The 71,525-nt window shown below is 43.9% G+C and overlaps 1 protein-coding gene across 1 annotated transcript; it reads left to right on the top strand.

Annotated features, from left to right (window-relative positions):
- Positions 1-31,798: 31,798 nt before the first annotated feature.
- On the top strand, positions 31,799-66,236 carry PDGFRA (platelet derived growth factor receptor alpha). The gene is made up of 23 exons (XM_054632750.2): positions 31,799-32,051; positions 39,413-39,473; positions 40,740-41,054; positions 43,816-44,079; positions 44,746-44,876; positions 46,151-46,322; positions 46,425-46,614; positions 47,115-47,230; positions 47,705-47,831; positions 48,330-48,523; positions 48,984-49,078; positions 49,188-49,320; positions 53,372-53,476; positions 54,136-54,246; positions 54,989-55,142; positions 56,150-56,316; positions 57,464-57,579; positions 58,134-58,256; positions 58,839-58,950; positions 60,526-60,625; positions 60,747-60,852; positions 61,551-61,786; positions 62,860-66,236. Exons 2-23 carry the CDS (start codon positions 39,425-39,427, stop codon positions 63,005-63,007), a joined length of 3,264 nt encoding a protein of 1,087 aa, XP_054488725.2. The 5' UTR covers positions 31,799-32,051; positions 39,413-39,424; the 3' UTR covers positions 63,008-66,236.
- Positions 66,237-71,525: the final 5,289 nt, after the last annotated feature.

Here is a 71,525-nt window from a genome sequence, read left to right as displayed (position 1 = left end):
TCTACTCTCTTTGCGGAATTCACCGAGTTTTAGTAGATGACACTTCAGTTAAGCCGCTTTAGACAGAAATGAGAGCTCGTAACTGCGGGGCAAATCTTCTCTTCGGGAGGGTTTTACACAGAAGATTGCCGACCAGGTTCTTTTTTCTTCCCGTCCCCAAATTAAGGAAAAAAAACCGAGGTTTACAATTTACGCGGAACCGCTGTATGAAATAGGGAAAAACGCTCCGCCTCCGTGTGAATGTAAAGAAAGCGAAAGGGAGACCTCGACACGACGGTGACAAACGCTGCCTCCCGGCAGAGCCCAGCAATACGGGGGCGGTCTTTCCAAACCAGTTTCTACAGCCTCGGAGGAGGCACCGACAGAGCGTGTTGGAATAAAGTTGTGTGGGCTCCCCCAGCAGCCCACGCGTGTTCCCAAGCACGCCGGGGCACGGTCCCGCGTGTGCGCCCTCCCTCCGTGGCCGTGTCCCCTCAGGTCCCCGGCCCTTCCCGCCGTGTTCAGTGGGGCGATTCCTTCCCTCTGGCCGGGGGCAGCCGGTGCCGCAGCTCCGGACTGTGTGCGGTGGGAAGGGAGAGACGTCGCAGCCCTGCCGGGGAAGACTTTGCTGCCAAACTCGATAATTATTTTATATATATATAGATGGAAAATGTTTTTTAAGATGAGGACCCCCGACCGCTGCAGCCCCCCCAGACTTTGAAGGCACAGCGAAAGGGCTTCACTGTGGGTTTGAGAGAACCATTTAGTCACTGTTTCATTAGGCACTATTTGAACCTTGCAACATGTGGTAATTTCTGGGGCAAGCTGAAAAGGGGGGATTATGTAGGAGGGACACAAGGAAATTAGCTAACGGTTAATTTAACTCGTTTTCTGGTAGAATTTTCGATACATTCCTAATTGACTGAGGAGGCAGGTGAAGTCTTCAGTTCCAGGCAGACTCATTCACGGTGAGAATAAATGGCTCTTTTTCAACTCTCACTGCTCACAATATATCATCAGGGAAAAGACATGCAGTGAATATGTTGATTTAGGGGTTTTTTTTATCATTATTATTAATGGAATTACACCCTGCTACGCAGGTGTGAGGGTAAAACCTATACTGCGATGAAATCAGATTAACAATGAAATGAGAATTTTATTAGCTTTCTATGTCATATAGACCTGGATTTAAACTGTCAAAACAAGAAACAAGAGGGGGGAAAGATAAGTCTGAAGAAAACAATCCCAATCAGTGGGTAGAAGTAGTAGCTTGGATTCCAAATGGCAGTTAGCTGTAATTCACGGTGAATATTGACACTCCGTACTCTACACCATTTATATCAAATAGAGAATATATGATTAGCCCATAATGGCAAATCTCTTTTGAGTCCGGGGTTTGCCCATTGATCCTCACAGCACCAATTTGCTATGAAACCGGAACACTCGTTCGTAAGGTCCGAGTTTTAATAAAAGGTCGTGTCGGAAATAAACTCTGTCTAACATTCTTGCCGTGTTCGCCAAGGAAAAGGGATCCGGCGGGATCCGGCGCGTCCCGGAGGCGTTTGGGAGCAGCCCAGGGAGCAGCGGAAAAGCAGCTGTGATCCTGCACCGGGCAGCTTCGGACAGCGGTGGGCTGGGGGTGACCCTGTAGTGGGAGCGGTGGGTTGGAGGTGACCCTGTGCTGGGAGGGGAGGGCTGCAGGTGACCCTGCGCCGGGGGCGGTGGGTTCAGGGTGACCCTGTGCTGGAGGCGGTGGGCTGCAGGTGACCCCGTGCTGCAGGTGACCCGTGCTGGGGGCGATGGGCTGCAGGTGACCCGTGCTGCAGGTGGCCCCGGGGGCGGTGAGCTGCAGGTGACCCTGTGCTGGGGGCGGTGGGCTGCAGGTGGCCCCGGGGGCGGTGGGCTGCAGGTGACCCCGTGCTGCAGGTGACCCTGTGCTGGGGGCGGTGGGCTGCAGGTGACCCGTGCTGCAGGTGACCCGTGCTGCAGGTGACCCTGTGCTGGGGGCGGTGGGCTGCAGGTGACCCGTGCTGCAGGTGACCCTGTGCTGGGGGCGGTGGGCTGCAGGTGACCCGTGCTGCAGGTGACCCTGTGCTGGGATGGGTTGGCTGCAGGTGACCCTGTGCTGGTGGCGGTGGGCTGCAGGTGACCCGTGCTGCAGGTGACCTGTGCTGCAGGTGACCCTGTGCTGGGGGCGGTGGGCTGCAGGTGACCCGTGCTGCAGGTGGCCCCGCGCCGGGGGCGGTGGCGGAGGCGCTACCTGCGCGGTGTGCGGAGGTGTTGGGCGCAGCCAGGCAGGACCCGCCGTCGCCAGAGGAGCCCGCCACGTCTGCCAGGGGCCCCTTTGTAACCTGCTATAGAAAATGGAGGTATTCTGCATGACAAAGCCCAATTAAACTCGCTATTCAGGACTTCTGCAGCTGGTAGCCCATTGGGAGAGTGGGAGGAAACGCGAATATATTCATTATGCGAAGGGGCGGTGAAAAGTACCAACAACCGCGGGTCTGGGTTGGGTGTTGGGTATGTTTGTTTGGTGTTTTGTGTGTCGTTCCCGTTATCTATACATGTAATTTGGTGGCAGGGGTGGGAGGAGGAGGAGGGGCGGGGTGGGCGCTGCCCGGGGCTCACAAGTCCCGGCCCACGGAGCCCCCAGCGGGCCGGGTCTCGCTCACAGCGTCAGGAGCATCCTCCTGCAAAGAGGAGCAAGGAAAGCTGCCCGCCAGGCTGCAGGACAGCGCTGTGAAACTGGCGATTAGTACACTAGCAAAGCTGTCGGTTTTCTGTTAGAATTCTCTCTCTCTCTCTCTCTTAATTGTCACTCAACGGGGGTCAGCTGTGAGCTGCCAAGGGGCTTTCACAGACTGAGGGGCATGAAACCCCAGGGTGGACTGAAGGCCATCCAGACAAAATACTGTAGATCTAACACTAAGATTGACCCAGACAATTCATTTATTCTTTTGCTTTCCAGTTCTACCTTCCCGAGCCAACAGGACATAATATATGCATAGCTGTAGTTGGTATGTAAAACACAATTTCCCAAAGTGTCTGAGAAATAGCTTACATGTTGCAGTCATCCTACCCTAAAAAAAATCTGACTCCTATAATAGCAGAGGAATTTTAGCTCAGAACTATGAGCCTCTGCACACAGAACTGTGTTTGGGACCACAGAGTCTTCAGCCCTGACCACCAATGCATACATATGAGCACAGATCACTCCCTTTTCTTCTGTAGGAGTATAACATGACAGAGAAAATTCCATCTCTCTATGCTCCCAGTCTTCTTAAAATACCATGAAGCTTAAGCCAGAATGTGGTCAACAACGCATACAGAAGATGTAAATAGCATTAAGCCAAGGAGCATAAGACATGTAAAATGCATTTGAACAAAACTTGGTATTCCTTTTTTTTTCCCCAGTATAATAGATTTTAACTAACCTACCACCCTTATTGTATTCTTCTAGAACAGTTTTCAGAGTAGTCATGACCTCATATCCTCAGTGTTGCTACGGAAAAGCAAGTAGACATCTCCATTTCAGGTACTGTGAAGGCAATTTTATTTCCATTCCCTTGAAACACCAGTCCTGGCTTTTGATACATCTTCTGGAGTGGATAGACAGTGATTCTATGCTGACTTGGTTTGAACTAGTAATCATAAAGGCACCACAATGTGTCTTAGACATTTGTCACAATTAGACGTGATTGTCTGATTGTCTCCACCAAATACAGGAGAACAGTGTAGGTCAGTCAATCTTGCCTGTTTAAAATCTGCAATAACCCTGAGGGGAGCTGGAAGAGTAACAGAAAAAATCACTACTTGATGCCATTAAGATCAGTTTTAATTTTGCTGTCATTATTTTCACCCACTCCAATAGTTTTGTTTTGAAATTACATGTTTTTATAGTCAAATGAAAAGCCATAAGGAGGGGTTGTTTTCTGTTTGTTTGTGTTGTTAGCATGTTTGGCATGACCTGCCAGTTTCATATTATCAGTTTAAAATCATTATTGAAATGCTGCTGCCATTAAGAAAAGATCACAAGAGTTTTTGCGTGTTTTGATATTGTCTATTCTCTCTTGATAAAACATTTTTCAAGATCTGATTTGACTTTTGTAATTAATGCAGGACAGAGTGGATTTGGGCAATGTACAATTTAATAGATTGTGGCAGTTCAATGCACTGGATTTTTAGCAAAAGCTGTTGAATTGCAGTAAAGCTGTAACTTTTTTTTCTCTTTTCCAATTGCTATTAATTATGAATAAGTGCTTGCATGCACAGAAGGTATCTCAAGCTTTTTTATTTTTTCTTTCTTACACAAAGGTGAAGTGTACTGAGTTCCCAATGCATATTACTCCACACCAGTCTGCCTTAGCAATGGATTGCTTCTTGAGACAGTCTCCCAGTTTGTGATAAAATGAGCAGACCTTTTTATCTTCAGAACTAATTATCAGAATGAGTTTAAGCTAGAAATTTGATTAAGGGATGGAATTCAGATCTTGCAGGTGAGCTGCCATTATAAATGAGCTTGAGAAGAAAGAAACCCCCAGCTAAAGATCTTTTCCCAAACAGGCACTGAGTCATTCAAACACCTTGATTTGTGGAAATATTCAGGAACAAGACTGAGATCATCACCTTCATACTTGGAGGGTGTCTTTATTGTCTGTACTATCAGCACAGATAATAGGGCCAGCAGTTATTGGAGGTGTCTCCATAGGGTGGGAGGACATGTGTCCCCTGCCACAGAGCCGACCTGAGCCACTTGGTGCTGCTGAGATTGGAGCAGCAGTGCTGGAGCTCACCATCCTGAGGGTACAGGCATTGTGCCCATCAGGCAAGCAAAGGGGGTGGTGCTGCTTTTTGCATTGAGGAAAATCCTGTACAAGTGAATGAAAGTGAATGCTGAGAAGTGCAGGCTGCCAGAACGATGTGTGTCAGCCTTGTTTATGCTGGAATCTCATGACAGAGAACAGTGTTGTTGCCAAAAAAAATGGCCTTTGCCTCTGGTCATTCACAATTCTCTGGACTGTCCCATGTTTTGCTCTTTTTTCTTTTCTGTGGAAACTTCTGCCCTTGCCTTCATTCCATTTCTTGAGAAATATACAAAATCAGAGGACGTGATCAGGTCATCCTGTTCACAGCCCTGCACCTACATGGAAGGAGAGGGCATCAGTACATCTGTATGACTTCTACACTTTTCTAATTGACATTGGCTAATAGATCCCAAAATTACAGGGGGCTGAGTGGGTGAGATGAGCTTGAGAGACAGACAGATGAAGGTTCAGACAGATCACTGTTATAAATTTAGACTCTTTAGAATATGAGATTTACAGTGTCATCTGCTGCCAGAACCTGCTCCTGTAGCTGCTAGGTCAAAGTTGAGATGGTTTAAGTGAAACCTTCAGTGTAAATGCAGACTTTGAAAGAGTTTTTTCCAGAGGAAGACCTCTGCTGTGTTTGAGATACAGGAATATCAGCAGGAACCATGGTCTGCCTGAAGCCATAAAGATGACATACTTTGGTGGTCCTTTGCCTATAAGAACTAGGGGGGTTTGACTTAAAAAGAAAAGACTTGCATAAAATTACAGGAAGAGGAGAGAGTAAACATAGTGCATATTTAGAGCAAAGGACAGCACTGATCTGTTGTTGTTTTCATAACTGTTTTTTTCCTCTTGTTAGTCTTGTGTTTAATTCTTCCCATACTCTAAAGAGAAATGGAAGAGATTCACTAGTTTTCCCTTCACATTAGTGTTCTCTCCAATGTCCTTCCCACCAAGGCAAACCCTGGGGCATTTGAAGAAATTTGATATTTGAAATTAAAGACTATATTTTTTGTGTAAAAGGTAAACAGGAGATAGAGATGTTTGAAAACTATTTCTGTCTTACCCTAATTTAGAAGGGCCAGCTTCAACTTCCCCAGCCTCTGAAGCAAGCTGCAGTCTCCAGCCAGAATGTCTCTCCCTGTATCTTCACCTTGGTTTTCCCATTTGATCTTATTCAGGTTTCAACTTATCTTGAGGGAACATGTGAATCTTCTAGGTCGAATTTTGCAGTAATAATGTTTTAAAAATTTTCATAGGAGAGCAGGGTGTATTATACCCCAGCCTGTCTGGTATATAATGCTGTCTTTCACAGAATTAACAACACAGAAACAACTGGTTTTGCTGGATTTGTTTCTATTCCCTCTTTTTTTGAGGTTATTTAGAAATGAGATAAGGAAATGTTTCTCTTTCACCTTTTAAGATCTTTACTCTTTGGAAACCAGGGGAATAATGTTGGGCAATGGTTTATTGTTCTTTTGTTGGTTTTATACACGTATGTTCTATTACACATATGCATGCATAGTTCTTTCTACTTGCTGAAAAAAACTATAGAAACTAACAGGAAATTTTGTATTTGAAAATATTATTTATTAATCAAAATTATATACATTTGCAAAGACATTTTTTGGCAGGGGATGCCGGCAAACCTACAGAATTAACAGCTCTACGGATGGGCAACATCCAGCTCTGAAACGAGGAGTGAAAGAAGACATGGTCCAGCCAACTCGGAGAAAGTCTTTAATGGGAAACTGTCATGGGACCAATTTGCTCCAAGATAGAACTTGAACTAATGCCACCTAATGGAGAGTGGGAATCACTGCGGCAGAGGAAAAGTGGAAGTTTAGGGTCGGTTCAGGGGAGCTGGGTAGTTCCCCCCTGGGCTCTCTTTGGAAGGTATGGTGAAAGCAAAAGGTGAAAGTTGAAAAAAAAGTGGAGAACAAAAGTTTTCCCTAAGAAAAGGAGTATTTTGATTCATTGGTGATTTTACTGTTCAGGCTGCCAGACTGTATAAAAGAGGGAGCAGGAATGACCATCAAATCAAAGAGGGGATGGGGATTTGAAAACTTCATTGTTATTGTAGCTAGAAGAGAAAATGGCACAACATGAATCCATTCTAGGGGCAATGATTGTAAATGAGAAAGGGAATGGCACAAAGGTAACCCTTTCCAGTCCTAACAAGGTACACTTGTGTGGTCCTAACACCCTTTGGCTCCCTATTTTGTGCAATTCGCTGGTTTCTTTGCTGGAATGACTGCATGCTCGTAGCCCTGAGCAGTGAATTAGCAAATACATTTTCATCTTTGGAAAACAGGAGTTTCCATTGTAATTACATTAATGCTAATCAAGAAATATATTTTAACTGTTCTACAGCATCATGAAAGTGGTTACAGTGACTAAAGCAACACTTTTGGTATCAGCCTACTCCATCCACTTAGAGCACTTCAGAAATGGGATGTTTTTGCTAAGATGAATGTATTCTCAGCAAAAAAGGTCAAGGGACAAGCATTTCAAACCCTGAGCCTGGCTCAGATATGTGCAAACACAACAGGAGTTACAAACAAACCTTGAAGTGTCCATGCAAACATAAGTTTGCACAAGCAAAGCAGGATGTGCACGTGAATGGGAGTTTGCTCACATACACTAACTAGCTGGAGCAGAAAGCAGCAGGAAAGTTTTGCTTTCATCATTTTAGAAAGTGAAGCAGGATGGTGATATTTGCCTGGGCCACTTCATGCTGTTGGCCATTTCCCACCCTCTTGGGAAAGTGCTGAGAAGGCTTTGCTGGTTTGTAGGCACAGCTTGGTGGATTCTTATACAGCTAGAAGAAAAGTGGGGCAGGGATTCAGGAGTAAATTACAGTGAGGGTCAAACATATCCTTATGGAAAGTCTCCTGGGGACTGTTAGAGAGCTGTTGACTGTTAGAGAGGTGCTAAATCTTAAAGCCAGATTTGGAGCAGGACAGAGTTAAGTGTGGGCCAAGGTGAAAACCAAGTCTCTCCAGTTAGGTGGTTCTCTAAATTTCATGGTATATTTTTTGTGGACCATTTGAATTTGTTAACAGAATTTGTTAAAAACTGATTGAAAGATTTTGTGGCTACTACAGATATTTATGTATCTCTCTCTGTATCTCTCTATATACACTTTAGCATATTACCAGAACACTCAGAAATCTCAGCATTATACATCTTTTAGCAAATAAATGACAATTTTAAGGGCTACTTATGGGGGAAATATACCTGGGTTAAGTCTATAATGTAAATTCCTTTTTTAAAGAAAGATATGTACTACAGATAAGGAGATGGGATGGGTCATGACTTCACTTTTCGGCCTCAGGTCTTCCATCTAACACAGAAAGTATTTGTGTACTTCTGTTTTAATTATTCATGCCAGAGGAATTACTTATTTTTCCTAATTTGCATTTTCCAATACTTTGTGGTACTTAATAATCTAAAAATGCTCCTTTTTTAGGACCCTATTGCCCTTCTACTTTTGTGGAATTTGAAAGTTTCCCACCATGTGTATATAGCCACTGCTCTCATGTTAAATTTATTATCAGTATTCTGAGTCAAAGGAATAGGTTTTGAAGCACAAGAGAAGACTGGAAGTGGTATGCAACGAAATAAGTGCAAGTGTTTATTTGAATGGATCACAAAGCATTTGTGCATATCAGCAACATGAGGGCAAAATAATTTTCCAGATATTCAGGTTATGAAATAGCAGGAGTGGCCAATGTGTTGTCTAAGTTAAATGTATTCTCTCTGAAGGTTTATATTCAAATGCAAACCTGAAGAGACTTGTATTGATGCTTGTATTGCAGATATCCACAGGAAAAGGAGCTAATGCTTTGATGCAGCAGTGGCATTGTCAGCAGTGCTGTTGGCAGCCCAGAAATAACAGCAGTACAGGATCATTTCTATCAGCTTTCTTTTTCTATTCTTTTAAGGTTCCATTAGTCCAATATTAAGCCTCAAGGAACCAAACTACTTTGCTGCATTTGCTATGCAGAGCAAACTTTCCCTTGATTCAAAACAGTTCTCTGCTAAAATTGTATGGAAATCTGTCACTGCTTTTACACTGCTGTAGTTGATTTTATTTATTCATTTATTTAAGTTTCTCAGTTTCTTGCAGAAAGTATTGTTTGTTGAGTGTGCTTCCCCCACTCTGTGTCTTAGAGAACACTTGCTGACATTTCTTGTTCTTATGGTGAGTGAGGAGGATGAAAATAAAGCATCACCAAGTACAGATGATGAGAGACAAGACCAGAGACCAAGTTCTGCAAATGCTGTTGTCTGTGTTGTTCACTGCTCAAGATCAGCCCAGTATGAGGGAGTGCTGGTGGCTGCTGATGCATCTGTTTATACCCTTGAGCCACCTGCCCTTTTGCATTCAACAGATTGTCATTCCAGTATTCTATGTCTTCCTATAGGTTACCTTAAAGTTTTGGAATAAGGAAGTGTTTCACTTTGAGGAATGCCTGCTCCCTTAGAGCATGTTCCTCTGAAATCAGTGACAAAGTACTCTTTGATTTCATTGACTGCAGGGTCAGTTTCTAAGATAATACTGACTCTGTAAGAACTTTGAGAACTTTGAGCATAAAAACCCCAGATTGTAATGTCACACAGGAGCTGTTCCTATGATATTCTTCAATGCACTGCCATACACTACTCCTCCAACCCCTACATTTTCAAACAACAACAACAAAAAAGAATGTGCTTTACTAAATGCTCATGGAGAGAATTTTTACATCGAATTATTGTGCAGACTAGATTTTACTACCATTTTGTGGGCAACAGACTGTTGACTTTGAGATCCAGGTATTCTACTAAGCTTTAGTGCAAATTTTTGGAAGGTATCTGTATTTCTGGCATTCAGTGTGAAAACTTGCAGCCTTTGCTCTGAAGATGGTGAGGCACTATAACAAGTACCCATTCATCCAAAAAACCCCAGAAAATGCAAATACAAAATAATTTTACATACAGTAAGACACCTTTGGTGGAAATACAATTTTTTTTCGGGTTTTGTTTTTTTCTTTCAAGTGGAAATGTGTACACAGGTTATTTTCTGTTAATATTGAATGGTTACAATTTAAGCACACACCTGAAACCAATTTTCTCTTAAGCACAGCAACCCAAGAAAAAATAAAATAACATGTAAAAAGCATAGGTTTGGCCCATTTCAGCATGCTTATTTTCCTTCCTGGACTGTATTCAAGCCTGCTTGAATAAACTCTTAGACTGGATGCTTGAAGTGAGACAAAATGAACCCTCACTGGCAGGAAGAAAAAAACAAAATGCAAGAATTGGTGATTCTATATATTTTACAGGGTGTCAGAGCTGCCTGTTATTCCACATTTCCCCAGACTGCAAAAATGTGAGAACTGTCAAAACTAAGACAACCACCCACCCTCTGCTCTAAGTAATGATTATAAAATGTTGTAACTATGCCTCAGCATTTCCACACATCATTCTTTTTGTTGTTGTTGGTGGTGAAATAGAGTATACAACATTGTCAAGGGGAATATTTTTACTTTTAACATGCCTTAAATATTCAGCAGTGTATTCAAATTCTTTGGAAAACATTCCTTATACTGCATAGAGGATTTCAGCTTGAAATACTGAAAGAGTGTCAGAGAGAGACACACTTCACTGTAAGCAAACATTTCTGTCACTGTGAACACAAAAGCTGGCTTGTTAATAGTGTTTCAAGTGAACCATTTTAGAGATGCTGTAGTGGATTTACAAGATGAGTTGACAGTGCTATTGTTAATCCCACTCATCAGTGTAAGTGCACAGGGATTTCCCCTTGGGAGCCAAGTCCAGCAGGCCTTTGAATCAGAATACTTTCTCATTTGGTGATTTCTTTACTGACCTGGTCCTGGTTTAGCAGTAGGTCAGCTAAAGGCATGGGCTCTAAAGAGAAATCCTGAGAGCAGTTTCTAACTAGAGGGAGCAGGGGATTGATGCTCTTATCATTTAATGTCCTTTGCACTACTTATCACTATGGCTATACACTGGAAGCGTTCCCTTTTAATTAGAGAATTCAATATTGTGTGAGCACACTTCAGAGGTTAAGTATGTGATTAAGTGCTTTCCTGAATCACTCTCTGGAGACACCTCTCTCTTTCCATGAATGCAGAGACAACCAGCTCAGCTTGTGTACCTGCATATAGAAGGCCAGAGCTGGCTACTCTTAAGTTCCTTCTTGGTGGATATGACTGTCAAAGGAGGCTAGACCTCCTTTTCATTTCCAGATCACATATATCAAGTTCCATCAGGCAGTGTCTTCAGATCTATCTGGTGTCATAAAAACCTTATTCAAATTGGCTTTACCCTCCCTTGGGCAAATTCTGCTGCTCATTATGCAATAGCTCTGAAGGCTGCAGAAGTGGGTGTCTTCTGCTCACAAGCTTGTCTGACCCTCCCACTTGCTTTCTTACCACTAAATGTTAACCCTTAATATTTGGGAGAAAAGTAATTGTGGATGTATTCCTTGCCAGCTCAGAAATTATGATGAGATTTTCCTACATTTTTCCCATTTTTTGGGCACAGGGTAGTGATGTTGAAAGAGCTGGATTTTTCCAGTGTGGGGGGCTTTTATGTGAGTGGGAGGTCTATTTTCCAGTCTTGCCCTGTCTGCATTCCATATATTCATCTCTGTGAACTTTTAATGGATCTTCCTGGGGAAGGTTTAGAGTGAGTAGTAGCATCTCAAAGGGGTTTTGTTTTGATCAGGTGATCTAACAGTAGAAATCTGAAATTGACCTAGGAATAGCAGTTATAGGCAGATGCATAGTCAGTTAGGTGTACTGATTAGACATTAGTCATTTGGTAGGCAAGAAATTAAACCCACTGGCCAGAAAACATGGAATAAGTGAGGTCAAGCCCCTCACTCCTCCCAGTTCCTCCATCCCCATCCAACCTGTACCATGACTGTCAGGGTGTGGGGTGTGCTTCAGAGTGAGCTCATCAGAGCAGTTCACTCTGGTTGCTGTATGGCATGTATGTCAAAAAAGAACAGGGATTGGGATTTTCTGGTCTCACCATCATGAAGTTAAGAGCTCTTGAGCCAACACTGCTCATACAGACTTGGCAAAGAGGCAAAGACTGGGCAAAAGCCTGAGAAGCCTGATTGGTATCTATTGTGCTTTTTGACAACTTTATAAGAAAACAAAAAGAGAGGGTAGTACCATCTTTATCTAATACATTAACTTCTGTGAAGTTTTAGCTAGAAGCACCTTTGCACATGATATAGAGTATTTACAGATGGAAAAAGCACATACAGGATACAATATTACATTTGCTTTTATTAATGACATTACTTCTTCATTTTGATGTTGACCTCAGTTTCAGGTCATCTTTGTAAGTTTTTGTACTGGGGCCTAGATTTACACTGCATGTATATTGTCCAGACTGGGAGGATTTCTTGGTATTCTCTGCTTCCTTTTCTTAGACACTGCTAATTCATGAAGCACTTCTGCAGTACCACAAATCTGGGACACCCATGTTGTACACCAGTAATTGGACCTGGCATGTTGAAAGAAACTTTCTTGTGATGAGCAAGAAAGAATGACACCTTTTTAATGGAAAAAAAAATCTATATTTCAAAATACAGACAGTTGTGTATAAAGATTTCTTTTTCAACTACACTTAATACAAATAAATAGTAGTTTTAACAGGTGCTTAGTTTGGGAAGTCTCTCAGGTGATTTCCTGGAGTAGTTTATATAAAATGACAGGTAATGTACACCTGCTTTATTCTCTTACCTGATTCTCCTTTCATATATCAGCGGTGCAGCTGTGGTGTTATTTCAGTGGAATTCCTCCTGATTTGGACCACATAGGCAAGAGTGGGATCTTTTTATGCTGAGCTGATGAACATTTTTTTGAACTGCTCAGGAAAATATTTTGACTGATGAGAGAAAATGCCTGTAATACAGCACTCAATATGTTCAGTTGGTGTTGCTGTCGTTTAAAATAGTCAGCTGAACTTTGACAACATGAATGTTTGTTATCTTTTCCCAGGAAAGTAAAAATCTTTCTTCATTTCAGTGGTGCAAAAACTGGCCTGTCAAGAAAGTATTGTCATTTCCAGGAGACCATTTTCAGATTTATGGAGTTAACTCCCTTACAGTTTGATTTAAAATATGTTATAATGAACTGTGTGAAGGTTTCAAATGATGCATTAGAGCAATATTGCTTTTTGCAGTAAAATGACCAACTGTTATTTCCATTCCTCTAGAGTTCTTAAGAGTTATAGCATCTTCCTGGAATTTGGAAAACAGTGCTGATTCACTCCACTTTAAAAGCAACTTTAAAGCAAGGTGGGAAAAGGTTTCATACCACAACTCTGAGCAAAATTGCCACTGCTGCCTTTTTAATATTTAGAACGTGCAACACCAGTGAGAAACCTGCAATCATAGAAGGAAGGAATATGACTTGACAAAACCAAAGTTGGGGAAGAAATATATACCCTATAAATATATATACAATACAAATATATGCACCCTAACATATTGGTGTTGGTGTGTTTAAGATGGCAGGAATTTTTTCTGCTTAGAAACCCATAGCAGATGGAGCACTTTTACACTTGCCTTCTCTCCTGTAAGAACTGAAATGTGACAAAAGAAGTCAGTAAAGGACTTTTCCAAGTTTTATTTTTAATTGCTCTACTTGCATTTGATGCCTTTTTATCAGTACGAAGTTGAATCCCAAATTCCTAACCACAAGCTGAGCTACTGTTTCAGAACAAAGCAGTTATACCAGTGTAGAAGGCTGCAAATATTGCCTGGAATAAGATGTTTAGGACTTGCTGCACTGTTTTTAAGGGAGAAAGAGACACAGAGACTTTTAGATGACAGACCAAGGCAACATTTCTGGGGTAAACTCCTTGGCGGCAGCTGGGTGACAGGTGTTCTGACACAGCCATTTTACACTCCAAGCAGCTTCACCCCACTTGCATCTGCCCATGGAGCACCTCCCATAAAGCCATTCCTTTCTTTCATAGTCAACAGAGATGGACCAGGTAAACTTAATTTGCCTAACAAGGTGATTTTGGCTAACCTGAGCCATTTTAGGAGAAACCTATCAGGGAGCAATCCTCTGAGCAGCTGTGGATGGGACAGAGCCTGGTGGAGTTTCCCTGTGGGATGGGTACAAGGAGCAGAGGAGCTGGGAAGCTCCAAGGGCCAAGCTGCTGTGATGTTAACAAACAATGTCCCTCCCCAGGTTTCATTAGCCTGGGCATGGTGCCACGCAGCTGAGGGGACAATGTGCAGCCAGCAGTGGCTCTGGGGTCTCTGTAGAGTGCCCTGCTGTGTAGTGTAGACATCTACTTTGTGTTTTCTGCAGACCATTCATGCCACAGCTGTTTCTAAGAGGCTAAAAATGCCTCAGACTTGACAAGATGCATGGAGTCGAAGCCCAAAATGAGATTATTAGTTTGTCTGAAGTGGGCTCACGTATATCTCAGGTTATTAAATTTCACCTACTTTTTTTTGGAGTCTGGAACTGATCCAAAGCCTACTGCAGCCTCTGGAATTACTCCAGAAAGTTCAATGGGTTGTGATTCAGGCTTTGAGTCAAGCCTCAACTTTATACATTTTTAATTATTGAAAGGATTCTAATCCCCTTCTGCCTTCATGTGTGCTGATACAGAGACCTCATTTCCACTGGTTAATGCTGGAATTTGTCACTTTTTGTAGGAAACATGCAGCATTTTCATTCAATGCAATCAAACTGTGTATTTTTCTAATAGATTTTGTGGGTATGTTAATGGAGTTGTGGCACGGACTCAGGATGACTCAGGGGCTGACACAAATTATTCCTAAAACTCAATGAGTTGTGAGCATAGAAACAGAAGTATTGCCCTTCAGCTTCAAATTACAGATCTCTGCTCCCTGAGCTGCAGGTGATGTCCCCAGAGGAGAAGGGTGAGTCACACCCACAGAGGTGAATCAGCATCCCTGTTCAGCTAAGTATTCCCAAGGCTTTGAGAAAAGAAAAAAAATCTGGCTGGTTGCTAGAGTAATGAAAAGCAGGTATTTGCCTTACATCATTCACAAAAATAGCAAGTGGCATGCAGACAACTTATTTCAAGACAAACTATTTCTGCCTCTGGAAGCAGAAGAGAAGAAAGGGAGGTAGAGAAATGACAAAGAAACTCACAAAGTAAAGGTGGCATTTACCATGTGAACCTGAGCAAGCAGAACATGGGAAAATCTCAGTTTCTGTCTGTCAGCAGCAAAGAGGCAACAAGTGTAAGCAAATGAGAAGAGGTTGGCACAGCACCAGCCCATATATAAAATTATTTGAAGAAACTTAGATGGTGAGTGCTGAAAAGGAGAGAGAAATCCTTGAGACCACACTGATAGCACTGTCTTCAGAGTTACTTAAGAATACCCACAAACTTAATTCCCTTTATCGTTTCAAAAAGAAGATAGAATTGAGTGTTGAAAGAAGAGTGCAAGGGCTAATTGTTTTACAGATATAAATAACATGAGGTCCAGATCATTCTGCAAACACAGCTTCCAGTTTTGCCTGATTTAATAGCATTCCTTTACTCATGGTGGTGTAACAAGATGATTCAGCACATGGCTGAGGTATATTTAGTGAAATGCTGGCCCATCCACACCACTTTTGAAGGGCTGTGTGCTGAGAAGGAGCCTTCACAAGCTGATGCACTAACAATGTGCTGAGCTGCCCTCAGAGGAGAGTACCAGCTACCAGTGAAGTTGGCAGGTTGCAGCTTTTGTTCCATTCCTGGTCTTTTTCTTGCCTGCAGCCCCAGCAGTTTGATTCAATACTGAGGACTAATCCTACCTAGCAGCTAATTACTGCAAGCTTCAGAAAGGTGTAATCTTCCTGATGACCTGCCCAGTAATCTAGGAAATCATGAGCAAATAGTGAACTTCCAACAAGCCAGTCAATGAACCATCAGTGCAATTAATGGTTTCCTTTTATTTAGGACCTTTAAAAATCCTGATAAAGAGATATGTACCTCTTTGCATTGCAGGGGTTTGTGAAGTGTCATAATTCAGCACTAACTCTTAGCATGAGCAAATCTCTGCCTCTTCTTAAAGCTCTGGAAAATCAGACTGCAGCTACTGCAGCCACCAGCAAGGGATGAATTGGTGCATAAATAGCAGAGGGTATGGGTGAGGGAGATGCCTCCTCCTCATAAGAGAAGCCATTGCTTCATGGCTTGATTCTCCAAGCTGGGAATGGGATACAACAGTTTTGATGCTCACTTACCTTTGCTGTCCCTTCCTTCTGGCAAAACACTTGCTCATCAGGATTACATGGAGTCTGAGACTAGGGCCATGAGAGACCTCTCAGACTGCTGCAGTGCTCCTGGTGACCAGCTCACCATTTTAGAGGACAAAATGGAAGCACTTTATTTATCATCCTAAACATGTGCATCATCAATATTTACTTCATTACTGATGTTTTATTTACCAGTATATTTAAGCACACATTTCTTTCACCCTTTTTTTTTTGAAGAGTATTCTCCCTTCTGGTATTTACTCTGTTGTGATTTTCAAGACATTTATACTTCTTCATTTTTCAGTCTGACAGCCTGAGGTAGCCAAGCTCTCCAGGTGTCCTCCCACTTTCAAGGTAGCTCTTCTCCTGTACCTAGGATTTCCCTTTCATGGGTGTTCTTGAATAAAGCTGAACAAAGTCAACCCAGTGCCTTGTAGAATAGCATTTATTCTTCCATCTCTCTGATGATAATTTCTATCCTGATATGTCCTGTTATCTGTTTGTTTTTATTTATTTATTTATTTTGACCATTATGTCTGTAGGAGATCAAAATGACCCCATCAGTCTACAAGCCTTTCTTATATCCACAGCAAAAGCTGTTCATATCCCCTTGGTGGATGATCTTGCACTTCCTTATGCCAGATTTCAGCTTTCTTCTCTCACTTCAGTCCATCACTTCTTTTTTGCCCACTGTCCTGGTCTTTTTTGCCTACCAGTTATTCTTCCCAGCTTGATGCCAATAGACTATGCTGGCAGACTCTCCCTTGCTGTACTGCTCTAGAATGGTTTTTGAAGAGCAGCTGTGGCCTTTGCAGTCCTTGGCCTCCTGGAAGAGCCACTATGGATACAGTATGTTGTTACTGGCTGCTCACCAAATCCAGCCTTGAGCTTCATCACAACCTTTACATATATACAACATCTGGGACTGGAAACTTACTGCACTGTAAATTCTGTTTCTGACTTTTCCATCTACAGGATGGCCTAATGGTTCTTAAAGGAAGTGACGAACTTCAGTGCAGACACCTTTCCATATTTCTGATGATAAATATAAATGAAAGGAAATCACCTAGCTTCTTGACAATTGTGTCTATTTTAAGTTTTGCCTCTTATCCTTAGTGACCCAGAAAACCCCATGTTCTTTCTTCAAGATCTTCCTTCCAACACAGGTAAAGGATACCTTACTGTTTGTTTTAAACATTTTCATGCTTTTCTTTATGAAATTTATGATGAAACTTCCTATTAATTTTCTGCCTAATATTTGCTGGCTTTAATTTATGTTTTCTTTATTAGGCTCTCAAAAAACTGATTTCACATTTGGACTTTGAGTCTTTCCAACCTTGCCAATTTCTGTATTGTTGTGTGGTACTCACCCCTCCTGAGCCTCTAATGATGCTTCTTTCCAAGGAACCCCTTGATGCTGGATGTGCAGGGGCTAAGACTGTGGGTGGGTAAAAAGTGCAACTGAAAAAAATTGATGGGCATTGGGAATTATTAAACATAAAATATTAAATGCCTCCTTCTGCATTTGCCTCTATTTCTGTGTTACTATTGACCATGGGCCTGTGGTCTGGCTCAGTACAGCTGTTCTTGTGGACAGTCTTGTCCATAAATCCTGGACTTTTCCTTTTCTGATTTCCTTTAAACTTTACCAATGTGAGAAGCTTTGTGTTTAACTGAAATGTCCCCTGGTGAACCCCAGGGTGTCTGGAGGGTGCAGCACCAGCATCACCTCCTGCACAGAGCCCTGATGCCCGCAGTGCAGCAGCCCCACTGCTCCACAGCACCTCCCTCTCACCTGGGGCCAGGCCAGAGCAGCTGCAGTGCTGCATGGCTCCTCAGCTCTGCAGACTGCCACTGGCACAGCTGGGACACAGGAGCTCAGGGCTGTCACACTTGGCCTCTCAGCCATGGGACTGCAGACTCCGGGGCAGGCTCACCTATATTTACATGTATCCATTTATAGATATTCATGTGTATAAAAAGCATCTTTTATGGCAGGTTACTAATCTTGACTGATTACATTCTGCAAAAAAACTCCCAAACAAGCCACTGCTGGAAACAAACCCAGGTGTGAAGGGAAAATGTAGATAAATAGGAAAGTTGATGGATAAAAGTATGCTTGCATATATGAGCACATGGAAGGCTGCAATAATAAATTGCTCCTGTATACAGTTTATTCATATGGTTCCCTATGTTTTATTTTTTCAGTTCTTCCCTCTAGACAGTAGTTAAGCTGGTTTTGGCAGTTTCTGTGTTTGTTAGAATATCAAATAATAGATTTTTTCTAATCTTTCACTGGAAGAGATGACTTATGAAATTATCTACATAGATCCAGAAATGGTGCAATATCCTTTTCTTCTGAAACTTACATATCTGTGCTAAGAGATGAAAACACAGGAGAAGAATTGCACAACTTTGCTAGTTTATGGGAATATGTCAGGTCATGTAAATAAAACTGCATTCTTGAATTCAAAATATAAGGTAACACTACCAACTTGAAATTATGCCCATGTCTGCATATTAGGTAACTATCAAAGTGGCAAGTAATATACAATATACTTAGCAACCTTGGCATATCTTTTTCTTTTATGAGGGAGTGATTAATTATTTTTTTTTTAGATAAAAGGTTCCTTGTGAAAATATAAAACTCAAAGATTAGAAAAACAAACTAGTATGAGCAAATAACGTGACAAAAATATTTCAAAGGAATTTCAAAAGAGATGCTTGAGATAGCATTTCAAAACTGTGCTAGTGGGACTTGATTTTTTCAAAGGTTTCTCCAATAAGAATCATAACAACCCAATAGTGATCAAAGTTTGTAATGAAGAAAATGTAATGCCATGATATCACTTTTTGATCTGTCACCACGCCCTTCAGAAAAAATGAGTGACCTTTGCACCTCAAAATCCTTTTTATATGAGTATAGGAATTGAAAAATCTTTCTCAAATGCTATTTTCCCTTCAAAGTAGTTGTCAAATAAAGTAAATAATAGCCTAAATGTTATATGCAGTCATACTTCCTAATTTTTTCCTGTACTAATATTATCTGCGTTGCTGAAAGTGCTGCATATCTCATACCAAACACTTACCAGTATTTTCATAAAACTATGTATTTTTTCAACATTTCCTGTCTTTTTGTGTACCATAGGAGGATTTAGGATTGCAATCACCCTGCCTGTTCAAGCCATAGCGAACCACATCAACTCCAACCAGATAATACTGGAGGCAGAAGAAGCTGGAAAGGAAATGTGTGCATTTTTTTTTGATCTTGTTCCTGTTTTTCGCCACTCTCAGTTCTCAAAATTATTTAGAGAAGCCTTGCATCCCCAGGTAGAATCCCCTTCCCTCTCTGGTATCTCTCTGCTGCCTCAGTCCAGAACTGCAGCAATAATCTCCTCTGCCTGTGCCACAGGCACAGCTCAAAGCCTTGGCGCTGGCTTTGCCACAGGAGCAAGCACTGACCTGTCTTTCTCCTGACCCAGTTTTTCTCTGTCCCTGGTGCAATAAGTGGGAATGTGCTACAGTCTGAAGACAGACAGATGGAGGAAGAGTCTCAGGATGTGACTGTTGCAAGAGCTTGAAAGTGAGCCAGCAAAACTTCATCATTGCACAAAGGAGTAAACAAGCTCAACTGGAGTATGGAGCTGAGATAACCCCAATGTTCAGTGTCAGCTCTCAAGCTGGGGAGAGTCACCATGCCACAGGGATGTTTCCCATTCTTGTCTCTCTTTCTCTCTCTGTTTTTTTCTATATTCTTTGAGAGGGGAAAAAAAGGAAACTCAAAGAAATATGGAAGATGGGAACCTGGTGGTGTTTTAAATAGGTTTGGTTTTTTTCCCTAGGCTATGATTTGGATCTTTTTAATTTTGTCTAAAATGAAGAGATTTCTCAGAGAAAAAGAAAAAACTTCCACGAGAGTCTATTAAAAATTTCCAGCAAAAAGCAGTGATCTGTTTTGGCTTATTGAAGCTTTTTCATTTGTGTTAACAACTGCCAGAAGCCTATTTGGAGGAGTGATTTTGCACTGTTTGCCAGAGAGGGATTTGGGATGGAAGATATCCTACTTGATGGTAGAATATCTATCCTGTCCTGACAAGCTACATTCAACGTTCTGAGTTTCTGCCATACTGATACTGAAAAAGAGTCCCTGATATGAGGAGATGTACATATTGGTACAGCTTGTTGAGGTTTTTTAACCACCTTATAGTAAGTTTTAGGAACCCTGACCTTAACTCAGGCTTCATGTAGTATGGCCAAGCAGAAAGACTTTTTACATATGATATGCAGAGGTATGGGTTATTGAGTCCCTGATTGGTTCTTATGTAGTTATTATAACAATATATTTTTTATGTTAGGGAAAGAGCAATGCTTGCAAAAATAGTCTGTTGTATCTAATAAATTACATTTCAAGATGAAAAGCTACTATACTACCTCTGAGTAATGTTGTTCATTACTTAAATCCCTCAGCAACTTCAGAAAGTATTTAGTAAAATATTCAGTATGCTACAGCACGTTTTACCTTTTTTTAACCTACTTTATACCAGAGTGGGCACTACTTTGTGAGAGGAGAGGGAAGCAGGAAGGTGGTGGTTTACCTGTCTGTAGCAGGCATAGGCATCCCAACAAATGTAAGACTTTTATTGACTGTGTTGTCCTCAGGATCAGGACCTCTAAATTTTAATAGCTGTCTGGTGGCTACAGAAGCCTCTTTATCTGCATCCTTCCTCTACATGATAGCAGCAGATCCAGTGACTCCACCAGATGCAGTGCACAGCCTCTTTGAAGAGTGTCAGATGTTGCTAACACAGTGCACTTCAAACCCAGAGAGCACCAGCCCAGCTGATGTGCAGGGAGTGAAGGACTGGCTGGGAAATATCTGCCAGGTCAGAAGCCAGAGCCAGAGAATTTCTGCACATTTTTGGGAGTATGTGTGCAAAGCAAGTAGGATGTCTGCTGCCTGTGAACAGAAAGTAGAATAATGAAAGATGCTATGAAAAGGAGGGAAAGAAGCAAAATCTGAAAGCAGCCCTTACAGGGCTATGGAATGATTAAAAAAAACCAAAACACTCTGAATCTACTTTATGAAATCTACTCCCCTGCAGGGTCATGAGCTGTTGTGTTGGTCTGGCTGCAGATGGGAAAGGAGATCCTGATGAAAGCCCCATCACTCTGTGCACTGCCACCACAGGGCCTTGGGGCCCTTCTGTCCCACCAGCTCTGCACACACTGGAATCCTGCTGTGCTTCTTCCAGAGGCACCTCTAAATCCCCAGGGGCAGGAGTCAATGTTGGATGGCATGCAAGAGCGCCTGCAATGCCTGTGCAGAGCCTGCTCCTCTGCTGTGGGAGCCTGAGGAATCTAAGTGAACGGTCAGCTTATTGAGGTTTAGGAAACAGTCTGGTATTTAGGCTAGAGTAAAAACAAATGTTGCCTGCAAGAGCACATGAGGATGCTGTGTCTCACTTCCTGGAATTTAGGGCTGGCAAAGGCAGAATCCTTTTAATTCACATCATATCAAGGTCTTCTGCACATTCCTTCTGAATGGGAGATGCTGGAAGTGGAAAGTTGGCTCTGGTTTTTATTGTTTCCAAAACAAAGTCCTTTTGGTGATATTCCTGACAGAAACACTAAAAACTTTTCCTAGAACCCCACCACCAATATGCTGATTTTTCTGAGAGACATCTAACAGATCCCTGTAGGTACAGCCTGTTACATAAGATGTCCTTAGAGATTTTCTCATTTACCATTTCAGTTTTCTAAAAGTGAAAAACATCGTGGAGGATGAATTCAAAGAAAAAAGACATCCTCTTGGTCCCATTCTTTTCTCACTGTAACTTTGTGGATTTCAACCATTATCCCTCTTTTACATTAGTGAAGTTACTGTAATCAGTGTGAAGTGACTGGTTTTTCTCCCTGTACAACTAGCACTAACATGAGTTGATCCATTTCATTTACTTGGTTGAACCCAGTCTTCCAGACTATAACTCCAAAGGGTATTCCATGTGTTGGTACACATGGGCCCAAAGTTTTCTGAGCTAATATGAACAGAAATAGTGGGTGGTCTGAACTTTCACCTTTGTAGCCTTGTAGCAGCTTTAGTGAATGCTAAGTGGATAATTAACATAAATGCCAGCATTAGGGCACAGGCCTCTGCCTATGCTTTCTCCACAGGCTCAGCTGCTCTGTCTGCCCTGGATTTTCCCTGCTGGAGACATACTCGTGCCACTAATGTGGACCTAATCATCCAATCATCAGCAAAACCACTCTCCATCCGAATGGAGGGTTTGAGGAGTGGCACCAATGCATTTCAATATGCCTGGAGACCAGCAGCTTAAATACCAGCAGGTACCCTGCCTGTACCCTCTGCATGTGGCTGTACCCTCTTGCACTGTGGTCCTTGTTCTGATTCCAGGTCTCAGCATAACCCCTGACCTCAGGAGACCACAGACTGCATCCAGGTCTTTTCCAACAGAAAGCCTGCCCTCCAGTTTGTTACTCTCCTGTCCCTCTGGCCACATCTATGGGCTCAGATGTGGAGTTACTCATTACGTTGCCATACCAATGAGACACATCCAAACTGACATCAGGATGACATCCTCTTCCTCAGCACTGACTCCTTACCAAAACCACAGTGCTGCCATATTTTGGATTCATTACCTGCTCTCATAATGAAAGGGTTATTTTTTAATCCAAACAGGTTCAAAACCATCAACCCTGGCAATTTTTAACCTCTGTAGAGATCTGAAAGGTTTTCTCCCTGAAAGGACACCTCACCACAAGACTACTTTTGGGTTTGACTTTTGTGGTGTGTCCTTTCTGTTGTGGTTTCTGGAGATGCTGCAGGAGTTGCAGAGCTGGCGAAGCCATGGAGCTGGGTGGAGGGAGCCCATGGTGCCTGTGCTTACAGACTATGCTAATTTTATTTTTGCTTCTGGGTGGGAAGCCAGCAGTTGGTTTCTATCCCAATTTGAATGTGTCTTTCTCAGAGTCTGGCTCTCTTCTTGTGTAACACTGTGACGCTGAGATATTCTGGGACACTTTTACTAACCATGGCAGAGATGCATTCCTGGAGACTGGAGCGAGGGTGTTTTTCAGTGCAGGGCCACATGTTTGAGTGATTCCAGCTGGGAAACCCACTCTCTCTGGTGGTCTGATGGAGCAGAGGTTTACTGACCTTCATAAAATTGTGCCACCCACTGCAGCATGACTGCCTCCCCCCTGTCACACACATTCCCCTTCACGCTGCACACCCCTGTGACCTGGGGCTTCACCCTTGCTTCTCCTGGGGTTGGGCAGGCAGAGCAGTTTAGAAACAATGATGGCAGAGAGAAGGGAGGAAACAAAGCTACCCAAGAATGACAGCAGGTTTTACTCAGGCTCCAGTGGATGCTTTGAGGGATCCAACATGGTTTTTTGAAAGACGGTTTGTTACACCCTTAATTCCAAATAATCCTCACTGCTGAAATGGGAAGCAAACATCCTCCACTGTGATCCTGCTTCTCTCCTGCTCTTCAAAATAATTGAGGAGTGATACTTACACAAGGTGACTGCCTACCCTAGCTCCTCTTGTCCCTTTATCTTCATTCAGATGCTAATGATGGTTTAAACCAATGTTTGTGATTCGCAGGCCTAAAGCAAAGCAAGGTCTGTAGACAGTAGGGGAGCCAGCTATTTTAACTCTCCTCCTTCCCTAAGTCAATATTAGGATAAGCAGCAATGAAAAAGGCCAACACACGGAGAAAGAATTTGAAGCCAGGAGAGCTGCAGAAGCTGTCAGAACAAGCAGCCTCACAGGGCAAAGGGCAGCAGAGGGACACTGGCAGGTGCTAAGTGGGCTGGGGACCATTTGTCTCCCACAAATAAAGCACTAGACTGCTCAGATATTTACAATGGCTTCTGTCCACTCCAACTGTCTGACTACCTATATATTTTAACCTCCCCTAAACAGAGCTGCATGCCCCCAGCATCCCTGTTAATGCAGAGGCTATGGTTATACTTCTGAGTGCTGTTCTGATCAGCCCCCAGCTGTACAGCTGCCAATGTTTCTGGAGTAAAGCATTTCCTCAACCCTTCATCTTGTCAAGTTGACTAGATCCTACAGTGTTTTGGAAAGGGATAATCTGAACAGGCTTCATAGATTCTTTCAGCCTACCAGAGATTCTGCTTGAAGCTTGCTCAGCAAGAGATTCCCAACCAAGTTTCATGGAGGTGTGGACTTCAATAATACCTTTTTCCTACAGTAGTGTATAATGCATTGGGAGAAAAATAACTAAGAAAAGAAAAATATAAGTTTAGTGATGGAAATGATGGAAAGGAATAGCAAGAATTTATTTGGATTTATGTTGGCTTTACAAATGTTTTCTCCTATTGCAAAGAGAGGGAGAGAATATTCTGTGCTCTCTTGACAATAAGAGGAACATGCTTGTATTTCCTTTGACTATGAAATAAAAAACAGAGATGAAGTGACCTTTGCCTATTCCTTCTTCTTGGTGTCCATGACTGATGGACAAAGAGAACTGTTCTGAACCTGGCATTTCTTTGTATCCTTACTGCTATTCCTTCAGCACTTAGCCTGTTAACAAGGGACAAAGGAAGCAAAACATGGATGGGAATAGGAGCCAGGTTGGTGAGGGATTACCCCACACTTCCCTTTCTCTGAAGGAAATCTCAAATGTGTAATATCAGAATGGGCTCCATCTTCCTGGCTCTTTCAGTGCATGTTCTTTCAAAGCTGCAGTCTGGGTTCTCCTCCTGTGTTTGCTTCCTGCAGCCTCCCAAGGCACCCATGCAGGGCAGAGAAAGGATGGTGGATAAGCTCACTGCTACAGGAGGTTGTGAGATATGTTAGGGTGCTTTCTAATTCTACAAACCTGCTCAACAGGGAGATTAAAAGATTGCTCTGTGAAAGAGTCAGCTTCACCATGGTGTCTTTGTTCACTGATTCAGCAAGGAGTCAAAAAAGAAGGCTGGCAAAGCTTGACACTCATGTACTTATGAAATAACAAAATAGATTTGACTCCTCCTACATGCCAATCCCACTTAAAAAGAGCAAAATACATTTTCTAAATACATATTCTTCATACCCCACAAGAAGGAATCAAAGATAAATTACTCTTTCTCCTTCACCCCTTCTTTTCCTACATAGCCCAAAGAGAGATCTGATTAATCCATTATTAAAATCTGGGGCCAGTCAAGAGAATGACAAATATCCTTGTGATTTCATTGGGGCTGAAAGCCAGACCTAACAAAAATTGATCAGCACCTTCTCACCAATTGCAATCAAATTATGGTGACATATTTTCTATGATGGGCATGGACCTAACAAATACAGTGACAGTGAACATAGAAACTGTTAAATGTCATCTCATTTTCTTACAGAAAATTGTGTAGCAATTTATAGTATTTCAGCACTTCTCTAGGAACTCCTTGCAGAGGTAGCTTTCCAAGGATACTAAGGAACTAGACAATTGCTCCTTCTCAATGTGTTGAGTTTAGCAGTCAGGTAACAAGGTTTGCACCATAAAAAACCCATGTTGATATAAGTATAAATTCAGAGTTATTTCAGTGCTTGTGCTGTGGCTAGAGCAGTGAAATTCATTACTTCAACAGCAAGCAGAAGCTTGCAACTGCCACAGCAGCATTTGTATCCTTTTAATGGAATTTGTTTTTTGTTTGGACAATGTCCTGCAAAATTAAAAGTTTCTGTACATAACATTTTAAGCACAGTTGCTTGTCAAGGGTTAACTTGGTCAGTGGAACCTAAGTGAAAGTTTTAAAATACTGCTGTCATAGAGAACAAATGCCTTCAAAGTGTCTATAGCATATGTTATTTAAAAGAGCACTGAAATAAAGTCCTGGTTTTAATTATTTTTCTTTGCAGAACTTCTCTAACTTTATTGCCAAAGAAAAGACTTCCAGAGCCAATTTTTAATCTTAATTATACCAGATTCAATCTGGAATATTTCCCTTGAAGTTACAGTTACACCAGGTTTACACAAAGCAGAATCTGGCCCAGTTTCCACATTAGACTCTTTCTCAAAAGAGAATGTAGATTAAAAAGCAAAATATCTGACTAAAAAAAAAGCCAGCAGTCTAAGGATCATAATGTAACTAAAATACTGCTGTATCCTCTGTTCTTGAGCCACATCAGAGCTTTCCTGTCAAAGCCTGAACTGTAGCTTCACATGCATGGCTACAGGAACCTTTATCTGCACTTTCCTCTCATCTCACTCTCTCATTTCTCTCTCCACAACCACCTTGCTCAAGAGAAGTGCATATAACTGAGTTCTCTGAAGGATTGTCAACAACAAACAGGCAAGTGATCATGTAACTGAGGCAGAAAGTGCTCTCTGCAGAATTACATGAGGTACAGACTAAAACAAGGTGATCTCGGAGAAAAAGGCCAAATAGTCTTTTGGAGAAGTGAAAAAAGAGAGGAACTGTTTCCCTTGACATGTCAATGTTTCTGTCTCTCCTGTGCCTGAACTAAAAAAAGGAAAATGAGGACATGGGCATTGGCCACTTCTTGGAATGGCATGAGGTGTGATTGGTGCCTGCTTGATTTCTTCCATCACTGATTAGGGCCGTAGAACCTTGAGTACAGGAGGCATGCAGTGCTGCAAGGAGAATGAACAGGTGATTCGTGCCTCCTGCTGACATACCTCCAGCATAATCTTGGGAAATATGAGTAAAATGAGTGAACTAATTCAATGACTAAGAGGAATGGTTGCTTTCATTTCCAGGAACATTTTGCTGACTGTGACAACTCCTTGCAGCTCTTGCAACTCCTAGTGGTGGCTCCACACAAACTCCAATTCTGCAAGCTCTTAGGAAGCATTAATGCATTTCCATCTTCTCAATCCTTGGTGTGGGGCAGATCCAAGTTCAGAAACAGTCCATGCCACAGAAATAGAGGGACAATGGTTTGTTTGCAGGGGTATTTTGGAGCATGAAGGATTGGGTGAGGAGAGGGATCCTTTTAGAAACCTAATTATAATTAATAAACCTTGGCTGTTGCTCCAGTATTTCCACAGGAAATCACCCTAAAGGTGTGTGTTAATCACTAAGTGTCAGAAGAAAATCTGTTGTGGGATGAAGCAGAAAAATGTCATCCCTTGCCTGGAGCATGGGCAATTCTGGGTACTCGGTAAACAGATATGTTTCTCTCCCGAGTCTGACATTTTATGATGCTCAGCCTATCTTGGGTAGGAATGTATGGTGGACATGATCAGCCCAGGAGTACCTGGGGACCCACACTGATACAGATGCTGGCACATGCCCACCGTGTCACAGCGAGCACGGCCGCGACATCCAGGGTGGCCTCCACACCATCCAGCCCCCCGTGCAGAACTCAGGGCTGGGCTCCCAAGCACAGTAGCCCGAGGGGAGCAAAGCTGGTACTAATAGTGAATAGCTGCAGAACGAAAGCAGCTTGGTCTGGCTGTGGTTTTGTCCTGCTGTAATCCATTAATTGCTGCAGCTCCAAAGAACAAAGGCGGCGATAATGGTCTCGGGAGTTACGAACCGAAGTCAAACCTGGGCTGAATCAGCAGACGATCCTTTGATTTCAGAGGGAAAACTTATCATTTGTGGCACGGGAGGAATTTATCTCTCTGGTTTGCTCGCAACACGCCACATTCCCGGAGCTGCTGAGCCGGGCGCGGGCTGGACCTGCGGGGCAGGAGCCATTGGGTTCCCGGACGGCCCCTCTGGGCCATATTCTCCGGAGCCGGCCGGTCTCTGATGGAGCCCCGAGGCAGCCGCGGTGCCCCTGCCGGGCTCGGAGCCGCTCCCGCGGGCTCCGGTGCCCTCTAGTGTCGCGGGGGCGGTGGCACTGCCCGGCGCCCCCGGCCGGCGCCCCGGAGGTGCCCGCGGTGCGGCGGCGCTGCCCCCCGCCCGTCGGTGCCGCGGCGGGGCCGGGGCTCCCCGCCCGGGGCCCGGGTGCGGAGCGCGGAGCCGGGCGGCAGCGAGGGGCCAGGCGGGGAACAGCCCCTTTCCCCCTTGCTTTGCCTCGCCCCTAAATTTCCTTCAGCCTGCTTCTGGACCAGAGCGGGCTGTTTATTCTGTCGCAGTCAAAAAAGTCAGGGCGGGAGCAAAAGGAAAAACAAAGTCTGTTTTTTCAAAGAGTAAGGCTTCCACGGCTGTTTTGGCATCTTCTAATGTCGAGAGCCAAACGCAACAATGAAAGCAAAACAGCTCGACGTCGTGGCAGCAGCGGCCTCGGTGGGAAAACGACGGGCATGGGGAAGGAAAACGACGGGCGCGGGGAACTACCTCAAACAGCCATGTGGCGAATAAAAATAAAGGCTAGGGAGGGCAGGCTGGGCAAAGTTAATTTCTTTTGTCTGGCTGCATGTCCTCCCAGTGACACGGGATCCCTGCTATTCCGAGCCAAATTCTGTTGAACAAACAAAATGAGGGAATCTGTACTCGTGGAAAGATGGAAAGAAAGAAAAATCTAAAAATCTGGTAGGACTGTAAGTGTACACGAGACCCTCCCGCAGCCACAACGCTTTTCCCGGAGGGGCTCGGGCCCTTGGAGTTCCTGTGCTTAGCGCTCCTTCCAGGTGAGGCAGCCCTCACCGCTGGATTCCCTCCCTAGGCGATGGATGTGAGCGCAGATGTGAGGCCGCTGTGCTTTCTCCTTCTCTCGGGGGTTTGAGGGGTCTCTGCTCCGGGCTGTAGCTGCTCCTCACGCAGGGGTTCCTGCTCTAAAAGGTAAAAAGGGGTGACTACTGCTCCGTGCATCGCAGAACGTGGGTAACGATAATCAAAGCCAGACAAGCCTTCCCATCCAGTAAAAAGGCTGCGGCCCCTCAGCGGGGGCTCCCGCGGAGCCCGGGCCGGGGCACCCCCTCTCCCGAGCCTGCCCGGTCCCGCCGGTGGCCACACAAGCCACCTATTAGCTCCTTCAATAGGCTTATCCAGTTAAGCGCTCCCCGGCTCACCCTTGGGAGAGAGCCACAGGAAAGGATTTATTACTTGAAACAAATTGTGATTTCCCCAGGGAGGGGGATGCTGAGCGGGGCAGGGGGGTGAAGGGGCCTCGAAGGCTCCCAGCCCCCCTGGAAGCGTCTGAGAGCGGAGAGACCCGCCCCGCAATAACGCGAGCCGTCGGTGCTCCCGCTGCCCGCGCTCTGCCGGCGCCGCGGGCCCGGGCAGGGGGACACACACCCCATCCCCGCCCAGCCCGGGGGCAGGCTGGCAGCACAAACAGGCCAGAGCGGCTCTAGCCCGGGCGCCGCACTTTGTTTGAGACGCGCAGCTTGCATCTGTTACCACATAAACACAGCTAACGGGATGCTTTATGCTGCAGCCCTTCAGGGGAGGGGAAGGCGGGAGGACAGACGAGAGGTAAAAAAATCCCCCCACCCCCAGCCTGTCCTCTCGCTAACCCCACGTCCCCCTCGCCTCCCTGGACGGGACCCCCCTGCACCACACGGGGCGGGAGGCAGAGCTCAGCAGCCGGCCTGGAGGGTTTATTTTAACTACCACCTCCTCTGCGCGGGAGCAATCCATAGGCGCAGCGCAGAGGGATCGGCCCAGAGCGGGCAGACCCCAGCTCCCGCCGGCTCGGTGCTCGGGCCCTTAGTGTGGGCAAGGGAAAGCTACGTCGGGGAAAGCGTCACCGTTCCCACAAGGGTCCCTGAGCGACGGAACACCTCCGACCCTGTCTCCACAGAGCCGTCGGGCCCCCGCCAGACGGGCCAGACCGGCCTAGCAGGCAGCCTCACCAGTCGCCCAGTTCACAATTTTTATTTTTGGCTGGATCTTGTGAGATCCCAAGTGGAAGCCGTTAACGACCTCTCGATAATGATCGTGACAAAGGCATTATTCAAATGAGGCAGGTAATTGCAACCAGAAGGCACCTCCTCCCCTTTCCTTTTGCTCCTTTCTTTTCAAAAGAGTAATTCTCGCATTACATCCCATCCTGATGATATTTCGCCAGGAATCACCCCGCACGTCGAACCACACACGCTCACACCGGTACATCGCGGCCCGAGCCCTGCAGGATCGCCCCGGCCCTTGGGCAGCTGATGCTCATCTTCGAGGGGTTTAAATTTGCGAGAGCCCGCAGCTCTGATCCAAGTCATGATAAAGCATTTCCCTCCGCAGATTAAGGGATTCAGGATGCTGGGTGCGCTCGCCCTCTCAGATGGAGAGTTCCAGGGTGCGGTGTGGGGTTTTTTCTCCTGTGTTGTTGGTTTGGTTTAGCTTTTTTTCTTTTTTTTTTTTTCTTTCTGTTTTTTTGACTCGCTGGGAGCCTGTTGTTTATTCACAAGCATTACGGTATCCTGTTAGCATTCCGACCAGGGGCTGCTCATAGATCTGACTCCGATGATTTCCTGGAGGAACATGTGGAAGCAATAGCGGGGTTGTGCACTCACCCGAGCCGAGGACGCGCTAGGGGCGGGCGTGCAAAGGGCCGGGAGCGCCCTGAGAGCCCAGGCAGGGCTACCTCAGCCCTGAGCGCGCATCCTTGGGAGGTGGTTCTCCTTTCTGCCTCTGTTCTCTTCGGGGCATCTTCGTTTCAGAGGCTGAACTCTCCCTCGCTTAGGAAAGAAAAAAACCACTGGGTCCTGGCTCTTAACTTCGAGAACGAACTTTTGTTTAATACTAAATGGGAGAAAGAGGTGCGGGTGGTGGTGGTGCTGGGCTGGGGAAGGGAAGAAAAAAAAGGGAGAAGCCCCGGCCCAGGGGCAGCTGGGGGCCCGTGCCCTGCCCAGAAGGCAGGCGGCGGGCAGGGACCCGCTCGGCTCGCTCGGCTCCGTTCCTGGGGCTGCAGTGCCCCCTCTCCCGCGGCCGCCGCATCGCCGCGCCCCGCCGGCCGCGCTCGCCGCGCTCCGCACGAAGCCTGCAGCCAAAGGGCGGCGAGGGCAGCTCCCCGGCAGCCCCTCGGCCACCCCTTATCGCCCGCGATAGCGACGGCCAACAAAGCAGAGATAGCCAGCGCTGGTTCCCCGGCGGGGATCAAAGCTCCGTCTGGAGCTGTTCAAACAGGACGGGCTCGGACGTGCGCTGCCCGCGCCTCCGCCGGCACCTCCGGCCCTGGCCGTGTCCCTGCCTCGGTTATTACTGGGCTCTGTTTGAGCAGGGCAAAGCGAAGGCAGAGACGAAGAGAAGAGTGTTCTCGGTCCCGTCGGAGCTGCGGGTTTTGGGGAGGCTGACTCCTGGCGAAGGTTACCTTTCGTTGTGTCTTTCATTCATAAATGCTAGTGATTCGTCTCTCCCCCCGTCTCTCTGTGCCTCCTGGTCCTGGCTGGCTCACGGCCGTCCGTCCAGCTTTCTAGCCCGAACCCCAGCTCAGCGGTGTACAAAGGACACGAGGAAGCCGCGAATTCGTTTCCAAATCAAACTCCCCATCCATAAACTCACGCTGTAAGCGTGGACATCGAGCCCGGCGCCCGAGCCACCGTCCTGGAGGGTCTAAGGAGGGAAGACTCATTCATGAAATTTGGGAGCACTCTGAGTTTTCATGAAAGTTTTTTGGGTCTTTTTTTTTTTTTTTTCTTTCTTTCTTTCTTTTTTTTTTTTTTTTTTATTTTCTCCCCCTGCCGTGCAAAACTCCCCGCTTCCCCCTTTCCTCCCCCTCGCCCCTGCCATATGGCCAGCCTCCCCCTCCCCTGCGAGGCTCCTGAAATCTGGAGGCAGAGACTGGCCCCCCTGCCTGCGTAAGAGCCTCCCGCCGGCGCGCCCGCCTCCGGCCGCGGGGCTGGGGGCGCCGGGCGAGCCAGCAGCTCTTATTCTGAAGGGAGCGGAGGGGGGCTTCATTTCCTGACAGCTATTTACTTAAAGCAAATGATTAGTTTTGGAAGGATGGTCTATAACATTGAATCAATTACGGGACGCGGTTTGTGAGACCATTACAGTCGGATCGGGAGAGAGGGCGAGCGAGAGGGAAAGAGCGCGGCTGAGCAGGGAAAGTCACAAAAGACGTGGACATATTTTGGATGTTTTACAATCTGCAGGATTGGGGCTGCGGGTTGTAAAGGAGAAGGTAAGAGGTGCGGGGCATTTTCCCCACCTTTTTCTCCTTTTTTTTGCACCTTTTCTCCCGCGGTTTTTTCCTCGTTTATTTCATCAGGTTTTCTTTATTTATTTGTTGGGGGTTTTCTTATTTTTTTTTCCCTTGTTTTTTTTTTTTTTTTTTTTCTTTTCTTTCTTTTTTTTCTTTTCCCCCGATGCTCTGAGCCGAGCGGAGGGGTTCCTGTCGCGGGGCGCAGGCGGCGGGCGCTGGTGACCCCGCGGAGGGGAGCGGGGGAGCAGCGCTGCGCCGCGCCGGCCGTCGGGGTGCGGCGGCGAGCAGCGCGGGCAGCGCTAATGACAAACACATTGGGACGGCGGCGGCCACCGCGCCGCATTCCTGCCGCGGGGGCGGGAGCGACCCGCCGGGGCTCCGCGGGCAGCGGCAGTGCCCGCCCCAGGGGGGAAAGCGGGGACGCGCACCGACCGAGTAAGCGGCTCCGTCTCTTCTCGCATCCCTCGCTTCCTTCACCCCGCTGCTCTCCCGTCCCTTCCCCCACCCTTTGTTTTTCACCACCTTCTCTCCTTTAGATCCCCTTTCTCACCTCGCTCCCCCTGACCCGGTAGCCTAAAATGCCCCGAGATCCCGAGCGGAGGCACACACACAACCCCCGAAAGGCGACCCGACCTCCATCCTTGCGCGCCCCGTCTTTTTTTTTTTTTTTTTTATTTAAGTGTCTCGGTGAAAGGGAAGATGCTGAATTTAGACAGGGCTGGTACCTGGAGCCTTTCCAGCCTGCAGCCCCTCTCTCGACGGGAATGCCAGCCCTGCCGTATGCCCTGCCGGACTGCTGGACCCCACTGCCTCCTACCCCGGGAAGGGCAAAGTCTTCGCGGCCACCTTTTGGATTTTGTCAAGCGCAGAGTTGCAAACTTGCCAGCCTCTGCCAGGCTGGAGTCCCCTGGAAAAGTCCTAGGAGCAAGTAGGAAATGGCTTTTTGGCTGTCCGCGGCATTGCTCAACATTTTTGGACGCGGATCCCATAGCTCAGGAACCGTTCCAGAGAACAGGACTTGGACAGCTTTTTCTGGAGCCAGCAGCGACAGATCTAGCAAGGCAGCAGCAGCAGTCCCAGGGCACAGCTGCCAGCCCCCAGGGCTCGTCCGCACCCCGTCGGGGAGGCGGCTGCGGACCAGAGGCGGGAGCGATGCCCTGGCCCCCACCAGTGCCGGGGGCACGTTCCCAGCGCCCCTCGACGGTGTTCTCGGCGCGTCTCTTGCCAGTGTTGGAGCTCCCTAGCGCTCCTGCGGGGCCCAAGTCTGCACGCCCGGAGAAGGCAGCGCATCGCCTCGGCCCTGATGGGAACCTACGAACCCATTCCCGGGGCTGCGGGCGCATGGCTCCCTCTTGGTCCAGCGGCTCCCGGGGGGCACAGCCTCTGTCCCCCGCCGGGACTCCCGCCCCTCTCCAGACCCCGCACCCCGGGGCTTCGTGCTTCGCTTGACGGAGGGGGCTGGAGAAGAAGCGTCGGGTCGTAGCACCAGCTCCCTAGGGAAACACGTCTGTGCGCTGCTCCCGTCCGTCTCCCCTGTCCCGCTTTTTCTTTTCCCCGGCCACCCCGCATTAAGAAAAAAAAAGTAGTCTCTCCAGCTTGGCAAAAGCTTCCCTATTGTTTCCCAGACAAACAGTGAAGTGTCTGGGAGCTGCCACCTCCGCTAGGTTTGCTCGGTGTCCCGGGCAGCCTTTGATGTGCAGCGGCTCCGGCCGTCGGGCTGCGCCGGGGGAGGGCGGACCGAGGGGAGCCGCGGCAGCGCCGCTGTCCCGCTCCCCGGGGGCTGCGCCCGGGCTCCCCACGGGCCCGCAGGGTCTGTCGGGCGCCTACAGCCTGATGGGTGCTGGAGGGTGTGAAGGGAACTTGCCCGCATCATCCACACGCCAGTCCCGACCGGCTGCAGGCGGCCGCTGTCTCCCCGACGGGACGCACCGGGGGAAGCGGGACGGCTTGCTGCCCTCTCGACGTCTCCCAGGGCCGAGGTAGAGCCCAGCTGGAGTCCCAGCTCGGCTGACTAAGCTCTGTGTCCTTAGATGGGACAAGACACGGGATCAAAGCAAGGAGACAGGCATCAAAGATTTCTCTCTCATCGTCTTATCAAAATCTGAGCTGTGGAGATCCGACTTTTAACTCTGTGTGTAGAAACGCTAGGAAAAGATCTCCCAGCAAGGGACTCCGGTTTTAGCTTCTAGTTAACAATGAGTGTTTTAGAACGGCCCTCAGCGAAACAGTGGTTTAGCCAACCTCAAAGCTTGGGGAAAAAAAGTTTGCAGAAAAATGAGACCTCACAAAACACTGGGATTTAGGAGTCCAGGAGCAAACCAGCTCTCTCAGCCTGCAGGCAGTCTGCTGCTGCTTTTAAATGAGATCCCTTGTTCTGGTGCTCCTCTTCAGGCACCGAGGGGCAGGAGGTGTGCCAGCCCAGCTGCCGTCGGGTACTGGGGCCATCTTTGCTGTTACCAGTTTGTTGATGTATGGGAAATCTTCATGTGGCTCTGAGGGTAATACATAGGTATTAGGTTTCAAGAAAGCAGGAAGTAATAAATATTTTAATAAAATACCACTCTACTACAGCATTGGGCTAGGATTGAAGTAAAGTATATATAGACAGAAAGCCTTGCTTAGCCCAGACCTCACAGATTATTTCCAGCTATACCTATTGGTCTAAAAAGGAAGCTGAAATCTGTAACTTTACAACATCCTTGCCTTGTTTGCTTATTTCATCATTACTACAATTGTACCTACTTTTGTACATGAACTCTAAAATTTTTAATAGAAGATGTTTCCTTTTTTACCTTTGAAGACTTAAAGACAAAGGAATGACTTCTGAGAGGTGATTTTTCCTGGTGGTGGTGAGAATTGTTGCTAATTAAAAAAAAAAAAAACGAAAAAAACAAGAAAGCAAATGATCCTTTCTCTCCCTTATGCCTTGCTCTCCTGCTTGACTCATCTCTTTCAAGCCTATGAAGCTTTGTGTGGGTGCCCGAGGGAAAAGTTTGCAATAGCTAGGCTTCCTAGCTCTTGTGGTCAACTGAGATGGATATTTTTTCCACACAGTGCTTCTCAGCACTTGAATTGGGATCTGAGGTGTTTTTTGATTTGATTCTGAGAACCTAAGGGAGATAGGAAGATATATTACTTGGAAGTGCCAGCTGGTTTGTTTGTTTTTTTCTTTATCCGCCTGTTTTCAGGGACAGTCTGGAAAACCCTCCTTGGATCAAGTGGGAAAATTTAGGCTTTGCAATTCCCCCACCACCCTTAACTCCTAAACCGAGGGACTCTGTCCTGGAGGGTTAGGCTGAAGAATTGGGACTGACTAGAAGGCTCCTTGGGAGGCAGCCTCACTGTGTCCTGTAGAGCACAAAGTACTCAGCAGGAGACCAGCACTGGGCTACCCTTGATGCATGGCTATTCCTTGGGTTTTTCTTGATGCATAGTTTTCCGATGTACAGGCTATGCTGGATTCAAGTATTTGTAAAGGGCCATGGAACAAGCCTCATTTTGGGAGAATATTTATGCCAGTCTTTTTCATTGAAGAGCTTTGAGCCTTTCCCCAGCAAAACCCATCAGACCCACATGTTAGCGCTGCAGGGCAGCGCTGCTCTTGTGGAGAGTTGAGTTTGCAGTTTGGCAACTGAGGACCAAGAAATGTTTCAGAAGGTCCTGTCTGAACATTTACATTCAGCTGGTGACATATACCACAAGAAAGAAATGTCTTTTCTTGGGCTGGCCTTAGCTCTTCCTGGAAAAGATCAGCTTTACCAGAAGGACAGACTGCCACTGACAAAATCACGACTGAAATTACCCAGCCCTCTCACAACAAGGATAATCATATCATTACGTGCCAAGATTTACAATCCAAATACTCTCCTATCACTTAAGTAAATACAGAGAAAATGGGACCAGGGTTGCTGTGTTGTTGGGGTTTGGATTTTTTTGTTGGTTTTTTGTTTGTTTTTTTGGGGGTTTAGGTTGCGTTTTTTGTTTTTGGATGTTGTTGCTGGATTTTTTGTTTTGTTGGTTTTGCTTCGTTTCGTTTCTTTAATCAGATGAAATTCAAAATGTAGGAATTTTGAATTTTAAGGTGATCCGGGAGAGCCAGTTTAGGCGGCTCCGTTGGAGACCAGCGCTGCCTTTTTCAGGACGAGATGCGTCCGGTTAGTGCGGATCAACATTGCCATCCTGCGGCCGCCACCGCGAACTTCAGTGGCGGGGCGGGAATCAGCCCAGCAGCCCCCGGCGCTCGGGAGATGGGCTGTTCTCTGCCTTGAAAGAGGTGTTCGGTTGATTCACAGCAGTATGAAAACAGCATTTACCCGTGGCTCTTCTCGGTCCCCCTCCGCTCTTTTTCTTTAGGTCACGCAGAGCACTCACCTAGGAATATCGTAATTTTCTAAGCATGCAATTTCCATTGAGTTTCTGAACACTGTTTTTACCTTGTCTTTTGTGGCACAGTCAATGAAACCTTTCTTTATAGGAAGCCAGTGCTTGGCAGTTAGTGTATGGAAAATTGACTCCTGACTGATAACAGCTCTTTAGAATTAGCTTTCTAACTTTCTTTTTTTTTTTTTTTTTTTTTTTTTTTTTTTTTTTTTTCTTTTTTCTTTTCTTTTCTTTTTTTTTTCCCCAGAACCTTTCAAAATCTGTGTAAATTCAATGACTGTCCAACCCGGGGCAAACACCTGCAAAGAGTTTGGCAAATCTGCCAGTGCATTACCTTGCTTTTACTATACACACCCACACTCCTGTTTTAGCTAGCAATGTCCTAAGTATGCAAGAAAACAAGGTTTGCTCAAACTCACATTGTATATGTTGTGCTAATTCTGGGTTTCAGCTTGCATAAACCTACTGGCTTCAGCAAGGCTACACCAAGTTATGGATTGATAGGCCAGTGTTAGGAACTGAACCTGAGGTATTTGTCCAGGGCTGAGATTTGGATAGCTGGGGACAAAGACAACTGGCCTGCCATTAGGAAGGTAAAGGAGCTAAAAATGTAATTATAGAAACCTAGGATAGGTGTACCTGCTTGATGTTGTGGGAATGAGTAAAATCTCGTGCCCGTAAGTGTGAAATGGTGCCTGTGTTAAACCTCGAGCCCGGCATGGATGTGTGAGGGTATGCTGGTGATGGTCCCGGCATTCTTAAGTCGAATGCGTGATGTAACTGAATTCAAACAGGTTTTGAACACGAGTGATGTGAATCCTTAGTACATTATCCTGTCTTTCACAGCGAAGAAGTGTTGCTCTGGTCTTGATGAGATTAACGGGTCATTGGGGAAAGATCAAAGCTCTGGGTTGCGAAAGAAGAGCCAGATGGAGAAAGCAAATTTAGTTAAGTCCTTGTGTTTTTAAACTGCAATGCTACAATGAGACACTCATTGATTTCAGTGTCAGCCCAGCCAAGACAGCAAGTTCAAAGCAGCACTTTGGAAATGCCATCACCTGTATTTCCATCGTTGGGCTTCGGTCCTCACTTACACACACAGCTCTGCAACAAGTCCACTTCAGCACAGCTTCTGGTGTGCAAGAGATGAACTAGCTTTGTTTTTTCTCCTCCTTTGCTGCATCACTTGCACTGAATAGTCTGGCAAAACAACACAGGAGGGGGAGAGAGTTGCCTTTTCAGTCAGAAAGGGGAGGGAACTTGGCAGAAGTGGTGTAACATTGTCTTGTGGATCTTGGGGGATCAGGAGTCAGATCAATAAAGCAGACCATGGTAAGTCTTTAAAGAGTTACAGAGCGTTACTTTATTAGAAAAAAATGCAGGGTATAAATGTGATAAAAATGAGTAAAGAGGCTGAAAGTGGGGGAACTATTTGATATGCAAGAGTCTGTTATTGATGGGAGAGAGACACATAAACACGTGGCAATTATTGCTAATTGAAGAAGCAGGCAAGATGCCTTGTGTCTGCTGGAACATTGTTAGCTGGATTTCTGATGGTGTCTGTACAAGTTTTTGAGGCAGGTAGTCTTCTAATCCTTCTTCTGAGACCTTTATGTTTGACTATAAAGTTCTTTTGCTCTGCAAAGGGGTGCTATCTGCTCCACCCATTGCAGGAGAAAAGCAGGACTAGATCAGAAACACTTCTTGGCATGTTGTAAGCATTTAGTTCCCATATGGCACTGCCACAGTTGTAATAACTAGATGCACCTACGTGCTTTCATATCTCAGCATCAGGAACTGAATACCAGAGGATGAATAGAAACTCTCCAGAACCTTTGAAAAAAAGTCCCTGTCTTGGCACATCATCCTTTATTTTACTCCTTGGTCAGTGTTTCAAATTAGGGGCTCTTCTGTGCAGTGTTTATTTAATCTGTATTGGATTTGGGCCAAATCCAATTGCTGTTAAAAGTCACCAACAAAGCATCTGTTGGTTTCAATGGGAGCAGGGATTGAGGGTCTTCTCCTTTAGAAATTACCTAGCATGCTGCTAGAGGGTTTTATGTAGAAATGTCATTACAAGGCACAAAAATTACATAGATGCTGATTGCTATTGTTGCCTCTATAAGACAAATGCTTTAGGATTATATGTTTGAAAGCTGAAATAATTGCATGTGATCTATGACTCTCTGCACTGTTAGGGAGAATAATGTTCTATGAATTGCACTGCTGGTGTACAGTCTGTAATGGATTTATTTCATTAGAAAATTTCAGCATGTGTTTTAAATAGCGTGTCTCTCGATCAAGGGAATTCCTGCTAAATAAGCAATAAGCACTATTGTATTACATTGTATTCTGTAAGCTATATATACACATATGTACAATGGCAAAACAAAAATATCACTCAGGGTTGTACTATTTGTAATAAGAGTGGCTTTAAAAATGTACTTTTTTTCCCATAAAAGCTGCTTGCAGCTGAAAGGTCAGAACTTACTGCATGAAGATGTTACATCTTTGATGCTTGTGAGGCTGCTGCCTCTGTGCAGGGGCATTTCTGTGGGCTCAGTCCCAGAGGCTACAGTAGGAGCAGAGCTGCCTGCAGGCTGTTGGAGAGGGGATGCACCAGGCCTTGGCACCTTACACCAGGACTTGGTTCCTTACACCAGGACTTACCTCCTTACACCAGGACTTGGTTCCTTACAGTGCCAGAGGACAGAAGGGGTCGTGGTGTCTCATCTGGCTGTGATCAGTCTGTGGCCACACGCACCTTGTGGCAGTAGGTGGCATGAGTCTCACTGGGCTGTGGCTGTGAACTGGGGTCCCTGGGCCCCTCCTCTTCGTGGCGCTGTGTGGAATGATGGGAAGCTGCACTTGGGTGCTGCAGAAGACTTGGGTCCTGCTAAGACTTATACACTTGTCAGTCCATTAATTGTCTCACTCTTGCCTTCTCCTTTCTGTTTCAGCTGTTGGCAGCTATGGGTACTTACCCACAGGCGTTCCTGATCCTGGGATGTTTTCTCACAGGTAATGTTCCTCAATCCTCTAAGCTTCTCTATCCCAATTCTTCATAAACCCATGTTTACACTCGCTTTCATTCTGCCCACAATAACAAATGCCACATGCTTGCCAGCTGGTTTTTCTGCTTTTTCCCCCCGGTAGGCTATGTCAAGACCTTCTGAGAAGGCAGTACTTTCAGTGGCCCCTGTGGCCGCTCTGTCTCTCCTGAGCTGCCGCAGCCTCCCCCCGAGCGGTGCGGGTGTGCGAGCGCACTGCGCTGCGCCTGGGTGGGCTCCCTGCATCCTCCCCCGCCCAGCATCTCGGCTTTGCTGCACCAGCGGGGATGGCAGGGCAGGGCTGGCTGGGCCACAGCCTGCCAAATATAGAAAGGGCCCCTAGAGCAAGGTAACTCTGGGCAGGAGTGGAAAATGATTTCAAAGACAGTCTGGATTCCTGGTGCCGGTTTAGTGCAGAGAGTGCCAACTTCACTCAGTGGGCCTAGGTGCTTGTTTATTGTACAGGTCATTTGGGAGACTGAAACCACAAACATATTTCCTTGGTGAGTTCCTCATTTTGTAGGGTTTGGATCCTCTAATTTTCCTTCTGAGAGTTGGACCTGCACCAACCCACCTGCAAATTAGCTAGACTTGCAAATCTGAGCCTGGAACTGGAGATTGCATCTGGAAACCAGTTCCATCTACAACATCTAGTTCAGTGAATTGCAGTTTTATTTGGCTACAAGCCTTCTGTACATTTTGGCTAGAGGTAGACCTGATGTACAAGCTCCTGCTCTGGCCCTTTGCAGAAACCGAAGTCAGATGTAAAATGCAGGTTTTAGTCTTGGGAAGTGGTTTCCAAATTTCAGCTATGAGCTTGCTTGAAAGCTGACAGGACTGCTGGTTTGGTGAGCACGGCTGTAAGAAGGTGTGAAATGCCTGTGACTCAGCAGCCAGGGTGTGGAATTCGCTGGTCTGCAGCAGAGCTGTGTACAGCTTAGGGCTGGAAAGCTGTGCCGTGGATTGGGAGCTATCTCTAACTTCACCTCTGTCTGTCTTTCACCTCTTGATTTGACAAACAGAAGTCAGCAAGCAAACACTTAACATTTCAAAGGAAAGCCATTTGCTATTCCTCGGGCAAAGCTTTGGCTTTTAACAAGGGCAAATTTCCTGGGACATCAGCAGGTCTGAAGCAGTCAGAAAAGAAAGCTATTCTGACCCTCTCTGCTTCCTTTCACCTCCCTGTGCTGAGGCTGTTTTGTGTATTGACGTGCTGTTTATTTGTGTCTTTTTGCAGGACCATTCCTAACATTTTGCCAGCTTCCTCTGCCAACTATTGTTCCCAATAGGAATGAAATGGTGGTACAGCTGTATTCCAATTTCACACTCAAGTGCTCTGGAGACAGCGAAGTGAGCTGGCAGTACCCAGTGACCGAGGGAAACCACAGGATAGACATCAGACACGAAGAGAACAACAGCGGCCTCTTCGTGACAGTGCTGGAAGTAGGGAATGCTTCGGCCGCCCACACGGGCCAGTATGTCTGCTACTATAACCACACACAGGTGGAGGATGGCGAGGTGGAAGGCAAGGACATCTACATCTATGTGCCTGGTAAGCAGGGGATGCCACAGCCACAGCTGTGCCTGGGGCTTGGGGTGGGAGAGGTGAACCAGGGATGTTCAGAAGAGGTGTGGTGCTGGTGGCAATTTACTGCCCGAGGAAGAGAAATAACCCCAGGGTTAAATCATGTATAAATCAAGACCAGGCCCTGTAAATCTATGGATATGTTCTTCTTTCTTTCTATTGGTTTTCACTCTTTGATAAGAGTTTGAGTTCTCGAGAAGAGTGATGAACTTTAGAGCTGAGGTCTTCTGACCACCAGGGGGCTGGAAAGCAGACCTTGGTGGCCAGGTCAGCTCATCTGTGGGAGTATGTCCAGCCTTCAGGCTTGCCTGGCTCCCATATGGGGATTAACAGAAATTCCAGGCTTTTCAGGGGGCACTTGGGTGGCTATCTTGGGATGTGTACTGACAAAACCGATGTATGTACTGACCAAACCAAAGTATGATACTAAAGCTGCTGCCAGATGAGGAAGGCCATATCCTGTTCTTGACCTGAATTAGGCTTTAACTGAGAACTGGAAAAAGCTCATGTGTGGACAGGGCCTGGGAAGTGTAAAGCATTGGAGATGTCCTAGAGGTGACTGTCAGAGGGAAGGGAAAGAAGTGTTCTTGCTGGCCAGTCTGACACAAGATTAAACACATAGTGCTACTGTGCAGTGCCCTGTAATTTTCAAAGCAAACACAGCCTTCCCAGGCCCTGCGTTGCATTTCTCTTTAGTGGTGAAAAAACTGTTGGACTCAGAAGAAATGGCACCCCTTCTTTTTGGAAGTGCCTATTTCCAGCTTTGCCCTCCCACCCCCTTGTTCTGACTGGAAATCAGCTTAAGGGCTTTCCACAATCTCTCTGGGATGAGAATCTTTATTGTCATAGCTGAGATAGGCACCAAAGGCTGAGCCACGACTGACTGCTCCTGTAAAGCCCTGTCTGGATGTTTCCTCAGCACTGGCAGGGCTTCAGGGGGTGAGGGTCACAACTGCAGGGCCAGAAGAGATCAAGCCACTGGATTTGCAGCAAATATATTGAACAGGGAACAAAAGAGTGGAGAAGAGATTGCAGATCATCCTGCGAAACTGCAGCGTGTTCTGAAGGAGTGATGTCTGCAATGGCAAGGAAGATTCTGGAAGAGCAAAAAGCCAGGAGGCAATAAAAGGACTTGTTTTAAGGGCTATTTTGCAGTGGCATTAAGTTTCTGCTGTTGACAGTGTGTGTGATTCAAGGACAGTGATCCTTCCAAGGCTTTCTCTCCATTTGCCACAACAAATGTAAAGTGTTTGCCTTCATTCTTGAAGCAAGATATTTCAGCAGAGCAGGATACTGCCAGCTTTGGCACATATATCTCAATATCCAAGCAGCTCTAACCAAATTGCCAGAAGATGTTGTTTATGTTAAGCAGTCATGCAATTCACCCAGTGGAGGAATATAAAGGCAAGAGCTGGAAGATTTCTTCAAGAGGACTTTTTGGTTTGGTTTTTGAAAGCCTCGAGACATCAGCCTACCAGATTTGCAGGGCAGAGACACCCTGTAATTTTTTCCACTTGCTAACCATCAAGATGTCATAAAGGCAGAAACATATCCTTTTCTCCAAATTACAGAGAATGTCTCTGTTTCCACTATAAACTTTGTCTTTACAATTGCTTTTCCTGCAATGAATTAGGAGGGCAATGGGTGGCAGCAACCCACTTTAGCCAGGGAGGATTATGTTGGGACTTCACACAATATCCTATTTTCACTAACAGCACATAGAAACCAAACTAGGTGAATCTTGTTTCTGTTTTAAATTACAGTGGGAAAATGAATACATGGAGTTGGCAGCATTTTTGGGATGGAGCGCTGTGTTTGGAATATTGCTACAAAGAGCCTGCCAGTGCAGCAGAAAGTCTATTGTTGGAGGGATTTGGATTGCTATTTATTAAATTTTATTATAAAGCTTTGCACAGAAGCTTCAGGCTAGCAGGGATTATTTGTTTATTCTGAATGGCCAAATGGAGACCATTTGAGGCCTATGCTTTTTATGCATAATGTTATGCAATTATGTTTTAAACTCAGACTTTGGATTGGCTGGGTAGCAAAGTTGGCATGTGTTTTGTTGACTTTAAAAGAAATAAAACTACCAGGTTCTTGTTTGCTTTTTTTCCTACTTGAATACTGTATTTTGAAAACCACATGCTGTGACCATAATTAACTATGTCTCATAACTGTAATGTTGGACATGTTAGAAATACATGAAGATAAGTACCTTGAACTATTTTTGATGAAATGTGGCTTTAGTGGTGTTCAACATAAACAACATGAGACTGACTTCAACTTGTTTTTTTTTTACTTGGAAAGTGTTTGGAATTTTTATTTTATTTTATTTTCATTTTACCCCCTGCTTATATATTGGTTAGCAGACAGCTACTAATAAAAAACGGTGAAAAAAATCTAACTTAAAATCATGTGAGTTGTGGATAATAACACTTAACACTTTGGGGAGGGGACCTTTTGTCTTTTTCATTTTGCATCCTGAATTGTCACAAAGGAACCTTAGCCCTTTCCTGTTTTGTCCTTAGGAGAAATGTTTCATCACACATCACATCAAGTAGCTAAAATGAGATACCACATGAAATTAGCAAACCTTACCTGCAATATCTGAAAAAGAGGGAGAATGAACTGTGCAAGTTTCACTAATAAGTGGTCACTGATATGCAATTCTTGTACATGCCCTTGCTGCAAACCAGACAGTGTAAGATTGCCTCTTGTTTTTTTACAGACCCAGAGATGCCTTTTGTTCCTTCTATACCAGAAGACCAGTTCATCCTGGTAGAAGAAGGTGATCCTGCAGTTATCCCTTGTCGGACAAGTGACCCAGAGGCTCAAGTGACTTTAGTTAACAGTTTAGACAAGTCTGTGCATGCTTTATATGACACCAAACAAGGCTTCATAGGGAATTTTCTTGCGGGCTCGTACACGTGCAAAACAATGGTTAAAGGCGTGGAGTTCAAGTCTGATGAGTTCCTCATCTATATTATAAGAGGTATTTATTTCTATTCATTTTTTAAAAAATAAAAAGTGCTTGTATTCTTTCTTCACACTGTAAGAGCACCAGCATCATGGGGTTATATAGGATTTTCTCCAATTATGAGCTCCTTGCTCCTCTGGCAGTATTGCCAGTTTCTTAGTTGCAAGTTTACTTACAATTTTGATGAGAATAAGGTGTCCTTAACTTTATAAAAAAATGTTTTGTAGTCCACATATTTTGAATGTATTTGCTGAAACACAACTTAAAAGGCTGGCGTTTCCCAGTGGCTTTGAACTGTAGAACTCTGGGTAGCCTGAAAAACATATTGATTTAATTATTTTGAAAATATTTTTCCTGGCCATCAAGGAATTCTCAAAGACAGACTGATTAGCAAAATGGGAAATTGCTTTTATACCAAATGCTGTTTTACAGGGGATTTGAGATAGGAACCTCTAATTGAAATTTTATTTGTGGAACATTTCTTTGGGGGATTGAACTGCCTGTGCAGTTCATGCTTTAAATACAAATTGTTTATATCAATATAGATCAGCAGTACTTTTAATGAATTTTCAAGGTGATTCCTCAGTAGAGGAATTGAAATGGGAATCTTCCTTTCAAACTGCACCATGTGAAAATTACAATCTTTTAAAAATTAAATGAGATCTCTCTCTCTTCTCTTAGCTACTTCACAGCTGCCTGTTGAAATTGAAGCTCTTAAAACTGTCTACAAAACAGGCGAGACCATCGTAGTAACTTGTGTGGTCTTTGACAATGAGGTGGTTAATTTACAGTGGAATTACCCTGGGAAAGTGGTAAATATTTCCTTTTCTTTTCTTTTTTTGTAGTTATTTATTAGGCAAGCAAGTGAGGTAGTAAAATATTCTTCTCTTATCTGAATGAGGGCTGCTGAGGAGAGAAAACCAAGTAACTTCTTTTAATTTTAGGTTACCATAAAAGAAAGTCAGACCCAAAAGGTAAATTTGCTGTTAGTAACTAAGCAAAGCATGAGAAGAAGGTGAGGTATGGCTGAGGAAATAATGCTGTCTCTCAGGTCTTGTGCTGCTGCTGCAAAAAATAAATGTGATAATTGAAAGATCTAGGAATGTTGGGCATCTGAGTAGAGCTCTGCTGCAGAAGGTCTGAACCTCTGAAACAGCTCTCTTAAATCCTGGTTCTTGGGGATAACAAAGAACAATGAAGAATCAAGTCTATAATCTTAAGTTGTTCCTCATTGTGCAGATGTAAACTGATATGGTTCTTACAGTCACTGAATTTACTAATGAGAAACATCTAGTAAGAAAATCTTGTAGAACCCTGATTTTTTTTAAACTGGTTTAACATCCTTTTGCAGTGAAAATTTTTATTCAGTGGAACTTGGCTAGGGCCAGTCCCAGGCAATTTCAGAATATCCAATGTAAAAAGTCTGGTTGCTGAAGGAATGATGTAATTGAAGTGTACCTAGTTGTTATTCAAAATCCCACTTTTATTTAAGTAAGTTAAGAACCCAAGAGGAAAAATTATATGAGCAAGTTTTTTCTTGTTTTCCATCTTTCACATGAGTATAGTCTCTGCTATATGCCACCTTTGAAAACTAGCCCCAGCATATTTTTGTACCAGCCCCTCATGATAACATGGTGTGTCATTTTCACCATCCCTTTACTCCCAGGAGTTTTCTCCTCGTCAATAAATTATTCTTGTTTTGAGAGTAGGCAGTACATAGCATCTATTGTCTGGTGAAGGAGATAAAAATTCATCTTAATTCATGGACATTGAGCAAAGGGGACTCAAGTGGCTTTTACATCTGAGGAAAAGGTAGTGCATAAAGAGTAAATTTCTCTGTCAAGTTGCTTACCTAAATTTTCAAAGGTGTTTTGTTTTTTGTGTTTTTTCAAAACACAGAAGGGTGTATTTTTATAGGCACAGCTTTTCTGTTGTGGCTGAAAAAGGCATCCTTATCTGAGTAAACAAGTTTCTGCCATACAGGATTTAGATGTTTGCTCTCACTTCAGGGGAATCAAAGATCCTCGGTAATGTGCTTTCAACTCAGTTACTTAAGCAAGGTTTTTTTTCCTTCTCCAAACTACAGAAAGAAAAAGGTCAGATAAAACTTGATGATATCAAAGTGCCATCACAGAAGCTGGTTTACACCTTGACCATTCCTGAGGCATCGGTGAAAGACACAGGGGATTATGAATGTACTGCTCGGCATGCAACCAAGGAGGTTAAGGAAAATAAGAAAGTAGCCATTACAGTTCATGGTAGGGTCTGATTTCAGTGTCTAAAATTATCAACACATTGGAAAACATAATTCTTGAAAAATCTTGCATAGTGCTGTTTACACAAGGCTTTTTCATTTGCAGACAAAGGCTTTGTTCACCTGGAGCCTCAGTTCAGCCCTCTGGAAGCTGTCAATCTGCATGAAGTCAAAAACTTTGTTGTTGATGTGCAGGCTTACCCAGCACCAAAAATGTACTGGTTGAAGGATAATGTGACTCTGATTGAAAATCTTACAGAGATTGTCACTACTTCAGGAAGAGTCCAGGAAACAAGGTAAAAAACCTTCTGACCCTTACTTTGCCATGCTGACTTGAGTTCCTCCCCCAGGAAACTGGGCACTACTCCTGCCCACTCTTTACACCTCAGTTTGTTGCTTCTTCCTCAGTGGCATTTAAAAATAGTTTATTTGTTTTCTGTTCTAAAGGGCAATGCCTAATTTGCTTCTTTTTACTATCTTCATAAAATCACCTTCTTTGAGGTTCTTGAGCAAGAAACTTCTTCACTCCCTTTAACACGTCCCACACCAATAATTTCTGGCTATTTCCAGTAAAATCAGGGCTTTGTCAGGTCCCTGCAGAAAGTAACTATGGCCACTTCTTTCTCAGTTGTATATTAATAGTTATTTACCACTTGAGTAATGACTTAGTTAAAGGCATGCTAGAAATGCTAAATGTCACTATGTTATAATTGCAATATACCCAGATTATGTATTGCCCCAAAATGATTTTTTTATGCCTGCTTTAAAAATACAAACAAAACTTGCATTTCTGCAGGTTTCAGAGTATTTTAAAATTGATACGGGCCAAGGAGGAAGACAGTGGATACTATACTTTGGTTGCTGAAAATGAAGATGAGATTAGAAGATACACCTTCTCATTGCTAATACAAGGTAAGCAGCCCCAAAGCCTTGCCCACCAGAACTCCTGGCACACAGCAAAGACTTGATCCACTGACACACTGCATTGCCTGGAGCATGGATACATGAAAGGCATGAACCAGGCTGAGCAGAGGAGTGTGTGTTGGTCTCTGGAGCTTCTCTAGCCTGATCCTGGCTTTCACTTCTGCACTGGCCTTGAGCCAGAAAGAAACTTTATCCACCCAGCTAAGTGATTCCAGCTGACAGTAGGATGATAGCTCATTTAACATGACATGAAGACGTGGCACAACTGCAGCACTTCCTTCTCATTGCTCTAGCCTAGAATCCCCTCCGTGCTACAGGAGATAAGCACCTCCTGCTTGAGTCTGTGTCTGTAGCTGTTGCTAAGGTGTTGGCCAAACGACACCTCTCCTGCTTTGAAATTTGAAGCTGGTTTTTTTTGTAATCACTGACAAATATTTTAACAAACTCCTGACTCCTTCCCAGTTCCAGCTCTGATCTCAGCCCTCGTGGATGATCACCATGGCTCTGCAGGTGGGCAGACTGTGAGATGCTTGGCAGAGGGGACCCCACTTCCCGATGTGGAATGGCTGGTTTGCAAGGACATTAAAAAGTAAGAGGAGTGGGTGTTTTCTTACCTGAAATATGACCTATATCCTCAATTATCTTAACATAATTAGTTACTGTACCATGTTTTGCTCATCAAGAGCCAGTAAGTTTCAGATAATTCTTATTTATTTTTAGAGGCATGTTGTTTGTATTTCAAGAGAGGTTGTCAGTGCCCTTCTTTTTACATCGTGTAGGACACAAAACAATGCATCAATTCAGCTTTCTCTCATAAAAGCTTTCTGTTCAGTAAGCTGACTCCAAGGGTTTCACAGTCCAGATTTGAGTAAGGATTTTGAGAAGTAGCTGTCCCTCCGTTCAGGGAGTATTTTAATTTTGAAGGAAGAAAGGTACAGGTTTTTCAGAGATGCAATCTAAAGACCCTTCTGGCCCTTAAATATGTTGTTGCCAGAAGAAATTTGCAGGGAAAGGTAATTCTTGTTCTGTTCACTCTTTATCCATATGTACACCCAGTGCTCATTTCCTCCATTATTCTTCCCTGCAGGTGCAACAATGACTCCTCATGGACCCTTTTGACTAACAATATCTCTGATATACACATGGAAGCCCACCTGGATGAGAAAAATATGGTGGAAAGCCAGGTGACCTTCCAGAAGGTAGAGGAAACCCTGGCTGTGCGATGTGTGGCAAGGAATGACCTCGGTGCCGTTACTCGAGAACTGAAGCTTGTGGCTCCCAGTGAGTTTGCTTTGTCCTTCTGTGCAATTACAACAGAGCCAGTCTGGCCCTGCTCTAACTCCCCCCAGTTCAGTCCTAATGGATAAAAATATGAATTGTTGTAGATAATAAATTAAACTGGATTTTTTTTTTCACCCCAGTATTTCTGAAGATGATGATGCCTTTTACAGGTCTTTATGGTGCATCTGCTTTTTGCTTATTATGTGGTTCCATAATTCATTTTATCATTTTAATAGTACTGGCTTTGGGACATTCTTCTAGACAATCTGCATTTGGTTTTGGAACATGATGGCAGAGCAGCTCTGGGCTTGGAAAGACTTTATAGTCACCAGCCTCAGGAACTGCTCCTGCTGCTTCTGCAGCACACAGGAACTGCAATGAGAGGGGAGGTGGGTGTCTTATGTGTGTGATGTTCCTCATGGCTCAGGAAGAAAATATGGTCTATCTTTTTACTCCACAGCCTTGAGATCAGAGCTAACTGTGGCTGCTGCTGTCTTAGTGCTGTTAGTGATTGTGATAATTTCACTGATTGTCCTGGTCATCATATGGAAACAGGTATGTAGAGAAGTATTTCAATTTGGGTGCTGAGCCCTGCTGGGTTTTGATCTGCTCTAAAGTCAGGTCCAGGACTAATGCTTGGTTTTGCATTCAATGTGCTCTGCAGAAGCCCAGGTATGAGATTAGATGGAGAGTCATTGAGTCTATCAGCCCTGATGGCCACGAGTACATTTATGTGGACCCAATGCAACTGCCTTATGACTCCAGATGGGAGTTTCCTCGAGATGGGTTAGTGCTTGGTAAGTTTTCTGTGAGGGACTAGCCCCACCCTTCTTTGGGGAGAAAGACATTCAGTGACCATTCTGAGGTGTCTGCAGGATTTGCAATGGAAGTTATGGCCACAAAGTCCAGAGTCTCTGTCTGTCTGTTTGTCATCAGTTCTCCTACCTGATCCTCTTCTACAGTGGCATCAGCCCTGAGGTCCCTGTGTTAATGTCTCCTGTGCCTGCACTCCTTTTCTCCTCCTGTGTGCAGTGTCCACCTTTACGTGGCTTAGGGGAGTCTCTCAGTGTTAAACACCCTTTTCAACCCTCATTTCTGCTAAGGCATCCACAAGAAGGACATAATTATTTTTTGTTTGCAAGACATTTATATAGTTATGTGCAGAGACCAAGAAAATCTGCAACTAGTTACGTAGTTTTATTAAAAATATTTTAAAAATTATTAATCTATGCCATGCACATATCAGCGCTGAGTAACTGCATATTTTTGTGGCTACTGTCCTTCTTTCTTCTTCCTTCCCCTTCTGCTTTCTTGCTTTGCTATTCCTCATTGGAATTCATGCACAATTCAGTCGTAATTATTTCCTCAAGGCTGGCCCAACCTCTCATTTATATCAATTGAAAGTGTAATGACTGTAGAAAATTTTAATGCTCAATCAAGATAGTGCTTTAAACACACAAGGCTTCCCTTTCTTGGAGATATCTGTGAACCAAATTTGTATTGCAAAACACAGGAGAAGAAGATGAAATGTGTCTTTTGTTTGATGTATTTCAACAAGCATACTCCCCATGTGTACTTCTTCACCATCACTGAGAAAGAGTTAATTCTTGAAAGAAGCAAGAGAAAAATTTCCAGTTCAGGAACAATATCCTTTAATTAAATTCATGTTGCTAATTGAAGACTAGAGGAGGGTGAATGTTTTATGGAATTATTTTATTACAACCCAGACTTTAATTATATGCCTAAATAGGATTTGTCAGATCTGAGTTGTTAAAGACCACCACTGTGACTTTGTCTCCCTCTGACTCATGAGCACAGCCTGCTTCAATGCCTTCTTGTTTACAAGTGTGTTCAGAAGTGTCAGTAACTTTCAAACCCAGTGCTCCATATCCTTTTGTCAATCTGGGTTGCACAACTGCTCTACTTGACACATTCACCTGCTGGTGCTTTTGAGGTATTAAATGCTTGCTGGTGAGGGGGGAGCCTCTTTTGTTTCTAGGGATGACAATTCTGATTTGTATGGATTTTCTTTTATCTAACTGGGAGATGACAGTAAAGCAATTATACCTTTAGTTCAGAGAGGCTCTGAAGCAGGTCACAAACCCATTTTGGCCCTGCCAGATGAGCATTTTCCATCCTAGCTGTGTAAGCCAGCTGGCATTTATTTGTTTTTTCTAGCCAGTAGTGCCTGGAGTGCAGTGCTGTGTTAAAGGCCAACTCTGAGCATTGGCTGGATGGAGCTTCAATTGATAAATTTGGGTTACACTGCAAATTTCCCTTTGCAATCACTGATCCACAGTATATGCAGTGCACTGCTCTTTAAAGGGCTCCTGAACCAGTGCAAGTCCAGGTGATGTGTACCAGAAGGAACAATGCAGTAATGCCATGAGCTGTTTGAGCACCACTGCCTTCTCCTGGCTCTGCTGAGAACTGGTGAGGTCCCAGCAGGACCTGGACCTCCTCATCTGGCTGACAGTGCTGAGAGCAGCGCCTCTTGAGGCATGGGGTCAGAGTGCTGCTGCTCAGGATACCAGGGTGGCTGTACAGAGACAGCAGAATTGCTCTCATCACTTCCCAGCAAGCCACTTATTTGTCCTGGTGACCTTAATTAAATGAAATGCTGGTCTGACACAGAATCTGACCCTTGCCTATTTGAAAAAGGCAAGTTAAGATTCAGGTCACACAACAGTCAGAGATGTGGTATCTAATTTAATGAGTCTAGAAACTGGATGTAGATTATAAGGCTTGACACTTGTTTGGCTTTTAATATAGCCCAAGAGACTTATGGTTTCATTTGGGGTGGGTTGATTATCCCAGGCCAATTTTAGAAAAAGAAGCATCCAGCTGAGATGGCTGCATCTGGAACAAATTCACGCACCCCACCCTTGTATCCTCTGAGCAGAAAAGCAGCACCTCTCTGGCAGGCACAGCAGATAAGCTCTGTGGATGGGTACAGAGGCTGAATTAGCTGCTGTTCCTCCACTAGTTTGAGGAATCTTGTGTCTGCACAGTCCCTCTGTGGTGGTGAAGCAGCACTGCTCCTCCAGTGAGCAGATCACAGCAGTGCCTTTATAGTGAAAAGTAAACTCACTCTGTAATTTTGAGCCTCAATGAAGCACTCACCAAGAATATGATGGCATTACAGATGCTCCCAGTTCTTGGGCAGTTAGCTCCCACCTGGCTCCAAATTTCAAATGCAAAAGACATGGGGCTTGGGCTACATCTGCACAGAGGGTTGAGAAGGGGAAATAGCAGTGGTGGCTCCCTGCCATTCTGGAAGTGCTCTCACTGCCTCCACATGCACCCCAGCCCAGCAGAGGTGATGGAGAGGGAGATGTGTGCCTCGTGCTCAGCTGACAATATGGTTTTGGGGAGGAATTGGCTTGTGAAGACAAGAAGATCAAGGAGCATCAGCAGATGCCATCACATTCTGAAGGGCTGCATCCTGCCATATGGCTCCCAGACCTTCAGCTTGAAAAGTTTCAGGGGCCAAATTTCAAACTCAGGTTGTTTGAATTAGTCTAAAATTTAGTGTGAAGCTTTCTCACATCCTGATTGGGAAGGATAACCTTTGGAGCATGGGAATCTTGAAAAGAAATCACATAGCTTCTGTGTGCATGACAAACTATGCTGTCATAATCTTGGAGAGGTTCACCAGTGTTAACTCAGCTAAGCATTCTTTAACCATTTCTTGTGCTTGTTAATGATGTAGATATTGTTTGGTTGGAAATTTTCTTTTGAAAGCATGTGCACAATAAAAGTGGGGGCAGTAGCTGGAGGATAACAGAAACATATGGCATTGCATGCCAGATAACACCTTCAGAAGTGTAAAAGGTGACAAGTTCAAACTGCAAACGAACGTCAAAGACAAAATGCTGTGTATCTCTATAGTAAAAGTTACTACTCATTCTTTCTGTGCTTCAAGTTAAAAAGTAACAAAAAAACAAAGCAACAGCTTGTCAGGCATGTGATTATATTCGGGCATCTGGACCTCATACACAGGTTTGTTCACTAAGTGTTCCCTTGATGAACTTGGCTTTCAATGCAGGAGCTATGAAGTACAGCATTTTGGAGAATGTTTGTGCAGTTCATATTTCTCTAAAATCTCTATCTGTACAAAATTCTTCTGGAGACTGTATCCATATTAGAAAACAGGATATATTAATCCCAAATTTTTGTCTAAATTGATTTGTAGCAAAAGGGTATATAAACATTAGCTGTTTTATTACAGCACTTGGAAATTTGTGATACAATTTATTCCAGCAGATGAAACGCACTTGTACATTAGACTTCAGAGAAATTTCCCCTCATATGTGATCAACATGTATTTCATCATCTTGCAGATCTGAAATGGTGCTGCCTGTCTGTTTCTGAATGGGCTGTTGATGTGCTTTAGTCCATTTTAATGTTGGATGCATCCAGCATTATATAAAAGACCAAAACTACAGCTGAGGGACTCAATTAAGATTTGTAAGTCAGGAACACACCTGTGTTTTAAACAGGTGTTGACTGAGGCAAAGAGGTCAGCTTAAGCCTAGGACAATCCATGATGTGAGAGGATAAAGTGAAGATGGCAGAGCACAGGAAGGGGTGAATTTGAATGAGCTGAGCTTCCAGGTGCAGGTGTGCTCTTGATGTTTGCTGGCATCTTTTTAAGAATTGTACTTAATATAGCACTTCATATCTGCTTTTTCTGCTTAAAACAACAATAATAGCAATAATACCGGTGCTCTGGTGAAGGGAATGTGCCCTTTCCACACAAGAATCAACTTGTAGAGGAATGGAGATAGGAAAGGAGCTGAATTGCTGTTACTTTCTGAAATTAATAATGCTCTCCCTTGTGTTCAGGTCGGATCCTTGGTTCGGGTGCATTTGGAAAAGTAGTTGAAGGGACTGCATATGGATTGAGTCGCTCTCAACCCGTGATGAAAGTAGCTGTGAAAATGCTGAAACGTAAGTTGTCATGGTTCCATTTCCCAAGCCAGATAACAGGTTCCCACAGGGTTATTCAAACATTGCTTGTTATAATTCTTTGTATCTGAAGTTGAAAATGAATGGTGAAATGATGGGATTTTCAAATTATATGTTAGATTGCTTGATGGCATTTCAAGCCTGAAGGTACCCAGGCTTTTGAAAACATCCAAAGTTTAGGTTTAGCTGAACAGCTACAATAACTCAACAAATACTGAGAAAGATAAAGTAACCATGAATACCTGTGAACAAATGAGGGCTATACTACAAGGGGAAATAGGCAGGTCTTGTATAAATTCACTGAAGATTTCCTGCTTCATGAGAACTGAGAATCTGATGCAGTGATTCTGTAGGAGCCATGGGGAGCTTGCTTGTGTTGAATGCGCAGCTTGTAGAGTGCTTCTTGCCACGTGGCAATCCACTGCCCTCTGGAGAGGGACAGACTCAGTCAGCTACTGAGCTGCATCAAGGGAGTCCCTTACTAATCATTTGTGGCCCTCTCCAAGTCTTAAGAAAAACATGTATCAAGTAAGGGACATGGGGGCAGCGATGCTTCAATGAGGCAAGCAAGGAGAATTTTTTTGTAAATATGAAAAAGGTGACTGCTCCCACCAGGTGACTAATATGTTTTTTCTCTACAGCTACAGCTAGATCCAGTGAAAAACAGGCACTCATGTCTGAATTGAAGATAATGACACATCTTGGCCCCCACCTGAATATTGTGAATCTGCTTGGAGCTTGTACAAAATCAGGTGAGTTTGGCTGACAAAATAAAGGTTTGCTGTGGGATCATCATTCAGTATTTAACAAGCACATTGGTGCCTAAAGATTTTTAGATTTTTATGTAATCTTCATATATTTGTAGCTTTGTAGACTGTTAAATGCCTAGGTATAACTTCTAGTACTTTTGCAGATTTCTTCTTGCAATGAACAAATGTTTATTGATGCATTCCTTAAATTTTATCTAGTCTTGCCTGTTAATTTACTGAGGACCTTTTATTTTGCACCATGTAATCATAGACACAAGAAAGATAGGGTAGGAGACTGGGGGAGGAGGTCCAATGGGGCAGAACCCAGGGTGGAGGTTACCTAATCAACTGCTCCTCAAATTGGACAATATTGGCTAGATATTCTAATTGCCCTGTTTTATAAAACTGTACAAATTTAATTCTGAGCACTTTTTTTTTTTTTTTTTTTGCCATACTGCGTATCTGAAGGTTTTTATATTATCATTCTTATGTTATTTGGAAAAGTTTGTGTTCAATTTTCAGGCATTGACACAGGTTTCAAATAGAGGACTTACCAATAAATATAACCAAATATAGGTTTTCAGAAAACCTCTTGATATTTGGTAATAATTGCAGTCATAACTTAGTAGATAAAAATGCATTAACTCACAACTCTATTTTCGAATACTTTTAGAGGCTTTTTGTATTTGTTTCTGTTTTTCAAAACCCCAACTTATCAATGCATAATTTTGCTTTATTTTAACAGGTCCTATTTACATCATTACTGAATACTGTTTTTATGGTGATCTGGTGAACTACCTGCATAAGAATAGGGACAATTTCCTGAACCGACACCCCGAAAAGCCTAAAAAAGACTTGGATATCTTTGGGATGAACCCTGCTGATGAAAGCACAAGAAGGTGGGAAAAAAATGAAAAAAAGAAATCAGTGACCTGCAACTTAAGGACTTAAGCCATTATAAACCCTTATTGCATTACTCTCATCCATTGGTTTAAACTCCTCCCTAATTTTTCTCATTAGACTTTTATTTGTCACATTTCATAGGTCTGGGAAGGTTTCAACAGTTTTTATTCAATCTCCCTGATGTGTCCTAGATCTGTGTTTCCTGCATGTAGACATGCCTGCAGTCTGAGGACCCCTGTGTTTCTCCATAGATATCCAAGTGCATCTACCTGTCTCCTTGTTTCTATGCTTGGGGAATTTCCAGTGTCTAAAACTCCTTCCCTTCAAACAACCTGGCAGGGCTTGTTCTCCAAACTCAAGTTCTCTCCTTAATCTTCCAATGGCTTAGCCAGTCTCAATAGTGTCCTAATTGTTAATGTTCATCCCATCCCAGAACTTTTTCCAGATGATGGTTGAGGAAGCTTGTCATCATATATTCAGCAATAATGTAATGCCATAAAATGAGCTAGGATTTAAAAAGTGAACAGAGATTCATTCAAAAAATCACTCAGAGAAGTAGATCAACTGCCTTGGTAGCTGAGTAAAGCCAGTACCATTCATCAGGGCATGGGTTTGTTAAGCAGGACTGGATTTGATGCAAACTGCCTGTGTGAATAAATTACACTTATCATTTGGAATGCCTTGAGCTAAAAGCCCTAGATAACAATACTTGAGTTCAGTGGGATTTTGGGAAATAAGGTATGGTTACATACCTGACTGCTGGCAAAAGCCTAAGTTTGGGGCGCTCGTGTTTGACTACAGTAATACACAGTAACCTATACTAATAAGTGATGGTTATGTAATACATATGATATCTGGTAATGATCTTTATATTTCCTAACAAGAAGCCAGCTGTTGAATTTCACCTCAATACAATAGTACACCTTAAGTGAATGATTAGACACGCACATGCTCTGACAGGGAAGTCACTACCTGATACACTTGTGTTTTTTCCCAATTTCAGCTATGTGATACTGTCATTTGAAAACACTGGAGAATACATGGACATGAAACAAGCTGATACCACTCAGTACGTGCCAATGCTGGAAAGGAAGGAGGGCTCTAAGTACTCTGATATCCAGAGATCTGTGTATGATCGCCCTGCTTCGTACAAGAAGAAATCCATGTCAGGTAATGTAACTGTCCCTTCTGTATCATTGATACAAATCACTCTTGTGTAAACAGGTAGCTGATTTTTGTCCTCTAAATGCACAAAAACTGTTTAGCTCTGTTCAGCAAGAGTGTGAGCATAAGCTGTAAGCTAAAAGCTTGTGGTTGTGTTCTTCCATTCTGCTCTGGGTGTAGGAGAGCATGTTGCTGGGGCAGAAGGGGTCTCATTGTGTGTTTGTTTCTGTGCTGAAGCACTGGGCAGTTGTGCTCTGCAATGGGGCTGTAGGCACTCTTTGGAGGCAGTGATTTTATCAGTCTTGTAGTTTGAAGGATTTTGAGCAATAGCAATGACCAATACTAATAGTAGTTTATATTGTACTGTTTCCACTTACATTTCACATTAACTGACACTTACCAAATGCAGAACACTCCCAAATATTTTCCTGGATTATGTAATGAAGATAATGAATGCATCCTATTCCCTGTCCCTGTTCTCAGAACCCAAATATGCTTTTGTTTAAAATCAGACACTGCCACTTCTGCCTGCAGGCCTCAGAAATGGAACCATATCCAGTCCCAGATTTACATGGCAGACTTATGTACTCATGCTCTAGGACAGTCAGGGAAAATGAATCACTGAATTTTGACTGGGTTTTTTCCGGCATTTTTCATAAAATAAATAAGAACTGTTGCCATGAATTCCTGACCCTTTTTGCTGGTATTGGATTAGTCCCAGTGAATACTGCCTGGGAAACAACAGTGCTCAGCAAAAGTAAATGGATGAGAATGTACATGCATGCACAAAACCCTAATGAAGGCATCACCTCTAAATAAATATTTCTGTACCACACAATGAGTAAACAACCTGTGTGACAGTCCAGTAATGCCCATCAACAATTCTTTCTCACTTTTCCTGCTGTTCCCAGGGGAAAAAAATTACAGACAGGAGAAAACCCTAACCTGCTTTTTAATACTGGCTGTTTTTAAAAATGCAGTATGTGTCAGTGACTGATGCAGACATTAGAAGTGGCAATAGTTACTATAAAAAGACTGTTTTGGTCATGGTACTCTGCTAAAATTATCGGCTCAGAATCATGATAGGTAGGGGAAGATGGATTCTACTTTCACACTCCACAGCAAAATCACATCTTTCTTCTTTTTTTGATAGAATCAGAAGTCAAAAACCTTCTTTCAGATGACAGTTCAGAAGGCCTCAGCCTATTGGATTTGCTGAGCTTCACCTACCAGGTTGCACGGGGAATGGAATTCTTGGCTTCTAAAAATGTAAGTAAATAAAAAAGTAAGCGAAATGGAATAAGGTGTAAAAATGTCTTCTGCAGCTATGGTTTTAAATTTAGATTTTGAGCATATGACACAATATAGTATTATTTTTGGAGATGTAGATAGCTTTCTCACTTACCTGGAAATGGAGATCACCATGGTGGGGAAAAATCAAAGCAGCAGTCACTTGTCTTCCCCTGCTTCATCCTGTGACATTGATGGAGTCAGGGTACCAGAGATGGTGGAGGATCAAAGCAGGGTCTGGGTGAAGGGTCCATGCAGTCACAAATCAGCATGGTGAGAAGCACAGGTGTATCATTAGTGCATGAGGGGTAGAATGGGAAAGGGTGACCTCACTTTTGCCTCCTCCCTCCTAAAATGCATCCATGTGAGACCTCGCTGGCCCTGAGGCCTGGTGCCTCCCTGCCCCTGCTAGCAGGTGCTTGTTCAGTAGAGGATCTTGTTACTACTGCACCTAGAAAGCCAAGCCTTTTGTAAGGGCAGTGGCCCTCATGGAAAAAGCATGTCCTTGAACAACTTCATTTTTCTCCACACAGTGTGTGCACCGTGACTTGGCCGCTCGTAATGTCCTCCTGGCTCAAGGAAAAATTGTGAAGATCTGTGACTTTGGGCTGGCTAGAGACATCATGCATGATTCCAACTATGTCTCCAAGGGCAGTGTATGTACTTAATCTCTGGAGCTCTGCTTTAACTGAAATGAAAATTGTCAGTTTTAAATGCTATTTCATGTTCTTGCCATTCAATGTTGGTTATAGTAATTGACCATTGGGATGAATGTGCCTCAGAACAATTTATCTTCAGATCATTAATTTCTGTAACTTTTCTAACTCTGTTTTAAAGTGAAAAAGTACACATTCAGTACTTCACAGTCTGACATTTTTAACTGGCAGGTTTTGTGACTGGATAAATTACTAAGGAACTGTCAAACAATGACATATCAGACCTAGTTCAGCAGTGCCAGATTTTGTATCATACTTTCAATCATTTACTACCTGTTCATTTGCCAGTACTGAAATGAATACAGCTATGGTTTAACTAGTTTTTGTGGGGAGCTAACAAGTAGCATTGCTTATAATCCTGGTACCTCTGTATTAAATTGAATTAAAAATAAACACTAGCAAGGTTAACATAAATTTTCTTATAGAGAGATGTTATTCCTGGCTATCAAACAACAATTGCAATAGTAACAATTTATTTAATGACTAATCTGTGTGTTTGGGCTTTCTTTCTTTTTATTTCAGACTTTCCTCCCGGTAAAATGGATGGCACCTGAAAGTATTTTTGACAACCTGTACACAACATTAAGTGATGTCTGGTCTTATGGCATTCTGCTGTGGGAAATATTTTCTCTTGGTATGTACTGTGAATATTTTCCTATATGTAGTGATTAAGTTTTTTCAATTCAAACTGTTCTGCATGAAGTATTTAAAATTCTGCATAGAAAATATATATGCATGAAATCCAGTGTTAGTTGTTCTTCTGTATGGCATTTCAGATTCCAGTGTTAAGTGTGAAGTGAAATGTCCATACTCTCCCAAAGTTGTCTTTAGTTTTGGTATGGATTTCTTTTGTTCCTTTGTTTGAGGGTTTTCCTTTTTTGGTTTTGTTTGTTTATTTTTGAGATATACATTTTTTTGCTGTAAAACTAAAAGAACTGTGTGAAAATCTTTTGTGGAAAAGTATTGGTGTGCCACAATAGGATTGATTTTCTGTCTAATATGAGAAGGAACATGTTTCTCCTTTGCAATGGGGTGCCTGGTGCTGCAGCCCAGCTCAGCAGCTGCTTTGGAACAGTCTCTTCATACACGTTTCAAAAGAGGCTGTCTTAGTCCCATTAGAGAATGAAAATAAATGTCAATCTTCTGGGACACTGATTTCTCATTTCCAGGTCAACACTGTTCACACAGTTGGTTTATGGCAGTGTAAAGTGGTTATGACAATACATAGCAGTTCCAGACAATGCACAGCTCCCAGCTGGGAGCAGCCTGGCTCTCTCCTCAGCCTCATTAATTAATTAGCCTCCTGGACGGGTGGATGGCCCGCTCCAGCGAGCCTGCATTGCCCAGATTTACTGCCAGCAGAATTACTCATGCCTGTGTGGTGCCTACTGCTGCCCCACGGCAACCCCAAGCCTAATGTTATTTGCTAGAACAAGTTGTCACATAACTGCTTCTCAGAAAACAACAGTTGCACCACTATTTATGGTATTGATTCCTGTAATCTCTGGGCAGCACAGGCTCCTGTAAATAGCCATTCCCTGATATCCCTGGGAGGCATTGGACAGCTCAGGAACTGAAGCACTAAACTTCACTGCTCTACCTGTAAAGAAGGTTCTGAAGCTCATTTTTAGGTGAAAATCCTACTTTTGAAAGGGCAGAGATTTCTGAAGTAATATTATAGTATGCCTCCTCCATCTGAGAAAATTGTTCCTTTTTGGAAAGCAAAATATATCCTCAGCAGTGTTTGTTAAAAAGGTCAATTATATCTTGCTACCATGTTGACTTCAGCTTGAATTACTCTTTTACACATCAGCAACATCTGAGCAGGAGGGCAATGATGTCTCTGTGCTGCAGCCCCAAATTATCAGTTAGCTGTGTTAGCTTGGGCCAAGCCCAAACTTTTTGACAAGCCATGCCAAAGCAGGCTGATGACCTGATCCAGGTATCATCCAATCTCTGTCCCCAATACATTCTATAAACACTGAAAAGGTATTTTTTCCTAACTAGCATCCACTTCAAACTTTCCCAGTGTTTCACATCAGGGTTTAACGTCACCAAGACAATAGCTCTGATGTGAAACACTGGCTAGGAAAGAATCATTCTGATGTCATGTTAAATTGTAGTGTTAACATCAACAAGAAGATAGTATTTGGGAACTCTGCATGGATTTAAGTACAGAGTAGTACTTTTGTTTCTCCTCTTTCTGCAGGTGGCACACCTTATCCTGGCATGATGGTTGATTCTACTTTCTACAATAAGATCAAGAGCGGATACCGAATGGCCAAACCCGATCATGCCACCAATGAAGTGTATGTGTGCATTTGGCTTTTCCACACCTGCCCAGTCTCCAGAGAATTCTGGCTGTAGTTTCTGTTTGATCTGTTATGTTCCTCTACCAGCTGGTTAAACTGGTTTCCTTCTTATCTGCAGGTATGAGATTATGGTGAAGTGCTGGAACAGTGAACCGGAGAAAAGACCTTCTTTCTACCATTTGAGTGAAATTGTGGAGAGCTTGTTGCCTGGAGAGTACAAAAAGGTTTTTAATTTTCTCTGTGTTTTCTGTATACTGCTTCAGAGGGAATTACAAGCATTGTTCCAGCCATGAGAGCCATGAGCACTGAACTGGCACATTCTAAGCTATGTGAATTATGTGATTAGCACAGGGACATTGCATGGTTTCTTCAGTCAAACTTGCTGACAGAAGCAGTTCTGCAGTATTAACTGGGAAGCAGAACCCTTTATGTCTAATTAAATCCTAACAACTCAATTTTTCTACTGGGGAACTAGTTCTATATATTTTCATGGGATTTTGTAGGCTGTGTAATAATTATATAAAAGGGACTTCTTGGCCCATGTGTATAATCTCCCTGTCTCCTTCTTCCGATCCTGACACCAGCAAGTTTTCCCCTCACACTTCTGATAGGTCTTGACTATTTGTGCCTTTCCCATCATTCAGTGTTTCATTTTTCTGACCTACCTTAACTCCCTTTTCCTTACCCTTCTTTCACACCTATGTGTCTGCTTTGTGCTGCCACAAATCTTTGCTCCTGCATCATCTAAAACTTACATGTCACTTCTCCCTTCAAAGCAATTGAACCTTCTGGACTTCTCTATCCAGTATTGCTGTCTCATAGGGCAGAATATTTGCTAGGCTAATGAATCACAGCTGCCCATCTGAAGAAAGGCAGCCTTAGTGAGTAGCATCTAATGAAGGGTTGAAATGAATTTTTTCAGAGCTATGAGAAGATTCATCTGGACTTCCTGAAAAGTGATCACCCAGCTGTCACACGCATGAGAGGGGACTGTGACAATGCTTACATTGGCGTAACTTACAAGAATGAAGACAAGCTAAAGGACAGGGAGAGTGGATTTGACGAGCAGAGGCTGAGTGCTGACAGTGGATACATCATTCCCCTGCCCGACATTGACCCTGTTTCTGAAGATGAGCTTGGCAAAAGAAACAGACACAGGTAGGTGCAGTTTACAGATCCCTTAGCCCATAGTCACCACTTGGGGTCATGTTTGGCAATGTCCATTTCCACTTTCCAGCACAGTACTCTGCAAATGGTTTCCTTAGCTCTGTTCAAACTACTTACTGGGGGAGTCACATATAAATATGGTAGTATGACCGCCCACGGTGTTTTCAATGGGAAGAAGTTAATTTTGCCTGTTTTGTGGTTGCCAGGGTAAGGTGACTGCTGATAGGGGGCTTCCGTGTGTTTTTGGGACTCCTTTAATAGCTTGGTCAAGTCACAGTGGTTGTCTTGTGGATCTGTGGGCAGAATTTCCATCACATCTTGCCTCCTTTGAGCTTCATATGAGATCTCAAAGGATTGATTTGTTTGTATGAGACAAATTCTAAAACCTGGGAGAAGTTGTTGATAATATCTTCTATGTTCTATGTCTATATATCTCCTAGTTTTCTATGAAAGCAGGGTGTCCAGAACTTTTTACTTCTTTCTTGTCAATTTGCATGACCAATGCCACTACAACACAGCACTGCCTGACCCTAGTTGTGAATTGTGGAGGTTTAATTCAGCCCTTAATTCACAGTGTATAGATTCAGCAACCTAGAAATGCCTTTTTTCTTCTTCTTTTTTTTTTTTTTTTTTTTTTTTTTTTTTGTATTTTTGTGCTTTATTCAAGTCAGGGAAGAAAGAAGTCCCTGAAAGTACTACCAAAAATTAAGACATATTATCTCTGTCTGTTATTCTTATCTTACTGCCTGTTATTGCCATCTTATTTTCACCTGACCTCCCCAGATTTACCTAAGTGACCTGTAGTCACAGTAGTGTCATAAAACTACTTCTCCAACAAGTATCTGGCTGAGTGCCAGCACGCTCCTTTGAATTCCAAGGTGGTTCACTACTTTTAATATACAAGATATGTCATGTCCTAAGAAACTGGTGGTCATAGTCACCTAAGAGTGCCCTGTGGGTCAGAAAGCATCTGGGGAGGTAGCGTTCAGTTCTGCTAGAGACTGGAGTGTTTACCCAGCCACAGTCACCACATACCTTATCTCTGAAATATCTGTCTCTTCCAGTTCACAGACATCTGAAGAAAGTGCCATTGAAACTGGTTCCAGTAGCTCTACCTTCATCAAGAGAGAGGACGAGACCATTGAGGACATTGACATGATGGACGACATTGGGATCGACTCCTCAGACCTGGTGGAGGACAGCTTCCTGTAAGCCACGGACACCTGCCAGCTCTGCACACAGGGAAGCTTCCCCAGCTGCCTACAGACTTCTGCTCCACAGAGAAAACCACTTTATTGCAACGTCAAGGATGTGAAGAGGAGGTGGATTTGTAGAAAGGAATGCCCAGAAATGGGCAGAGGACTCAGCCTGAGTATAAATGAAAGAGACATGTTGAAGATGGATATTTTAGTGTTGCTTCTTGCAGTACTTCAGTAGCATCTCAGTGTTGTTTGCCATTCCAACTGGTAGGAGGATGAAGGGAAAGGCCACAAACAGACCGGTTTTGTGTTTCAAGGGCATTCATATGACTTTGATGGATCATATTTCCACTGCAGCAATACGTCACCATTGTAATTATGTAAATAACTGACTACTCAAGGATCTTTTGAGGTGCACATTGAACAAATGCCATGGATTTTAGAAGAGGTCATTCATGAATTCTGTGTACTTCCTCCCTCAATCTCAATGTCAGCTGCTGTTGAACTATCATGTGAATTGAAGAACATGCAAAAACCACTTTTGGACCAAAAAGGTCTAAAACCACAAGGGACTGACCGGTACTATAAAACATGTTACTTTCCACCATTAATGCAAGTAAAGGGGAATAATAATGATAATAATAATGATAATTAAAATTCAGTCTATAATAGGTGTTAGAAACCTAGTAAGTCTTTATTAACTATAGAAGGTAGCTGTTTTCAAAATAATACTACTACTGTTTTCAGTAACACTAAATGTATATTTTACAATCCATTGTCCTTCAGTAAAAGCACAATTTCAAAACACTTTTTTAAGTGCAGGGGAGAAATTTCCAGCCCAAAAATTTTATGAATTTTTTTTTGATCTACACAGAATTGTAATTGTTCTGGTTAGCTAAAACTACTTTAACATGGAGAAAAAAATTAAGATTTTTTTCTTTCATGAGCTGAGTAGCTTTTCTAATCAGATGTACTAGAAGCAATTAGTTTTCCTCTGATTAAGTGAGGTCCTAAAAATTTCAATTAAAAAAATTATACCAGATTTCCAAGATGCTGGAGAATGGAAGATTATGATAAACCACCAGCAATACCCCATTATTAGTGTTTCATGGTACTCAAAAGAAATCTTATCCTGAGGTTAGCTGTGAAGAATTTACTTGATATTTAAACTGTTCAAGAAACAAAGACATTTCTCCTAGCCTGAAATGCAACTTCAAATAAGCAGAAATAAATATGCAGAAAATATTCTTGTCATAGTTTTCAAGTTTAAACAGGAGCAGAAATATCTACTATCTTTGCAGACTGTAACTACAAAAGGTAAATACTTCTAGGAGCGTTTTTTGGAAAAAAGTGCATGAAAATGAATCTGCTTTCAGCCTGCAATTGTTGATTTTTGACACCCCTTATATGAACAAAGTATTATGATTACTGCTATCACTGTACAATGTGTTATTGAGATATGATACTTTGGAAGACTTACATGTAAAAAAATTATGTCGCTGCCAAGGGCCCCATCCTTTCTGGTACTCAGCTTTCACACTTTGCCTTAATTCAGTGCAATGAGCACCTCGTAGGATATGCCCAGCCTCTGTTACGATACAATCAATGCAAATGTGGTGCAAACTCATTCCTGTGTTGAAGTAGTTTCCTAGGAAGTGTGAAAGAGTGACTGACAGAACATGCTCCCATGTTAAACTACAGTTTACCTTCAAATAGCCCTACAAAAAGCTTCGTAAGTCCCCTTGACTTCACTTGTGGACAGCTACAGATCAAACAAAAGAAAATGCAATTTTGGCAGTGTTCCAGCGTGGGACACTGCACAGGCAAATCATTCTGGGTCTGGGTTTCAAGCTGTCACCTGGCAGAGGCCATGCACAAGATCACAGCAAATGTGAAAACAGGACCTGAAGCGAGCCCCCACATTTTCAACCCCGATGGAAGCTGACAATCAGAAGGAATGGTGATTGATGGTGCATCCTCTACTTCTTGCATTCGACAGATCAAGAACAAGTGTCTTCCTGGGACCATGCTTTTGCCAAACATGTCACTGAGCTCTGTACGGGGACAACTGTGAAACATAGACTCTTGATACAGCCAGGACAGATGGGATGGTGTGAAATCTCCCTCCAGTTACAAACTATGAATTGAGGAAACGCAAATTGTCTATGGATATCCCAGATATCTGAATGGCCACTTGAGATGACACGTGCCTTAATTTGCATGTGTAGTCTTTACAACTACACATTCAAATTAGGCAAGCAATTTCACCTGCATTTTTGCACATGGCCTAGTGTTCTTCAGGGTTTGAAAATCAGCCCCAGCATGTTTTATTATATCAGTTACTGGAATCTAAGGACATTTTCATGCAGCTTTGCCTTCTCCTCACCAGCCTCATTCTGTATCTCACAGTGCATCTCAGGCTAGACTCAGCCAATGAACCAGAGCTGGCTCACTTTCTGGTACATGGTAATGTTGATTCTCCATCTTGTCATGAGTATTGTACAGATCAATTGCATCCCTGGCAGGGGTCTAGCCAAACCCAGCTCACGGCAGGCTTGGAATCAGACAAGCTGTCCTGGAAACTGGAATGAGAAGAAGAGGAAGAGAAAGGATTTACTAGAGAGGGAGAAGTGTGAAAGGATGAGAATGAATTGTTTAGTTTCACAATATTATCAGTATTACAGACTTTTTTTTTTATGGCTTACTTTTTGAGAAGCCACTGGAAGAGATACTCCCAAACCTTTTGCTACAGTAATTGTATAACGACAATCAGTGTTATCCTACAAAATGCAGCTTTTGATTTGGAATGGCCAACCAATTCCTTACAGCGTGGTCTGCAACTTGTACAAAATGGTCCTATTACATGATGAAGGACGTGAGATATGATGATGTTATACATCAATATGTATATAAGTATTTTTATATAGACTTCTAGAATACTGCCAAAACATTTATGACAGCTATATCACTGCCTTTGTTTATATTTTTTTTACTGTGATATATTCCACAGGCACGTTAACTGTTGCACTTTGAATGTCCAAAAGTTATATTTTAGAATAATAAAAAAGGAAGTGTTTCCAAAATGATGGCTGTTGTGAAATGTTTGAAGAAGGGCAAACTGGCCTGAGTGATGATAGGCACAAAATGTATTTCAAAAATGCCCCTGTTGATATTTTGTCTTTGAAAAAATCTTGTAAATGAAGATCTTTATATTTCAATAAATGATATATAATTTAAGGATATGTGAGGGGTCTATACTCACTTATTGAAAGATGGTTATAAAGAATCAGTCTTGCTCAGGGATTTTTTCCCTCAAGAGGTCCTTGAGCTGTCTGTGAAGCCATCAATCAGTAATGACAACCCTGTCTCTGAGCTCTTCCACAGTGAAGGAGTGCTGGCAGCAAATGACCAGGATACCAAGTGACATCTGTGGGCAGTCGTATTATTGCCCAAAACACAGCAGGTATGGTGCTCCAGCACTGGGTGGGTGAGTGGGTGGGCACTGGGCTCCCTGCCCAACATGAAACCCTTGGCCTTGGCACCATGTGTGCTGGGGGGTTGATGCCTGCTGCTCTGCCCACACTCAGGAGAGGCCCCTGGCTACAGGGTTTTTTGAACCCTGTTCTTGTGCTGAACTCACCACCATTGTGAATCACACTAAAGTTTTAGTATGGTTCTGTGCTCCCACAGAATCAATTTTACACAGCATATGTAACTGAATGTGAATTTGAGAAGATTTTCAAGATTTCAACCTGAAATCAGAGTTAAACTTGGCAGCTTCACTTCCTGCACGAAAGGCTGTCTTGGTTTTCCAGTGGGAGCCAGGCAAGGCTGGCTGTGGGAATGCCCTGTGAATGGGTAGGTTAGCAACCTTCTGTCCTTGGGGTGGTCACTGTTCTTGCTGGGAACTTGCTGGGAGATGAACTCTCCATCTAACATATCCCCCTCCTCATTCAAATGGGTTGCAGCATCCTGGGCCCTTGCCTTGGATACGGGTTACAGTAGGTTGTGTCTCCTTTGTGTGTCCTTGCTGAAAGGAGTCTTTATCCTGTAGCCCTGCACAGACAGACACCACTTCCTGCCACCAGAGGGGCACAGGAAAGAGCCCTGGAAGTGCTTGTGCCCTTACATCCTGCTGGGCTGTGCACCTGCTCTTCTGGCAGCTCAGCAGCTGTGTGAGACACAAGGACCAATGGACTCATCATTTCTGCTGTGTGGGGTACCAAAATATCTCTCTATGCAAGAGCCTGGCTACAGAGCATCCTCCCAAGCACAGGGCATGGCTGTGTGTGCCTGTGAGCATATCTGTCCATGCTGGGGAGAGCATGGGTAGAGAGTTTCTCACCTTCTTGCTAAAGCAGATCCATTTTGGGCAAAATTCTAGCTCCTTGCTCCACCAGGCTGGGGGTCCAACATGAGTTCCACACATCAGCTTGCTCCATGTCTCAAGGCCTCAGCAAGTATTTGGCTGGAAATGTGCTGAGGACATGCAATGGCACCAGGCAGAGGCAGTCTGCCCAGGAAACAGGAGCTGTGAGAGAGCAGCACTGTGCCAGGAGCTGAGAAGGGCAGGCTTCTGGCCAGAAGGATAGGAAGAGAATTACTTTAGGTTATGCAGGTAAAAAGATTTTTGGCTAAGCTCTGTTGCTATGAGTGGAAAAAGCAGCAGGTTCACAAGCCAGGAAGAAATTATCCAGCCCTCTTGAGATGCCCCCCATGGCTCTGGAAACCTGGGGCATGGTGCCTCTGCAACTGTCTCAGCAAGATCACTGTGTCCCATCAAGTTATCCCCACTGTTAGAGGCTGTGTGGTATGGGAGCTGTGTGCTGGCATAATCCCCAGGAAAAATGAAAGGGAAACAAAGAAAAGACTTTGTAGGCTCAAAAACAAAGAAGAGAGACTCCACCTCATAGATCTGGGCTAGCTCTTGAAGCCAGCAGGTGAAGCAGAGTCCATAACCTGCTGGAGTCCCATCACTGCTGCCTTCAGCATGGTGAGGGTGGGGCTCAGCACTCATGGACTTGTCCTCCTGACCCCGTCTCTGTCCTGCACCCTTGGCACAGCAGCTGGTATGAGACCAAACAGAGTGTGTGGCAGAGGGGGCACCAACCCCTTCCTCTGCTGGCATTAGTGTTCAATGCTTTTCAAAGGGAAAACCTAGCTTCCAACCCCAATTCATTCCCATCCAAACAGCTGGAGGTAAGGATTAGAACCACCTCTAAAAATTCCAGTGTTTCCTTTCATTTGTTAATAATAACTTTACCGAAATAAAACCCCATTTTTTTCTTTTCCAAGTTGGCCACAAGATGGAAGCAACAGACAAAAATATGGGAAATTGTTCTTTTCCTCATCCTTTCTCTGCTTTTGCTTGCACAGCAACATGGATGTATTGCCACTGCAGAGGCAGAGCAGCTGGAGCTCTTAAAGCAATAGGAGGAACACACAGTGTCCATCAGCTCCAGCTGTTTTGTTTGGAAGACCTTTGAACCTATTGTGATAATGGTAGTTTTTTACAGGATGAGACTGGCAACTGCCTTGCTATTCCTGATAGTGCTGAAGGGCACTCTGCCTTTTGCCTCAAAAAACTTACCTCCTGTGGAGAGAGAGGGAGGGATTTAAAATAAAATATGATTTAAAATGAGGCAAGAAGTGATACCTTAGATATCCTAATATCACCTGAGATGATGTCTTTTTCTCTGCATTCATTCTTTTGTTGCTTTAGTGTTGTGCTGGTGCTAGATGGGGAGCTAAAAGCAGTGCTGAGCTGAGGCCCAGGTTCATGTGCCTTTGTGAGACTCAAAGAAATAGTTGGGACCAGCCTAATGTATGTACCAAGACCCCCAAAATGTAACCCCTAGAGAGCATGGGGGGTGGAGGTTAGGCTGAGTTTGCAAGCTATTCCCTGCAGCAATCTGATGTATCCACTGTGCTGTATCCACCCTGCCATTAGCTCTGCTGGCTTCTGCCAGCAGGAGCATTGTCTGCTTCAGCATCTCTCCATAAAAGTGATCCAAGCTTTGTAAGAAGGGGGATGTAATTTATTAGACAACCTGATAAATCTGAACAAAATGAGAAGAAACTCACATCAGGTACTCGAGCCCTTGAGATGGGGCTTGGGTTGGGTTTTCCAGCTCTACTAATTGGCCTCATAAAAGCCTTCTTTTGCATATTACTGCTGGGTGGCTGAGACAACAGCCCTTGTGCTGCCAGCAGAAGCATGTGCCAGCTGATACCCAAGTCTAAGAAAGCCATTTAAAGGCAGCTCTAAGCTTTGAAATTGCAGCCACCTTGTCTAAGGTAAGCCAAGCATGTGTGGGTTCCCAGAGACAGCTCTGCAAAAAAGCGTATAGAAGTGTAATTGTATTTATACCAAGTCCATTTGTGATCTCGTTTATTGAGTGCTTTTAAAGGTAGAGTTCTGCTTTTTTCACAATCTATTTGACATGCAAATGATGGGTGCTTTGGTAGGCAAAAATATGCTACTATATTGATGTGGGAACAATGTCAATGCTCTAAAGCTAATCTTCAATTATACAAAAAATAGAGTCTACTCTAGTCATTTAACCTGGCATGCTGTATGATACAAACCAAAGGGTTTTCCCAAATTAATTCCCATTTGAATCAGAGCCTGCAATCTAGAAAAAAAATACACAGGCTTTTCTCATCTCTGTGAATCCTTGTGTAAATATCAGGTTTTGCAGCTGCTTACATATGAGACAAGTGTTCTTAGTTCAACACTCTGGGCATGCACCAAACCAAGACTTATATTTTCACACTGTTTGCTCAGAGGAGCTCAGAAACCCTATCATTTCTAGTCTGATGGGCTGGATGAGCAGGGAAGTGGGATTTCATCAGCATATTTTAGTTGTTTTTAGTGTAGTTCCTGGTGTCTGTCTGCAGCAGTCCTGGTTACATGTGTGCAACACTGATGCTCTGTGTATGAAGTAGGAACTCCTTTGGCTAGAAGTTAGTGGAGGTGGACTGGCCTGAAGGAGAAAAGATGCCTGTAGGAAAAAAAATAGCGCAATACTTCTATTCAGTAAAAACATGCAGGTGAATTTAGTTAAATGTGTTTTCCCACTACATCACAAGACCTTTCCATGTTTCTTTGAGCTGTCTCCCTGTTGTTGGCTCAGAGAGATTGCTCAGTGAAGAGCAGGAGGGGTGCCACTGCCAACCCCTCCTGGGCTGGGTCAGAGCTGCTTGCACTTGGTTTTTATGGATGCAAAAGCAGGAATGTATAGAAGACCCTCCATAGCATTTCCAGCTACAGTGTAATGCAGCAACATGGAGGCTTTGACACTGCCTTTGGTTGCAAGTACAGGGGACAGCTGTGGGCTGGTCAGGAGATGCTCCATCTTGACTGCAAGGCTTGGCACAAGTAGTGAGACAATGCTGGGGCATGACACAGTCTGCTTTTTCTGCTGTCTTGCTAAGACTGCACCATTTGATCAAGGGTGCATTTGACTGGGCCCTTTTCTCCTGCGCCTACACTTTTCAGCTTCCCACTGGATGAGGGCTGGGAGCTCTGCTGCATCTCAGCTCCACTTCCAACATGGACAACACCAGCTGCTGCCAAAGGCCAGAACTGAAGGGGTCCAGTGCCACTTTGAGCTGCTCTTGAGAGCTGGCATTGCTAATGCATTTCCACGGCTCCTCCCTGGATCCTCGGCTGTTCCCCTGGCAGTGAGAAACCCTGAGAATTAAATACCGTGAAAAAGCGTTGTTGAGAATGTTCAAGAGAAACTGCATTTCAAGAGAAAATGCATTTGAAAATGTCAGCATACTGTAAAAGACGACGAAAAAAATGGTGCGAATATATGTTGCTTTACTGTCAAAAACTGAGCAGCCCAAACCTGTCCTGAGCTGCCAAAAATTAAAAACTTTATTTTTTGGCTTGAATATTTTGATATTCAAATTTTTTTTCCTGAAAATTCCAGTTTTGCTATGGACTAAAAAGTAAGCTATTGGGGTTTTTTGACCCGGTTGAAATCCACTTTTACCTCCTTATACTTGCGGTTCCAAATAAATGCTGGGGGAGGATAGAGGATAGAAGATAGAGAACTGTGTCTGCTGGGTTGCTGCTTAAACTGTGGATAAGGGATACCCAGGCATGAAAGATGCATTTTGTTCCCCTGCTCCGCCCTATGGCAGTCGGCTCTGGGAGCCAGTGGGAGCCTCCTTTTCCAAGGGGGTCCCCAACACAAGGGCTCAAACATGTGAGCAGAACACAGTGGCATGTGTATTTGGGCACATATCTGCCTGCTGGCTGCTCCCTGCCCACAGGAACCTCCCCTTTATGGCTCAGGAGTAATGGGAAAAGGGCTCTGAGCCCCACCACAGCCTTACAACTTCACACTGGTCAGAGACGCCGCCGGTGCTGCCTGGGTTTTGCCAGCTTTGTGAATGGGGCTCATAAAAGACGTTGCCAACCTGCCAGCATATTAATCCTGAGACCATCTCAGCCAGGGAGCTCTGCTGTGCCAGCACTGAACTTTGTCACAATACTGCTCAGGTTATCTTCTTCTCCC

Source organism: Agelaius phoeniceus, chromosome 4, assembly GCF_051311805.1.
Source record: "Agelaius phoeniceus isolate bAgePho1 chromosome 4, bAgePho1.hap1, whole genome shotgun sequence".
Lineage (NCBI taxonomy): Eukaryota > Metazoa > Chordata > Aves > Passeriformes > Icteridae > Agelaius > Agelaius phoeniceus.
This window is presented reverse-complemented; position numbering and strand designations above follow the sequence as displayed.

Excerpts from the sequence above, each read along its gene's own strand:
- PDGFRA (XM_054632750.2), top strand. The coding sequence starts at position 39,425 with ATGGGTACTTACCCACAGGCGTTCCTGATCCTGGGATGTTTTCTCACA. Across the intron at positions 46,323-46,424 it reads AGTAGCCATTACAGTTCATG|ACAAAGGCTTTGTTCACCTG; the intron begins GTAGGGTCTGAT and ends TTTCATTTGCAG. Across the intron at positions 49,321-53,371 it reads TCGAGATGGGTTAGTGCTTG|GTCGGATCCTTGGTTCGGGT; the intron begins GTAAGTTTTCTG and ends CCTTGTGTTCAG.